The following is a 70,226-nucleotide window of genomic DNA, read 5'->3' as shown; positions in this document are numbered from 1 at the left end:
ACAGCCCTACCCCATTGGAAGAGGTGAGATATAACCCAACCTTCACTGAAAATGCTAATCTGTCATTCATTTAACAACAAAAAAAAACCAAGAATGTCTTTAGGGAAATTACAGCAAAATTGAACTCATTACGTTGCCATCTAATCACATTGTGTTTTAAGGTTATTTGTGTGCGTAAATGTGTGTGCATCCATGTGGCGATGAATCACAAATATGTTTGCCCTTTTCAAATTGTAGTTCAACAAGCAGGGATTAAGCAGTCGCACAGCACCATTAACGATGTCAGCTAAAGCAAAAAATATTCAAGGTTGTTGTGTCTTAGGTGTACATCAACATCACTCAACATCTGCAATTATAAATAAGTCATTTAAATAGGAAAGTCTCCAATCATGAGACAGAGGTAGACAGAGGGGAGATACTAATGTAAAAGCAAGCAGGCAAGACATTAGCGGCCGTTTAAAGGGTGTGCGTTTCTAGGGATGTGATGAGTCAGCAACGGGTACTCAGTTCCTGCCATTAAGATCCAAACGGTTTAAACTGTTGCAACAGATGCAGTGTAGAAGCTTCGGGCATTGTGGTTAAAGAGGACATAACTGAAAACAACAGGTCCCCCCGCCCGTATGCTACGGCATGAAATCTCCCTTTGTTCATTTTAAAAGCATTCATGTTTGAATTAAATGTGTGACATGAGTAGTTTTGTATTTACAACACACACCATACACAGCTACTTAATAAGATCCAGCTGACACCCTGCACGCTTACCTCAGCATGTGTGTCACACACTATCTTCTCAGGTATACACACACACACAACACCACACACACACACACACACACACACACACAGAGGACATGCTAATGAGATGTAGGAGCATTGTAGGACAGAGGGATGGGTCACTGGCTCAGGCGTTTCATAGTTTCTTAGTCTCTAGACCAGGACAAGAAAGAAAGGATAAAGACCAAGGGGCGCGGAACGGACAAATGATAACACGTAATTGATTTCTTTTTAAATCTTGCATACCTATAGTAAACACACACTTAATTAACTCTGCAAAGATTGAGTAGGAGAGAATTTAGCAGTGTAAACACATTCCTCATGGAGTCAGATAAGACAGTGTCGCATCACTTCAGCTCCTCGCTGTCTTACTGAACACACACGTCGAGGTTAACTCGCACCTATCCTCCTCTGTCAGTGATGTACAGCTCACACACACACATACGATGGACTGTCCCGAGTTATACCCCTTATTTTCTCTCTTCCTCGCTTTTTTTATCTCTCTCTCTCCCAGATACTTTGGGTCAAAAACATAAAGCATTTCTGACATCACTTTCACCCCCCAACCACCACTCTTCCCTATCTCCTTGTCCTTTCTCCTTCCCTTCTCTTTCTCTTGTAATTTTTTACTTTTTTTCCCTTCTCTTTTCCCACCCAACGTACTTCTTTTTTTCCTCTCTCTTTCTTACTCTGTCTCCTCCCTCTCCTTTCCCATCCTCAACAGACTTACAGAGTATGGCGATTGGTTTGCTTAACCCTCTTTCCCCCATCCTCGTTCCATAGGCAATTTACCCTTCTTTCTTTTTCTCCCGTCCTTTCCTTTTAATGTACATGTCCCTTTTAAGGCCCTTACCAAATCAACTTTTATTTTCTTTTCTAACTTTTTTGGGGAAGTGAAATGATCTTTGGGTCCTTCCCCCTTTCCCCTTTTTCACTTTGGGCTCTGCGTCATTTAATCTTCGCCCTAGGCCAGCTGAAATTACAGGACACGCCTTCTTTTACTGCTGATCCAAAATATCCGAGAAATTTTCCCTTTGTTCCTTTTAATCCTTAAAGCAAAGGCTGGGAGCATGTCAATTGAAAGAATCTTGACTTTACTGCTATTTTCACTTCAGGGGGACTCAAAACAATGCTCTCAATCACTTTGGTCCCCCCGTAATCCTCTCTTTGTCTCTCCCTTTCCATCACTGAGCAGGGGCGACTAAAACGTCCATGCAAAAAGCTTAGCAACACATTCTTTTTCCCCCCAAGGGGGGTACTTATTTCTGGATAGGGGATTTTGGGAAAATAAAAAAAAGCTTTTTGACGGTGCAGCCTCTGAAGATAAAAGTAATACTATTTATTCTAGGAATTTAAATTTCCATTTCTTTCTAAAAGTTTTCCGACAGAAAAAGGTTTTTGATCTTTTTTCTGTTCTTTATCCCTCCTCTTTCCTTTCTCGGTCTTTTCCCCCCTTCTTATCCTCTCTCCTCCTCTAACCCATCCCCGTCTCCAGGGCCTCCACCTAATCCCTCCTCCCCTTTATCCCATTAGTTTTTCCTATGGCATTAAATATTAAAAACCCCAAAGAGGGGGGGGAAAAGGGTCTTATGAAGGTTTGTCTGTTTTTCCTAAAAAAGGGGATTGAAAAAACGACCGAGGAAGAGGGTAGGAAGTGACGGTCCCCGGGTGTCCCCTTTTTCTTAATGATAAAAAAAACCGGGTGCTTTGCTTTCGCTGAGATGGGGCATACTCAGAAATAGAAAGAGGACAGAATTGCATTACCACTCAAAAAGCCAAAAAAAACCAATTTTTTTAACCTATATCTGCCTTTCTCTGCATTCTGTCTCACTCCAAAAAGCACCCGACTTCCCTTCCCCCCGGAAAAAAAAGTGCGGCCTTCTTACCAGAAGGTTTTGATGATCCGAACCCTTAAAAACCCCCCAATGACACCATTTTAAAGGTTTCAGTGTCTTTCAGTCACTAAGCCTGTACGTAACTTAATTTATTGACTTTCTTCCCCCTATGGTTGTACTGAAAATTCATTTCCCTCCCAAAAAGTACTTTTTTTCAAATGAGTCTGTGAACTTGATTTGGAAAAAAAACATTTTGGCTGTTGCGGGCTGTCCCAAATAACCAATATTGAAGCTCTTGTTCCGTTTCAACCCTAGTTTTTGGGAAAGAGGGTTTCCTGCCGGGGGGAAAAAAGACATTTGGCCATGGGGAAAAGGTGTTGAAGCTTGGGTTCAAAAGCGGGGAACAGAGGGCCCCCCACCTCCGCTTTTCCCACCCCCGGACAATCCCCTTCCATACAATACTGCACAAACATTTTCGTATTTTGTACGTGGTGTAAAATTTTCTTTTCACTCTTTTTACACTTTTCCCTGTGTGTATGCGGAAAAGGACTCGGAGTGTCGATAACCCCGCCCCATCCCCCCAAAACCCCAAACCGGGGGTGAAACCGAAGCGCCGGGCTTCTTGCCTGTCACAGGGGTCAGCCAAACAGACCAAACCCCCGGAAAATAACATCAATAAAAACGGTGCAGTCAAAAAAAAAATTCCCTTCGGTTTCTTTTAAGTCAGATCTTCACCCTTTTGGGCTTCCTTAAAAATACAAAAACTTGTGCAAAAAATCATTCTTTTTTTCACCCCTTTAAAAATGGGTTTTATTTAAACCCCCGGCTGCCCAAAGGGCAAAGTGTTGCATAAATAACAAGATGAAAAAAAAAAAAACTACAATAAAAAACTGCGAAAAAACTGATAAAAAGTTTTTTCTCTTAAGCTTAATCTTTAAAGGGGGGCTGATACCTGCCTCACATCTTCGCATCACACCTGCTTTCCTTTTGGAGTGGGGGAGAAAACCTGCGTGGGTTTTTTGTTGAAAAATTGGCAATTTTTTTCATCATAATGTTTTAATGTGTCCATAAACTCTGCCTGTATATGGCCCCATTCTAAAAGGGGGGAGGTTTTCTTAGATAAACCCCTCCTCACTCGAGTCTGCTTTTTTCTGCCTGCTGGAAACCTCGAATAAATGGAGTTTGGGGTGAAACATTACCCATGGCAAGGCAGGGAGCCGCTTTATTTTTTGCACATTTTGCAAAAGGGCAATTTTAAAATGCTTAACAAAATTAAAACAATAAACCAATAACTTAAAAATCAAACATTAAAACAAAGACCTAAAAAACGTTAAAAAAAAAAAGAAACATTAGGACACATAAAACACAAGAATAAAGTTACAGGCAGCATAAGAAATTTAAAGAAATTAGCATTAATTTAAAGAAAGGCAGCATCAAAAGAAAGGTCTTCAGCCTTGATTTAAAAGAACTGAGAGTAGCAGCGGATCTGCAGGTTTCTGGGAGTTTATTCCAGATATGAGGAGCATAGAAACTGAAGCTGCTTCACCCTGTTTAGTTCTGACTCTGGGGACAGAAAGTAGACCTGACCCAGATGACCTGAGAGGTCTGGGGGGGTCATAGTGTAGTAGCAGATCATAAATGTATTTTGGACCTAAACCGTTAAGGGATTTTAAACTAGCAAGAGTACTTTGAATCAATTCTTTGAGACACAGGAAGCCAGTGTAAAGAAAGCTCAAAAGAAAGTCGAGAAGTTTCCTCAACTTGTTTGTGAGGGAATGTTGTTCCTCTCATATAGTAGAAATGCATGGGACATGGTAACAGTGGTATGTGTTAGTATCCTAAGCTTTTATTATATTGTACCCCTTGCTTCCCACTTCCTTTTTCTATTTTGATACAATAAAACAAAACATGTTAAATAAGCAACTAATACTTATAATCCAATTCAGTACACACATTCCTTTGCATATATTTCTATTCCTGTCATGATCCTTGGTTTTGTTCTATTTCCTGTTTTATTTTGTAGGTTCTTCTCAATATTGTGTCATATTCTTGTTTGACTTCCTGCCTCCCGCCTTTTGTGATTGTCTGCCTTGCCAAATGTGTTTCACCTGTTCCTCATCAGCCCTCATGTCACCTGTCTCACTCCTCAAACATGATCTCTTCAGTTTTACAAAGTCTGGCGACTATAGTTAAATCTTTTACCGTCTAAAAGACATGTAGAATTAGGTCAGACTAATTACAACGAGGTCTATCTGATAAATGAAATCAGAAATAGCGAACTGAGAGATGTAAATCCTTAAAGGGGTGATAAAATGCAAAACCGATTTTACCCTGTCATATGTGAATAACGACAGTTCGGTGGGTAAATAGGACATACATAGAAGATTAAAATCCCATTGACATGCCTTTCCTCTGAAAATCTCAAATTTTGAAACTGCCGCGTCAGGATCTCAGAACCTGTAGCTTTGTCACGCCCATGGACGTATAAGGAGAACGGTCACGCCCCAACCTTAACGTAGGCCACTGACCTGAGACCAGTTCCTAATGGAGCTAGCGTTAGGTCAATTAGATGTCCGACTGAGAACGCTGCTCGTGTACTTAGACGGGATTTACTAAGAAGAAAGTTTGGAATATTTTCCAGGATAATGACAATGAACCAGGGTCGTAAATGCAGAGTTCCAGGCTGTACAGGGAACGGAGACACTTCTCATAGCCTTCCCAAGGAAGCAAACACTCGACAGGCTTGGCTGCTGTTTATAAGGAGATCCCAGGGAACTTTCCCCCAAAGACAGTTTCAAAACTTTGGACAATTTAAAGCAGGATTTGCTAGCTGCTGTTGCTGTTCCGACTGTATGGTCATCCCAACCACAAGCTGTAAGTATGATTTCGTCGCTAACAGTAACATTAGCAATGCTAACGTATCCTGTAGCTAGCATAGGCTGAATGTGTGTTGATAACTGTAATGGCAAAGGGGCTAACGTTTCATTTTCTAACTTTTCCCCTTCGAATAAATACCCTGTGTTGTCATGTAGTACATCTATAGTTCACCATGCATGTGGTCCACTTGGCAGGCTACTTTTTATTGTATTTCAGCAAGAAAGCTAACTGCAGCTGAGTAGAATCCTGATAGTTTGGTTGCGAGCTAGCGTTAAGCTGTAACGGTACTCAGCTAGCTAGCTAGCTATAGCATCCCGTTTGCTTCGACAACAGAACTGGAAACGTTATCATTTCATGTGATATCTAGTCAATCTTGTGAAAACAGTGTGTATATAGACTGCAATGTATTGATTTGCAGTTTTTTTTTTATTTCAGAGTAACGCAACATCACAAGAACGACAAGACACGAAAGATGCAGCTTGCCAAACAGATGCTCCGAGTGTGGCATCTAGGGGGACACAACTGTCTCATATGACATTAAGACTTCACATACGAAGCAAAGGTAACCTTTCTAATTATTCTTACAAACCAGACGTCTTATGGTGTTTGTGTAGCATTGTGACTGGGTAGCATTTAGCAGAGCAGTGTTATCTAACAATGTTACCATGATGAGTGAGTGACTTTTATCAAACATGTGAGCCATTCCAAACACATTAGTAAACAATTTATACTAGGAATAGAACTATTCATCTGTATTATCGCTGATTGGTTTGATCTCAATCAATTGCATTTCCTTTTGTGGGAGAGGCTCGTGAAAATAACTTGGACAATAGGCAGGAATGTGTTTGTATACAAAAGGCATGACTGAATGCTAGATTGTGTGTTGAAGATGCCTTTTGCAGGTATGTACACGCCCTATGAACTTCATCATTCTACAAAACAAGTCATGAGCAATGGTCTAGAGACATCAAGCCTAATGGCCGGCCATGTAAATGCAAATCATTTCGTTTTAAGATGGTCTAACTGTAAGACACTTGTAAAAGCACTGGTTAGAGTACAGCTTGGCACAGCTTAGAGGTTTAGCAAACTGTTTTTGCTGTGAGTTAACTGGAGTATTTTGCTTGTTGTGTGTAAAAGGTAATACAGTTATGTTACAAAATTTATGTTTTTTGTTTCAGGTTGTATCTTGCAGCCACAACGGAGACAGCCCAAGGGGAAAAATAATGTACAGACGTCTGTTCCTAAAGGCCAAAAGGGGAGGTACACTGTCCAAAGAAGTGAAGACAGAGCCAACAATTTTTAAGTTTAAATATTTTTTTTATTACAAACAAAACAGAAAAAATTGCATTGTATAGGCACTACAAATAACTTCACACACTACAAACAACAAATCCAAATGTGCAATGGTATAGGTGCTAAAAATGACTTTTCACACACAACAGGCTATGTCTTAGACCGGATGAGACTGGTGTTCGAGGAGATCATCCATCCCCCTTCCGTATCTGGAAGCAGTCCGGCAGATTCATGGGCCCCAGGACCTGTGTGCTCAGCTCGACAGGCACCCAACCCGACATACTGCCCTGAAGCCTCCAGAAACTCCCTCCATATACACAGCACGACACAAGAGGGGATCACGACACGGACACGTCCACCAAGAAAATCCCCAGCACCAGCTCACCAAGTCCTATAGGCCATGTGTCTGCATTGCCTGCTAAGAGAACAGGGTGTAGTGGACAATCACATTTTTTTTCTTTTAGATTTCAGAGTAATGATGATTGTTTTGAAACTGAATAAAGTTTTCATTTTGTTGTCTTGATAATACTGTGTTTTTGTAATAATGCTGAACCTATAATCAATGGGTATTGCTATAAAACTGCTAACAGTGGTATCAAATTGGCCTCACCTTTCCATCCCTCTGATTCTCAACTGGCCATGGTCAACTCTGTAAATATTCATTGCATTTTGCAAAGAATATATATTGAGGCACACCAGATGAAGGCCAGGATGGTGAGTCATACAGGTTATCTCCTCAGGAACATGGGTCATTCTTTTCATGACCTGTAAAAACAAACAACGAGCTTGTTGTTATTTTAAAAGGTTGAATGAGCAGAAAGCATAAAGTAGCTTGAGTTAACGTATCTCTAGTTTTAGTTACCTGAGGTATTTACTGGCAACATATTTTATCTCTCCTGGGGCATTTGTGCACAGTTTCCACAAGAACACCTGCCAAGGTAAGATGGATGCACCATAGCTGTAATTTTACATATTACTACATGTTAAGAAGGTTATAATCTCAAAGTCAGATGATCTAATCAGTAGGATAGTAGTTCCAAGGTAACATTTGACCTACTGACACAGGCGAGAGTAGTAATAATGCTTTTAGACGTAGCATGCAAACTGAACAGAAATAGTAGTCTCCTGTCCAGCTAAATGGACGTCCTGTTGTAAGATTACATTACTACTACGTGTTAAATAATGTACGAATCACAATCAAAGAGACTTTCGTTGTGAGCAGCTCTTTGAATGGCCACTAACTTTTCAGCTAACTGGACACCTTGACTGAAACTGCGAGGGTACAAGTTGTAAAATATTTGTCCGTGTGCAAATTATCTTATGTTGCTTACGATACTAAAAACAAGGCTAATACAAAGTTATTCTTAGGCTACAACACTGACGTGTGAGTATTACACTAGTATAACAACGGACGGCTAATGTTGGGCAATGTGTTGTAAATGCTAAGTGACAAAACTTACCAGTCTGAAGAGTCATTTCCAATCTCCTGGCAGGTTGCTCCTCTACATCAGGTCCTTCCTCTGATTCAGGCTCAAACAGATACCGTTCAAAAGCTAAAGTCTCCATCTTCTTCTTCTGTTGCTCGGTCAGCCGCAGCAAAGCTCGTTGCACACCAACCAATCAGCGCGCAGCTTATTTAAATATTCATGAGCAGACCATATAAGGCAAAACACCTATCGTTTCAAGCCAGGTCAATTTAGCAGGGTGGTGTGAGGGCCAAAAGAACAGCAAAAGCAACATTTTCAGCCCAACAAATGTTACATACCCTATCAGGAGAAATCAAGGAACAGCGTGATATACTCTATACAACTATTCTATCACCCCTTTAAAAAATTTACTTTGTCTTATGTCTTCATGTGTTTTTATGTCTTTATGGATGCATATTAATGTCTCTTTATAAATACTGACACTGTTTTTACAACATTTTTTAACAACTCGTACTACTGGTTGATCAGCAGGAGACAACTGGCTCATACTGGTATAAATAGTTCTGTGATTTAAAAGCTGAAATCATTCCTTCGAAAAAACACACACACACACAAACATACGTAGGCGAGCACTGCTTGTATTGTATGTGTACAGTTTCTTCCTCTTGTGTGCGTGCGTGTGTGTTTACAGCAGTGACATTTAAATAACAATACAGGACAGTCACACTGCTAACAAATGATTCTTGGCAGGGATGATATAATTTTCTGCCTCTCTCTGCTCATGATGATTTGTTCTGTGTTTGCATACAGACTGCTGCAGATAAGATGGATGTCTTCTTTGACACAACATGTTTAGGCTACACTTCCAGTGGTTACACGTGATGGCAAAGAATGGTTGTTATGGAGAGTTGTTATGGAAGAAACAATCTGCATGTTAACCATGGTTGTGTGTGTGTGTGTGTGTGTGTGTGTGTGTGTGTGTGTGTGTGTGTGCGCGCGCTCTAGGACTCTGCGTGCAGACGGAGTGTGTGAGAGTGTGTTGTACGGCCTGCCGCTGGTGATCCGCCCCACCACCTGCTGGCAGCTGGACTGGGATGAAATGGAGACCAACCACAACTTGTTCCATGCTCTCTGCAGCACACTCAGGGTGTGTGAAAGTGTTATGATGTTATGTGGATATGAACAATGTTTGTTCATCTTGTGAAAATGTTCTTTACAATTTGGACCAGAAACCAGGTTGCTCCCAGCCTTTTGACAACCTAGTACTAATAGTATTAATACAAGAGCAGAATAGAACAGTAGAAGTTAGGGCTGGTCGATTAATCAATAATGTATAGAAATTCTGAAGCTGTTAATAACATCTTTTTACCATGACAATGATTTTGATAATTTATTCCTGTTGATAGGCCTACATTCAACCCCATGTGTAGTCATGTGACTTTGCCCGGACCAAACAGCCGCATGGAAAGCATAATGGAGGATAATTCAAACATCGGGTCCCAAAAAAAACGCAGTGTCTCTCGTCTAGAAACATTTTGGCTTCAGAAAAGATGATTTAGAACTACGTGATTAATTATCATTCATTTATCGTTATTTTAGGTCATATCGTGCAGCCCTAGTAGAAGATTGTTCACTGTAAAAACATTCATACTGAAAAGCTTGTGATAATAAGTTACTAAATCGGTGACTCCCGAAGTGGGGTACGAGGACCCCCAGAAGTCCGTGGCACTCTGCTAGGAGTTGAAGTGAGTAGAATGCAAAAAAAAACATGAGTGGAGTGAGACCTCTTCCTGCAGTTCTCCTCATCCCCTCTTTGTTGCAGAGGCAATGCATGTGCAAAACAGCCAATAAGAACTCTCTCTCTGAAGTGGCCAGTAACTGACTAAAGTCTCCCGCGACGACTAGATTTTTTATTTTGAAATCTACAAAAGTTCATAGGTTACATTTAATATAAGTTTAATATAAACCAAGTTTGAGTGACAAAATTATTATTTCCATCACTCTTGGATCCTCTGATTTGCTCTTTGAGTTGCTTTCTGCACCATCTAACATTCTCAGTACTCCTCTGTGCTATACAAATGAATGGAAGTGTTTGATGTGAGATTTTTTTTCTCTCTTTCAGAGTCGTGACTTGTTCCTGCTGCTGCAGGTGGAGCCGGCACAGAGGTCTACAGCTGGAGGCTCAGGTCCATATGCTTGTTTGAGAAAGAGGGAGAGCAATGTGAATTGATCAGTCCTTGTGAGTGCACTCACAGCCCCCCACCCCGTGTGTGTGTGTGTGTGTGTGTGTGTGTGTGTGTGTGTGTTGTGTGTGTGTGTGTGTGTGTGTGTCTACAACACAGGTGTGTATTCTCACTACGTCGTCCAGCCGTCTCCGTCCCTCTGCCTCCTGCTGAAGCCTGTGGTCTCCAGAGAGTTGCTGCTGCCGTGCACTCTACCTGTCGCCACTCAGGAACCTGCACCTGATGCCATGCACTCTATACAGGTGAGGTGATTGTTCATTCATTCATTATATTCATTACAAACAAATGACAGAAGTAGACTGAGGCATCCAGAACTCAAAAGCAGAAATAGATATATTGTAATCACCAATGTGTATACTGATACCAGGAATTGAACATGAAAAACTGTTTATGTGAAGCATCATCTGGTCTATGGATGGGATGTAGACCATTTTATCTGAATTCATGTTGGAACCAATTACACAAAATCACATATATATATATATATATAGTATGTTACTGTTATTATAAACAAATTCAGATACAATTACACTTATACACATATACTTTACATGTGAGGATAAAGAATATATTAGTTAATAAATCATCACAAATCCATATTATAGTTTACTGTTATTTTATATTCATCCCATGAACCTTGAACAGAAACACCTCTGATTCTCAATTCAAAGCAGAGATGCAGAAATGGACATAATGCTTGATTACTTTCATCACATCTTATGTTGTACTACACATGTATTTGCTATAATAAGTATGTTTTTTTTGTCTGAAGTTGGGAATTCTTTTTTTAAAGTTTTAATTCCATTTAAGAATGAGATATTGGCGGTCATGTATATTTTGAACATGTGTGTAAATCCTTGTCATTGAGTTTCAATGGGTTTATTTGTATGTTACCAAAGTTGTTTGTGTTTCTTGTCTGTTTCTCTGTCAGGGTTGTCTCACTCAGCTGGATGAGGAGTGTGTGTTCAACCCTCTGTCTCTGAGCAGTAACCTGTACCAGCACCTGAAGAGTAGAGGCCTGCTCTCACAGCCACGATACCCATACAGGTCAGAGGGGGCGGATGCCACGATGCAAATACATCCGAGTACCCCGTGTGATAATGTTAGAGCAGTGTTCGGATGTAGAAGTCTCAATAATGACATGATACTGATGATGGTTGATTCCAGACTGCAGCCAGCTGCTGGCCACAGAGACCAGTCCCAACCACTAGAGGGTCTTAAAGGCACAGCCAGCAGGCAACCTCGGCAGGTAAACACAACAGCTTTATGGCAGTGCAAAGGTCACAATGTGCTGCTCACACAAACAAGCACAATAATTATGACTATGAGCAAAGCTGATAGCACGAGTCAAGAGCAATTTGAAACCACAAAGCAGGAATAATGTTTTTATCAACCTCATTTAGTTTTTTGCGCAGGGAGTGTGTTCTTTACTAATGCAACTTCCTCTTCACGTCTCACTTCCGTATTTACTCAGTAGATGGCAGCCCCTACCGTCTGCAGAGACAATTTAGTGCATAAACACACAGAGCATAAACCAGCCATTTATGTTCATTTATCAGAATGTTTTAGCAAAGTTTTTGTGTGACATATTTGACATCATTTTACCTAAATGTTTTAACACTAAACAACCTCAACGCTGGCAGAAAATGGAATCAGATGCACCAATGTTTAGGCATTTTACCGTTGCTTTGCTTGAAGTGGGACTAGTTTAAACTATTATGTGAACTGTAGTTGTCCATTGTGTACACACAGGGTTACACTGGGAAAGATCTTAACATGTCATGTTGCTGTGTTACATCCACTGAGGCCAACTGTGACCTGAGAGTGTTTAGCTGTTGGCAGTGTGACTCATCAGGCTTGATAAGGCTGCTGACATGCAAATAGTTCACTACAGCGGCAAAACACAGAGAAAACGTTCGCCTGCTCTGCTTCTGTTTTGCTCTGTTCTTTGGCACACTGTCTTTTTATTCACCGCAGTTGAACTTAACCCTTTAACTCTTAACATAGTGTTTGTATTTGCCCTATTGATGTCTTCTTCCTCTTTAGTTCTTTATCTCTTTTGTTCCACCTTCTTCAGAGCCTCCTCCTCTTCCTGTCTTTTATCTCACTCTTTTTTTTCTTGTCTTTCTTATAAATCCAAGAACTGACAGCTTGGACTATATTATTCGATTCAAGAAACCAATCACATTTAGTTGTTTCAATATCATTCTAAGCAACATTTTCAAATCTTAAACTTGAGTTATAAAGGCTGTGTGTTGTCTCCACTCAGCCACAAATCCACGGTCGCCAGCTGGCAATGAACAGCAAGGTCAGGGCCACTGTGGCTCCCCTGCCCTCGTCCTCCCACTCCCCCTCTTCCTCCCTGGGACCTCCTCCTGCTAAGGCCTCACGTCCGGCCCTGAAGCTCCTCAGCAGCAGCAGCAGTGGCAGCCGCCGGGCCCTGTCCGCTGCTCCACTGTTGGAAGACAATGATGATGAGGACTCCATTGTAATACAGTAAGAACACCGGGGGGTGAGCGGAAGACAGTGGGCCAAGAGAGCAACACAGTGACAGGGAGGTGACAAAGAGAGAGAGAGAGAGAGAGAGAGAGAGAGATAGGCGGTGCAGTGATTCCTCAACAAGTCACACACACACTTTGAAATCCTTCAGCATCCTGACCTGCCACTTCAAGGGCTTTCCAGTGTTTGGCCACACGCACACGCACACACACACACACACACACACACACACACACACACACACACCACACTCACACCACACACCACACACACACACCACACCACACACACACACACACACACACACACATTTGCTAATTGTGAAGAAAGAGAGTATCATCAGCATCTCACAAATATCTATAAGACTTTGTAAAGAAGGGAAAGATGCACTAATTTGCACGTAAACACACACTATTCTGCACTACACTCTGGGTGGTAGCAGCTTCTTTTGATACTTTAATTCGTCTCTATTTATGCTCACCACACAAACCATATTACCTAGATCTGAATTTAACAAGCCTTGGTGTGTGATTATGAATTAGTGTGTGTGTGTGTGTGTGTGGTGTGTGTGTGTGTGTGTGTGAGTGTGAAAGGAAAGTTTCAACTCACTGCCACTTTTAGATTGCTGAGGCAGCCAAACGTCCACATCACACGCTGTGAACAATAAAAAAAGCGGGAGGGAGACATAAGACATCTAGAAACAGGCAGAAACTGCTTCCAAAATAATGATTCAGGCACAATAGAGCATGCACACTGCAGCTATAGTACTAGACTACATATGGACTCATTGACAAACACACATATGCACATTCCATTTCCATTTAGCCCTTAAGTCCCGTCTGAACACAGCTTCACTGTTTTAATGAGAGAGAATAAAGCAGCACACAGAGGGGCCTCTCTGCTCTCCTTCACCTCCACAGCGAGCCCTCTCTCTGGGGGTTGAAAGACAGCATGAAGGGGGTGGATGAAAGGAGAACAGAGACGAGAGAAAGCATGTTCTTTAGAATTGACATAAAAAAGGTACAAGTTATAAAAAATTACGTTGAGTTATTACGTTGATTATTGTTTGAGATTTCGAGAGAGGAAGTTCATGTAGTGACATCACTGGTTAGACATTTAATTTGATTTTCGTTCATACATATGTATTTTGTCAGTTAGGCACATCCATCATTGCTGTTAATTCATTCCTCGTCAAGAGCTTTGTTATCTACACACCCCACACACACACCACACACACACACACACACACACCACACGGGCTTAATCAGCCTCCCGCCATTCCACCCCCTTGTTGAACCTCATACTACCCTGTGACTTCATGATGTTGTGATGTCACAGGACTTCCGCATTCATAGATCACATCCACAACGATACTTTTGTCTCTGAAGAGAATTTGACCGGCGGACCTCCAAAACTGCCCACTGACATTTTATCCACTTCTCCCTCGCTCTCTCCATCCTTTCCTCTTTTCTCTCTCGCTAAGTACTTTCTTTTCTAATGATCACGAGCTCAGGGACGTTGAGTCAACATGTGTGAATTTGATCAAATTGTTCAAATAGAACAACAACCTCTCTGTCCCTGTCTGGCGAAGTTTCCCTTTCTTAACCGGGACGACATCAGCCACACTCCTCATTAAATGTCACCAGATGAATGGGGCGGGAGCCGCAGCTAACAAAAAGTGTCCCTCTTTGTGTTTGTTGAACATAGAGTCTCGCTAGTGAGGAGATTATTCAGGTTTGGGCAAGTTGTTGACCAATAGCCACTGTTTTTTTTCAAGAAAGTTATTTGTTCATTGTTGTTTTTAGGACTCCACCATACAAACAGCCTTAACTCTTAGTGTCCACCATGTTGTGTGTGTTGACTGTTTTCAATCCAATTAATTGTCTGAGGTGCAAAGGAAATGGATTGATGTCATTCATTCATTCTGTAAATTCATTCATTAAGTTGGTTATATTTGAGCTGCTGTGACATTTCAGGATCTTGTAAGTTCTAAGTATTTAGAATATACAGTATATATACAGTAAATATATATATATACTTAGAACTTACACGTTTTTATTTAACTTACAAGATCCTGGATACATTTATTGAACTTCTATCAGATTTGTATTTTAACACTGAAAATGAACTGTGGGTTAATAAATGGTCTTTTAAGTAACATTTTGGTGGGAGGATTACCTTTGCTTTAAAAAAGGGCATCAAACCACATTTAACCTTACACTTTAATAGCGTTTAACACCCACTGTTTGGCCTGCAGAGCGCACCACTATGTAGAACTTGCACACATGGAGAGTGCTATGAAAACATGTGATATACAGTATATGTCAATAGATTAGACTCTCGTCTTTGCAGTCATTGTGTTACGCCCTGTAGTCAAAATAATCCAGTATACAGTTAAAACCTTGAAAATAAGCATCATAAAGATCTGACCGATCAAACGAAGGCCATTTGTTTTAATTTAGGCAGACCGTCACCAAAAGGTGGTCATTAAAGAAACCATAAAGAACTTCTAAACACAACCATAAACCAAAACCCCAAATCCTATAAAGCAATGTCAGGAACTGCACATATTTATGAGCTATGATTAAACTGCCCCTAAAGTAATGGTGGTTTTGGTGTTAGGGTCAAATGAGAACTATCTAATCTACTTGAACCTTTTACCATCTACAGTACTGTTCCTCCCGCAGCGTGCTAGCACTATATAAAACTTTCACTGACTGTGAACACTATGAAAAGGTACATGAATATATCTTTCTGGAAAGGCAGCCTATTTGTGGTCTCCTGCAGGTTGCACATAGATTTGAGTTTATACTATATGCCGTGAGCCTGTGTCAGCTTTTTTTTTCGAGTTTCTTGCTGACACGTACAACACGGCTACTTCAGAGTGAAAGCTTATCTTTATATGATGACAAATTTAATATCGGGGAAGTGTGCTTTTTGCTAACAAATAGCAGAAATATAATCTCAAGGCAAGTTCTCAGAAAGACCAAGTGTGTCAAATGTTACAGTACAGTAATATAATCAATGGAGCTTAGTGAGCGGCCATCTTTAACTTCCATGTACAGTATGTCATTGCCATGAACAGCACCTACTGTAGTCTTTGGTGTGCATTCACCAGACAATATTTCAGTTTTCTGATCACCATTTCCTGAAGGTGGAGAGGTGACCTTTCATTTTGCAGACAGTGAATACATGTGTCTCAGTCAGCATGGACAGGACACTTCTCTGTCATAGTCCCACTTTGGCTGACAAGCTCTGACTTTTTGGCAATAGGTTTTCAATTTGTCCATTCTGATCTATAACTAAACAACTTTTGCGGGCTCCCTGACTTAAATTGCAATAGCATTTCTATGTTTGTCTCATCAGCTTCCATATCTGAGTTTGGATAATATTAGGGCTGGGACTTCCTGCTTTATTCTCAATGTTTCATTTCCTTCTTTGCCTCAATCTGCAGAAAAGAAGAAAACTTCTGTCAGACTCTATTTGTCTCCCAAACTTAATACACTGTCTCTTTCCGGTTATTGTCCTTACTGGTCAACAACAACAGCACAGGGCTCAAATGTACACAGACAAATGACAGACGAACATGAGTCACAATTCATATACAGGCTTATACAGGCTTTCACAAGCAGAGCTGAGTGAAAACAGAAAGAGGATGTGCATCTTTGTGAGGAAGTGAGGAGGTGAAGTCAGGAGGCTACAGGACTGGAACTATAATCCTACTCACAGATATCTGAAAGTTCTGTACTCGTCTAGAAAAGTCTGGAAATTGGATTTGCTGATTAGCATGCCTCTGAATCATGAACATAAATCACCAAATCAAGTCAAGAAAAGAAGCTCTGAAAAGTTTGGTCTAAGAACACTTTGCCAAACAGATTTTCCCGAGCACAGTTCTTGGAGTAGCAGGGTCACAAAGTCACTGACACAAAAAACTACAAATCCCTTTATTTTCGTGCTTCACCTTTAAAGACAGTTTTGCATAGGCACCCTTTTTATTTTTGAGGCAACGGAGCAACAATCGGTCATTTCCTTTAGATAACACTGTGAGTTCAGAGAGTGAAAAAACTCTTTCAGACACACACACAACTGAATGGCTTAGCCCACGCGCAGCTAAAAATAGCAGCTGGTCGTCTGCAGAGTCTAGAGGAAACCGGACAGATTCAGGTGCATCAGAACACATGATTCCTCAACCAATATGCACAGTGAATAAGCATATATTTCAATATTTTTCATGTACTGCGATCTTAAAACAGAATGAGGAAATGCAGTTGAGTTAAGTTTCATCTCTGTGTTTTCTATTTTCCTAAGTGCAGCTGACAGGTGTGACACTTTTTTCAAGATCAGAAACAAGTGGGGTCTCAACACATGTGGTCTGCATTCAAAAGGAAGAGTTTTGAAACTTTGAGGAAATGCACTTTTTTTTATAGTTTGCTGTTAAGAAAAATCTTTTAATGCCACAGCCCTAAAAGATCATTTATTATACTTTAAATTATTGCATTCATACGTTATAGTGGCAGATGTCAATATGGGAACTACATCATCAAAAACTTATTAGGAATCTTAGAATGATCAATTTGTTAGATGAGGTTTCCACTGTTACCCACACTGGGTTTACATTAAATTCATATTTTTATCCAGTCTGTGTCTGTGTTATGATTACAGCTTGGTTCATTGCACCTAAGCAGCTAAAAACTCAAATAACACGCAGACAGAAAGCAAAAATGTGCCTTACGTCAATCATGCAAATGTGACTGGACCGTGTTTATTTGGCCCTAACAACCAATCCAAACCGCACAGACGTTTACTGTAAGCTAGCCAGCAACGGCCGTGGAGTGTGCTTGTGTTCTTTCTGTTGTTTTACTCCAGTCTCTCTACCTTTTTTTCCCTATTTTTTTAGGAGACAAGTTGCGACATTTTCAACCCGCTTTATCTTCACATTTGTTTCCCAGTACTGTATGTACAAGCCTCCACCTGTTACTGTAGTGTAAACCTACTTTCAGTGCCTCTTGTTGGACTGATCGTCTTCTCTGAGTATGACACGACCTTTGAAAAAAAGAGAGAGACGGAGCGAGAGACCTTCACGGGACAAAGACTGTCACGCAATGCTGAAGATAGACAGATAGGGGTGGCTGTGTCTCAGTGGTAGAGTGGTCGCCTGGCAATTAGAAGGTTGGTGGTTTGATCCCTAGCCTTGCAGTCCCATGTCAAAGTGACTGACCCCTGAGTTCCCCCCGATGCTGTGCCATTGGAGTGTAAATTTGTGTAAATGTTTATCTGATGTGCAGTACGGCAGCCTCATTTATCCATAAATCAGTCTTTGTTCTTTTTGTGTCATGTGTCCTGCAGCAAAACTGAGAAAAACTGAGAAAATCACAGACGTACATCTGAAACTGTGAAGCGAAGTGCATATCTCTGATATGCTTTCATTATGAGGCTACCAACCTTTAGCACACACATAATCGCACAGGAATGCACACATGGTGATATGGCAGCGGCGGTGGGACGTTTGCAGACACATAGTCCCAACCGGACATACCGTTAACTGAACAAACTTGACAGCAGCAGGCTCGTTTGTAGATTTCTCACTTGCCTGCAGATGTCACACGTACGCACACACATTCATCAGCGAACAGGCAGTCAGTTGAGCTGTTCTGCAGATGCGTGAAAGGTTAAAGCCGAAGACGAGAGAAAAGTGAGGGAAGGAAGAGAGAGGAGGTGGCAGAAAGAGCATATTGTAACACAGGAACAAGATCTAAACCACTTCCAGTTTGAAAAGCTAAAACAAATGTGTTGTTACAAAGTTCTGATCAGTCAGTAAGTTGTGTTTTTGATACTACTACTCTGATGGTATTTAAGATCTTAAGAAACTACATTTAAACCATTAGGAGACACTTAAACTCTTCAATGAAACCCGATAATTGCAATATCTCAGTGTCTGCTGCTTCTTAACATTTTGTAAAAATATGCCTCTGGAATCCCTAAACTTCATGTACAATACTTAATAACTTGAGTACAGCTTTAAAGGATAAGTCTGACCACCGTTTGAGATGATGTTTATATGCTTTCTAGTTAAGAGTTAGGTGAGAAGATTGTTACCGTTCTCTCTCCTATAAAGCTCATTAAGGATGACATGTTGTGAATTTACGGGTTAATAATGTGCGGGACGGTTTCTTGGCCGGGTGCAGTGACTTCCTGGAGTCTTTGCTGGTTGCTTAGCAACCTCATGGCTTCATATGTACTGTATATGAGTTGTAATAATATTCCTATCTAACTCTCATCCACAGTTAACGCAGTAATTTGATTTCACTTTTCATTTACTTATTAACAAAAGGAATTATAAAATAATTCTCCATTTTCCCTATAACAACAAAAAGTCCCTTTCGTAAGTATGGTTTCCATGTGGTTTCCAAGTATGTTTCCATGAATGCCATTACAAACTAAATGGTTGAATGATCCTTTCTCAGAAATGAACCAGAACCAGACACTCCGCTGAACGCACTTCAGTCTTTAACACACACTGTAACTGCGTAAACAGCTTGTTTTGGATATTCCAATGAGGAAGTGTCGAGCCATAATAAAGCATGAAAACACAACCATGTACTGTGTGCTGTGTGTGTACCATGCTACTTTTTTCCATTGAGTTCATCCAGGGTTTAATGACAAAGACAGACGTTTGTCGTCGCTCTTTCTCTTTCTGTTTTTCTTCCCCCACTCTGTCTGAAAACACAGTGGGGGGGGGGGGGGGGGGGGGGGGGGGGGGGGGGGGGTTAGGAATGTAGCCCCAATGTGTAATCAAGTTACTTTTGGAAGACTTCCCTGTCCAGAAAGTAGTCCAGCAGCAGGTGGGTAAATAAGGAAAGAAAAGAAAAGGGATAAAGAGGGATGATGGGGATAAAGAGCAGCAGCAGCGACAGGAACAGTCTGTACCTGTAATGCAAGCCAACCAGACTCAGACAGGTTCATCCGGCCAACATTCATCATGTCAGCATCTTTTTCATCCCTTTTTTCCTTTGGTCATCCTCAGGATAAATAGGAAAGGATTTTTTTCTTCTATCTTCCCATTTGACCCCTCTTAACATATTGTATTCCTGTCCTCCTCTCACAGTCCTGCTGCAGTTTAAATGCACAGCGAGTCCAACACGAAGCAGCATTAACTGTCACCAGAGCAACCGGAACAACAGAATTAATGAAGAGAGGGAGAAAGGAAGGAAGGAAGAAAGAAAGTCTTTTGCTTCTTTTTTCTACTCTAAACTTGGACGGTGTGATTAAGTGGCTGGAAAACGACTGAAACAACAAAAAAACAGAGCGTGGCAAAGGAAGGGATGAGGTCAGACTATTTTACTGTCCCGTTTGGTCCAGAAGAACAGAAAGTCTTTGAAAACCTAAAACCTGTCAGATTGGCTCCTGATGGGACAGACACACCAAGGGAAAGGCGTGATGTAGCAATCTGGGGAGTTTTCTCATTTACAGATCCACTATGGAGAAATATTTGAAGTTTTTAGAGCCATTTTTATTAATAGTTATATTTACAGACAGCACAGCTGTTTATGACACATCCATTCACATACCGACACACTGCAGGGGATTGATACTATTAATACTCAGTATTCAAAGGCTACATGAGGACCGTGACCACTTTATGACCCAATTATGTTTGTTTCCATGACCCAGTCTTAAAGTCCCACTTTTAATGCATCCTCCAAAACAGTATCAACAATGATTTTCCATTTAGTAGATCCTAAGATACAACTACGTCACATATTAGTGCCCTGGGATCGGGATTCAGGATGATAATGAGTCCAGGACACACAAACAGAAAAAGATGAGCTCCTTTTGAGAAAGTGCTAGCCTCAAAGATACTCTAAACCTAAGCAGTGCAAAAACATGTTTCTCAGTGACTTCATAAGCACTGCGGACATTTTATAAAAGAAGAGCCAAGCCGCTCTCTCGGCTTGTTACAGTGAAGCCTGTCGGCCAGGCTCCTTTTGGCAAACGTTTTCTGTGTGTGTTCAAGTGAAGTGGCTGCTTCCAACCACACTGTGGCCTAGTACTTTAGTTATGGCTTTGACCATGCAAACACTCACTCTCTTTCTCTCTCTCACACACACACACACACACACACACACACACACACACAGAGGGTGGCCCTACAATAGTTGCACTCCATGTTTCAAAATGCAGCCATAATGTAGTTTTCTCATAGTTCTGAGCTAATCTCACTCCAAATGAATCGACTGTCTGAAATAATTATGCCAGTCCACAGATGGGAGAAATGTGCTCAGTCCCTATGAAAACTGCAGGAATAAAGGCATCAACCAAGTTTTCTGCAATAGCACTTCTCCTCTCTTCACAACAGTATATACACATTTCATGTTTAGTCCCTGGAGCAAAAGAAGGATGTCAAACATTTCCCAAGTTGTCATAGATGATGTCAGGTGACCTCAGGGGCGCCTGGTGGTTCTGGTTGTAGCACGAGTTAGCAGATGGAGGTTTCTGCTTAGACACTTTGCTGTACAGCTCCCTCCCCCCGTCTCCTCCTCCTCCCCCCCAAATATTGTTGTTGTTGTTGTTGTTTTTGACATTACTACCAGGACCTCCATGTTTCCCAGGGGGCAGTGGCACTGGCTCCTTCCGAGCAAAAGCAGCCCTGCCCGGCTTGGGGGCGGTGGCCGGTTTGGACCACCTCGGAGCTGGAAGTTGTGGCGTTCCGCGGCTCAGGCCCAGCTGCGGAGGCGAGTGTCTGTGGGACTCCGACTGCTTTCCGTGGGAGGGGGCGCTGTAATTTCCCTCCGGTCCTGACGGAGCCACCACTTCTCCCTGTCTCCTCTGGCTGTGGGGCTCCAAGCGGGCCTCGTCGTAAACACTCATCCCTGAACTAGTGGACATGCTGGCGCCTCCTTTGGCGCAACCCTCGGGTTCATCATATATGTGCTCCAGACGAAGAGCAGGAGGGGATGAAGCTCCTTCTGCTTTGCCTCCCGGGGGTCGCCTATTACTGTTCGCCCCTCGTACTCCCCCCGCAGCCCCATTCAGACTTAGCCCACTGGTTTTTTGGCTCAGCTCCAGGCTGATCTGGTCGTACACGTGTGAGTACACGTCCGGTGGCTTCCTGTGGTTGCTGCCACCAAGGTGATGATCCCCTTGGACGCCCCCTCCCGAAGCTTCATCTCCTACTGGTCGGAGGCGTGGGGTGGGCACTGGAGGGCTAGGGTTGCTGGTTTGGCTTTGAGCTTTGATGCTGTCCACTGGGTCGGAGTAGAGGGAGTCAGCGCCGTGCAGAGGCAGGCGCACTGAGTCTGCTGGCTCAGAGTAAAGACCTGCATGTTCATCAGCCAAGGAGAAACCTTTAGCTGCCACCTGCCCTCTGGGAGACTTTGGAGGGGCCCCGCCACCTCCCAAAACCCCCAACATGGCTGGTGGTTCTGGTAAACTCCTCCCCTTGAGTCCACCTGCTGTTCCTTGCCCCCTTCCTCCTCCTCCTCCTCCTCCTCCTCCTCCTCCTCCTCCTCCTCCTCCATCTCCACCCTCTCTTTTCCCGAGTACGCCATCAGCGGAGCCCGGTTTGCTGCCCCCTGAATCTCCGTCTGCCTCCCGGCTGCTGGAGCTGCTGCTGCTGTCGTAGCTCCCTGCCGTCGTGCCACTTGGAGTGGCGTTGCGTATGTGCTGCAGTGACGCGGGGCAGTCCGGGTCAAAGTTGACGGGCAAGCTGAAGTGGCTCTCCTCAGCCAGAACCTTCTGCGACTGGATGGACTGATCCACCAGCGTGAAGATCTCGTTGCCTTGCTTGGTCTCAAAGGTGAAGTTACCGGGGCCCGAGTCGCAGCGTCGGCCCGCCTCGAACGAAAACATCACCTAGAGAAAGAAAGAAAAGTTAGTTAGTGTGACTAAATAAATATATACAGAGGTGTCTGAATAAATGCCAAATGGAAGTGAAGTAATGGAAGCTAGTCAAAGACGTCCCAGCTCTCTTTTCCAGGCATCACTCATTTATCATTTTCTTGGCACTAGAAAAATGCTTGCTTCCTTTTTCCACTGGATTTTACTTTTCATTTCTCTCAGCATATCAACTGTATTTCTTCACTGCTCTCACTTACTCTTGACTTCTATTTCATACACAGACCTCCTTCGCTACTTTCCAGCCCTACACATTCAGAGCAATGCAGTCACTTCTTTTTATCTTGTGTGTGCAACGTCAAAGTAAGTGTCAGTCCGGACACGTGCATAAATAGACATATGTACAGACAACAGACACACTAAAGGTCGATCATTTTAAAACCCTGGTCTCGAGCTCTGAAGTGACACAAAAACAGCCAGACTCTAAAGTTATCTTCTGACGGTGAGGCTCTGACCACATTCACACACACACACACACAACACACACACACACACACACACACTCACTGCTGCTAGAAATGACATTTGCGCTTCCTAACTATTTTCAATCGCTGCAGTCACAGCTTAAATTTAACACACCAAACTTCCTCTGCCTGTACTCGTCAGGTGGGTCAGAGCTGTTTTTTCTTTTGTTTATCGTCCTGTTTCTATGCTGTTTTGCTGCACCTTTTAATATGTATCTCTAGTTGTTGGTGTTGTTATTGAACTGATCCCGTTATTGTTTTGTTGTTGTCTTCTTCGTTGACCTTGTAAAGTGCCTTTGAGTAATGTGTCATTGTTATTATTATAACTTTTTTCTCTCATCAAAAGCCCAGGCACCCACCCGGTCTCGCCCGTATCTCCTCAGCAGCTTGTAGGGCCACACGAGAACCTTCCTCTTGGTCTTTGGCTCCTTCAAGATTAAGATGTCGTTTTCTGCTTTCAGCCAGTAGCTGCCCGCCAGCCCGCAGCGCTCTGACGCCTCGGTGCGCTGAACGCTCACCCAGAACTCGTTCACTGCAAGGACAACATAGGAGAGGTGTTTTTGCTTAGGTTTACTTAAAGGAGAATTCCGGCCATTTTTTATGTTAATCTTGATCGCTATAACTATGCAAGTACTTTCAATTGAAAAAACCCGACCTGAATCAGTGCAGGCAACAAAGCGTAGCTGCAGCTACGTGTACAGGCTTCAACTGAGCTAAAACGGCAGTTAACGGGCCATGTTTTAGAGTGCCTTTGTGCCTCTTAACAGACACACAATGTAATTAATAAGGGTGTAGTGGGTGTCCTCCATGCCTTTGCGGTAAAAAATTTGGTAGTTTATTTCTTCCCCTCTAAAACTTGCCCCGTTTAACTGCCGTTTTGCTCAGTGGAAGCTTGTACATGTAGCTGCAGCTACTCAGTGTTGCCTGCACGATTCAGGTCGGGGGGGGGGGGGGGGGGGGGGGGGGGGGGTGGGTTCAATCAAAAGAACTCGCATATTTATAGCAATCAAGATTAACATTAAAAATTGGCCAGAATTCTCCTTTAAACTACCCTTTTTAAATGATTTTCTGTAATGCTCAATAATTCTTTCAGATTCTAAACTCCTGTAAGGCCAGACTGTTTGTTTTTTAGTGTCCTTACCCTCCTCTCTGGAGTAGTAGATGAGGTTTTCAGACATCTGCAGGTCCTGGGCTCCTCCATTAGAGTCTGCAGCAGTACTGGTGCTGCTGCCGCCTCCGCCCTGCTGACACAAAGATAGACAGTCAACCAGCTGACAAAGATGCCAAATTAGGATTTTTTATAGTTTGTTAATCAGGAGTTTGGTTTTCCACTGGAAGGATAAGAGTAGGCAAAGAGTGAGAGAAGGGAAGGAGGAAAAAAAAAAAAAAAGAGAGAGAGAAGCTGAGTGTGTGCAACAGAGAACGAAGCGGATGAACTCCTGGAAACTCCCTCTGGCTTCCTTTCTGCAAGTGCAATGCTTGTGTCGATGTGGTGTGTGTGTGTGTGTGTGTGTGTGTGTGTGTGTGTGTGTGTGTAGAAAGACTTCAGGGACATGTGGGAAACATTGGAAAACACACAAACAAAAAGAATTCAGCTGCAATCCCAGTTGAAAAGATTTTGGGTGAAAAAAACAGTTCAGATTTTTCTACCAAACTAAGTCGATGAGTTGTTTTTTTTTCATTTAGAATTTTTTTTGCTAAATTCAAGCTCAAAATATACACGTTAAGAAACACTAAAAACTCACAAGAGGAGAGAAAAGGTGTGAAGCTACCTGGAAGGCGATGTCACACATGGTATCCATCCAGTCCTTGGCGGCGTTCTTCTCTGCTGCAAACAGGTGCGTCTTGTCGTTGGTCTCCACACAGAAAGCCGCCATGTTTTCTTTGGGACAGCTCTCCGTCACCGCCGGCAGGATGGAGATGCACTCGGACAAGCGGATGATCTTCTTGTCAAGTTTTCTGGTTTTCTCATTGGACCCGCTTCCCAAGCCTCCGACGGCCCCGCCCCCTCCGCCCGAGGGTGAGTCGTAGAACTCGAGGCGGGCGATGCCGTTTTGGCTGGCCGGGTAGAGCACGAACCAGTTCTTCTTCCATTTCTGATGAGTGGGAAAGGAGCAAAAGTTACAGAGGAGAACATTTAAAGCTGCACTAAACAATATCTCTAGCTTATCAACAGAACAAAAAACTATTTTTCTTTTCATATTTCTGTAATGTTTTCCCATTTTGGTGCCATTAAACATTTCTAGACCTTTTGTTATTTTTGATGTATTTATATCTCTTATTTGTAATACAACAATCTAGATAGTTTTTATATTCCATGCTAGAATGCTATTTCTAAAGGTTTGGAAGGGATGACAGATGACGGATAACCAGAAAGAGGTTAGAAAAGAGAAAATCTGATGATTTCTTTTTTTGGGGGGGTGGGGGGTTATTTGCAACCCACGTGTCCTGTTCCAGTTTTGGGGAGGGGAGAATAATTTGCATGTGGTTTGTTAAGACAGTAAGGGGGAAAAGCAAAAGGTCCACAGACGGTTGTGAGTCAAAATAGTATTTTCAGGTCTTTCTCTTACTTCTTCTGTACTGACTGAGGCTTAATGTGGTGATAAATAATGCAGATAATGCCGTTTGACTCAGACCAGTAGCACACACTATTGTTTCCTCTACAATCAGCAGCCACTTTGATTCAGTGAGTACGAGTTTAGCGTGACACCTCGTCATACCTAGAATTGGGACCCCAACAAAGAAATTACAAGGAAGTGTGCTGTGGCCCCCAACAGGTTAAAATTATGATTCCAAAGTAGGTGACAGGTGCATCACATCCCCCCGAGGACGGCAGTGAGGAAGCAACAGCTAACAATGATCTCTTCCTCATCAGGGACCAACAACATGACATACAATACTGAATACTAAGACCCACAGCGAATGTGCAGGACTCCAGATGTTCAGTGCTAACAATAGACACAATGACACACTGCATGTGGGATTATGTGCAATCACTACAGAAACTGGTATACATGTGATTATGATGATTTTTGAAAAATCAAACGACTGCATATCGGCTAATACCACTTTGCTTTTCTATTTTGCACAAAAATAAACATTTGTTGGAATTATTGCTCCAGTTTGTCTATTTAAGGGTTGTGTCTTCCAGGATATTTGTCAGAAAAGCACAGGTGTTACTAACAACCTTAACGAGGGCTCCTATCCTGAATGTCCCAGCAAGACAAGACAGTGGACCAACCTGCATGCACAATACCAGGACCCTGTTGGTGAGTTTATTACATAATACATACATGTATCAAATATTATAAATACATCCTATGGTTAGTTTTTAAAATCTTAATCTGCAGAGTAACTAGTGACTATAACTGAAGGAGTTTCCCTGGTTAATGTAGTGAAGTAGAAGTAGAAAGTAGCACGTCATGGAAATTCTCAAGTGAAATGAAAGAACCTCAAAGTTAGTTAGACAGGTAGATAAGTACATGTACATATTTACTTTCCACCATCGGGTTACCAGGTCACATGTAAGAACATGTCAGCTTGTTCGCTATCATTCATGGCATGGAAATGAGAGACGTGAGTCGGCCTAAATGTGGAATTATAGTATTTGCATGATATATTCTGCACAACCTTTGTTGCAATTTAACAATAAGCACAAACCGGACTGGACTCAGCTGCATGAAAGCTGTCATACGTTAAGAACAAAAATGACAAGCACAGAGATGCACGCACACATGAAAGCCAACTTAATACATTTTTAACTAACTCACACACACACACACACACACCATGTTTCACAAGTCAGCACATGCACATGTGTATGCACCCACTTTGACCCAATAAACTAACTGCCAGAAAGGACAGGAAATGTGTGGGGTTGTCATTACCCAGGATTCACTTCTCTTCCTTCTTCTGCATCCAGGTGTGGCTCAGTGTATGTACATATATGTGTGTCTGTTTGTATTGTTGTAAGTATTCCTTTGGTGCATTCTGGACCATCTGTTGCTGTGCACAAGTGCATGCACACACACACACACACACACACACACACACACTTGCATACAGACAAACGTGTGGCTATGCCTCATACATGAACAGGGTGTGAAACATTAACCTCTGTTGCAATATGGTTCCTACTGCAGTGTGTGTGTGTGTGCGTGTGTGTGGAACAGTTGCTCCATATAAGGCAACAGACCGTTATCAGCTTCTAATACACTGAGTGGAAATTATGCAAAATAGATAATGACAGAGTGAGGAAGAGATGTCCTGTGTGTTCACGAGAACAGAATTAACTAACAAGCTATTATAAGAAATGACATCAATTTCCATTGGACAAATTAATACTTCTACCTGTATGAATAAATGTCAAATTAAAAAAATAATAAACACGGAAATCTTGCAAGGAATTATGTCCATCTTGCATCATTGTAAACATGCATGTGACATGTAGCCTACAAGTTGGAGTCTTTTGTAGGCCTTGAACAGTGTTCTTGTTTGTGTTTCTAGTCAGTACATAGCGAGTACATTAACAGATAAGCTGTCGGGGGAATGACTTGAAACCAAGGAAAAATGAAATGACTAAATGATGATCTGTTTCAGTAACAAATGTAGTGGCCTTCAAGACTTTTTTAGCTGCTTTGGTTTTCCTGTGAGATCATTTTGCATAAAAAACAAATATGATCGTAATTCTGTCATGTCTCCAAAACATCATGTCATCAGGTTCATTTGTTTATGAATTTACATCCCAGTTTTCATTCATTCATTGACTATTGTATTATTTTGGGAGACATGACATCTTCTCTGTGAGATTCAGGGGAAATTCACCCTTCAAAAGCTTCCGTGGGGACTTAAGTCCAGTACCCGTAGTTTTAATGATTAGAATATTATTGCAATATGTACAGTACATGTTATGAACTGTCCGGCAGGGGTATACATTTATCCATAACTGTCACTGCCACAGAATCCTATCTGTCATCGTCATCTTGGGTGTGTGTGTGTGTGTCTGGTTATCTGAGAAAAAAGGCACTTTTGTGTATCGAAGCGGGATGTGTGTTAAAGGGAGGGAAAAGGAAAACAGAGGAAAGCTGTGCACATGTCGAGTGTGTTTTTTACTGTATTCACGAGAAGGCGAGAATGAGTGCAAAGAAGTGTGTGTTAGAGAGAGAGAGGCAGACCACTGCTTTGACCCCAGATCTGCCGCCCTGACCTCAGTCCTGTGTCTTCCAAATAAAACTCTCAAACATGTCAGGACTCTAACAGAGGACAGCGGTAGCCGTACTTCCTGTGTGTGGCGTAAAGTCAATAGCACACTGGCACCTTTTTAGGTTGTTACAGGACAGGGGGACAAGCTGAAAATGATTAACTAAAACAGACACGCTAAGCAGGAAAGTAGGCTGTAAAAATGAAATGACAGTGAATGACAGTAAAGAGTCTTTAAATGTACTGTCCAAAGAAAATATGCCAAATTTTCTTATAATCTAAGCACTGTTATGCACAGGCCATGTATCTGTCTCTATTTCTGGAGCAGACAAGTATTTCAAGGGAGATAACGATGTCCATACGTAGGTCAAACGAGGTAACACACGCACACACACACACGCACACACACACACACACACACACAGTGACAGCATGCTTACAACAACAGAATGATATACAGAGTGAGCAACCAAAACTCCAAAACCCAAGTGTATTCAGTTCAACACATTTTCTGTTGATCGCCTCATTGATTAATTGACTAATCATTACAGCTCTGCCAGCAGCTAAAGGCTAGAGAGAAAGGCGGTCCCTGTCCACAAACATAATGCATCCATAACTAGCTCAAAGTAAGGAAAGTTGTTCTAACTAAACTAAATGCAACTTAAAAGAGCTTGGTAGGCAATAAAACAGTAAAAAAAAGATACACATCAACTGTCCTTTATCTTAAAAGGTCCCATGACATGGTGCTCCTTGGATGTTTTTATATAGACCTTAGTGGTCCCCAAACACCATATCTGAAGTCTCTTTTATAGAGACCTTAGTGGTCCCCTAATACTGTATCTGAAGTCTCTTTTATATAGACCTTAGTGGTCCCCTAATACTGTATCTGAAGTCTCTTTTATATAGACCTTAGTGGTCCCCTAATACTGTATCTGAAGTCTCTTTTATATAGACCATAGTGGTCCCCTAATACTGTATCTGAAGTCTCTTTTATATAGACCTTAGTGGTCCCCTAATACTGTATCTGAAGTCTCTTTTATATAGACCTTAGTGGTCCCCTAATACTGTATCTGAAGTCTCTTTTATATAGACCTTAGTGGTCCCCTAATACTGTATCTGAAGTCTCTTTTATATACCCCTTAGTGGTCCCCTAATACTGTATCTGAAGTCTCTTTTATATACCCCTTAGTGGTCCCCTAATACCATATCTGAAGTCTCTTTTATATAGACCTTAGTGGTCCCCTAATACCATATCTGGAGTCTATTTATATAGCCCTTAGTGGTCCCCTAATACTGTATCTGAAGTCTCTTTTGTATAGATCTTAGTGGTCCCCTAATACCGTATCTGAAGTCTCTTTTATATAGACCTTAGTGGTCCCCTAATACTGTATCTGAAGTCTCTTTTATATAGACCTTAGTGGTCCCCTAATACCGTATCTGAAGTCTCTTTTATATAGACCTTAGTGGTCCCCTAATACTGTATCTGGGGGGCCAAGGTGGAGGCTGGGGGTGAGTCCTTGACCAACTGCCACGTTGCTCGTTTGAAAGCCATGATGTCTCTCTACCCAGGGCTCGGTTTACACCTGTCACCATTTCTAGCCACTGGGGGACCATAGTCTGCTGGGGGAACTCATATTAATGTTAAAAAACCTCATAAAGTGAAATTTTCATACCATGGGACCTTTAAATCTACTGTCAACTGCAGCGAAAGAGAAATGGGCTTTTGGTTTCAAGTGTCAGTTGACTCGCATCACAACAAAAATATATATTATTTACATATATATAATAGATATTTACCACACCTACTCTAAAGCATTCACCATGGCTGACTACTGCTACCTTTCTCTCACCAAACACAGTGATAAAAAAAAAGTTTGGAAAATGGAAGATAATTGTATTTTATGGAGGGAGTCTGAAGCATATCTGATGTCCTCCCAGTCATAACGCCACAGAATCGGCTAATGCTAGCGTGTCCAACATTAAATGTGTGCCTGACAAGATATTAATTTGGTACAGTTTTCATTTTATTTTCCGTTTTTTTACAAAACAGAATCACAGGTACATTGTCGTCGGAAAAAAAAGGGAGGCTTTGTTTCTATTCTCGCCCATTAAATATGCCAGAAATATTCAATTTTGATAAGAACAGAAAATCAGAGGGAATCAGAATTAATCCAATCTTAATGACCCCCCCCAACCCCACCCTCCTACTAAAATGTCCCAATGTCTGCACTGAGCTAGAGGAGGGCCACTCTGCACCGTAATCAAAAAAATTGGTTTGTGACAATATGAAATGGTCTATTATCTGTTCATCTCACAGCGTGCTGATGAATGATAGGGAGGGATTGTTCTCCTGTGAAACAGCCTCAGTTACAGTTACCACTCGACACTAAACTTACGTTACCAACAGTGCGGAAATTATACTCAAACATTCAGGCCACAGCTACAATATGTCTGTAATTAGGAGGAGATGACCATTATTGTGAAGAACGTATTATCCAAAGTTACGTTCATTCATGTCGACTTGCATGGGGGGAAAAAAGTCAAGGAAATGTGACTATGGAAAGAATACTACAATTACACGTTGAAGTGACTGAAATTACCTTAAACTATTACAATAACTGTAAGAACTAATCATTGTTTCTGCACATGCTTAATCATTCCTTTCAACTTACCGTCCCTAAACCATGCTGTCCTTCCTGAAAATGCGCCCACTGCAGAGTTTAAATGGAGAAATTACACACTTCACTACATCATTTTAGTTCTTCATACTACAAATGATGTGGTGCTTCTTTTCTGAGAAACAGCAGCGTCTGAGATGCTAACTTTGATTAACAAAGAGAGAGAAGAGAATATCAGACGGATCCCATTAATCCATTTGTCAGTTATTCCTATTAGACATGAGTCCCTGTTGTATAAATCTAGCCTCAGGGTGTGTAATACCTCTTTGTCCTGACACACCCCGTCTTTTCAAGTGGCTGCTAGCTCCCGGCTGATGCTGTCTGCATCCTCTACCGTCTACCCACAGCAGCAGCCTTTGCTGGTAGTTGGCAAAACATCAAACTAAAAAGCTTTTTGTAGCTCCAGGGGGGTGCAGCAAAAACTACAAAATGCAGATCATAGCTTCTTGGATCGGAATATGTGTGAGGCAGATTAATTCACTTCCCACTAAATCACGCACACAATCACATGGCTCGGCGGCGCTTGTTGCTACATGACAGGTCTACAAGTGTGAAAACTTTAATTACAACAGCAGAACGTTTCGGACTCTTTCATCAAGCACCGGGCCCGTGTACCATAACCACATTTACAGATAGCTCCACATCCACGTCACCACAAATATTTGGCATGTTTTACACATCGCCACTGTTCAGATGGGATTCTCATCGTCTGACAGAGTGACATGCTTTGGATATTACGAACACAACCTTGAGAGAAAACAGCCGATATGTTTGTGCTCGGTGTCCTGTAATGGTGTATGAGAGGAGTCCGGCACATTGTTGTGAAAGCACTTTTCCTTTTTCTAATTTGTGTTTCATTAAAGGGGCACTTCACAAATTTTGCACATGAAGTTCAGTTTAATTCATCGCGAGTTGTACTCAATATTGTGTCTTCTGTGACTCTGTTTTCACTTTGACTAAATAACCCTGATAAGGCCATTAGTACGCTATCAGTAAACGTCTCAGCTGAGTTCAGACAGCACAACTTTATGGAAGTGCAATACTAAATCACTGGAGTAGTCCTTTAACCTGTGTAATGATGACTTAGCGCTGTGTGAAGATTTTAGAACTATTGTTATATGTCAACAAAATTCACCTTGATTCCTTTTGTTACTGGGCTCCCTAATACTGCAAAGACTCCTGATGGTTTCCATCCCGACAGCCTGCTGTATTAACTCTGCAATGGCCCGATTTCACACATGACAAAACAGCAGTCAGAAACAAAAACCTGGGTCAGAAGCCACATTTTCCAACCACGTGGCAACGGGTCTAAAGGAGTGTTTGTGTGTGTGTGTGTGCGCGCGTGTGTCCACTGACAGCTCGATTGACACCCATTGCATAAATCACCCGGCAAACCTCAAACCAGTTACAGCACTTTCAGATTAGCCGGGGTTCGGCTTCCTGTGCTATTCTTTCTACTCTGGTGCTTTTTTATCCACTGCAGTTTTCTCCAGCCCTAATCTGCAAAGATAACACGTTATTTATGAAAATTCAGAGATTTGATTTGTTCGTTTTCTATTGTATTTTCTACTGTTTAGAAGAGGCATTAAAAGTGTGTTGTCGGAGTATGAATATCTATTGTGGATGGGCGATTCAGGACAGGAAACAGGGCCAGAACGTTTTGTTGATCCATGTCATATGACCAGAGAGAGTGAGACAGAGAGACAAAGACCCTCTTACAAATCTGGAAGGGTAAATGAGTTCTTGTCCAGCGGTGCACTGAGAGTGGGGCCGCAAAATATCTAATTGCAATTAATACGACTGATATTGTGATTGCGATATGATTCTCGATATTGGAGGGCATCATCATTTCTGTCTCATTGTTCTCTTTTTCCATTGAAAATTAAAGTTAAATAATTATAGTGTGATTTATGCAAGGATCTGTACTAAACAGAACCGGGATGTCTCTGCAGCACCACAATACTTTATTTTAGAATGGTTTGACACTTATTTTGCCTTTAACAAATATTGACCCCCTGCGATTTGGATATTGCACTAGTCCATATTGGGATTTTGAAAAGGCTGCGATTAATTGTGCGGCCCTAATTGAGAGGCAAGGTTGCGTATAGGCCACACTGAAACACACACACAGACACACACACCACACACACACACACAGGTGCTATCACCGTTTTGATTAGGTGGAAACATGTCTGCCACCTTTTTGGTTATGGTCTTTTTCTACATTTCCACATTATCTCAATTTTCCAGCTGACTGTGCAGTCTCTTGTGATGTGCTTATTGTGGAAAATCTTATTGCAATCATGATATTTTTTTGTCAATTATTCAGTGAAGTGAGATGTCACCAGCTCACTTCACACACACACACACACACACACACACACACACACACACACACACAACTCTCAAAACTACCTCTTCTACATCTCTGGCGTCATTTAATTTAAGAAAGATCTTTTGTCCGCTTTGTTTTCATGTGTTTTTACTGAATGATGCACCAGGGTTTTACCAGCTCACTAACACATTCACATGCACACTGGCTCACACACGGAGCTGCACGGTCCACTCCAAACCACCACATCAAAACAAGACCAGATCAGTGAACCACTGCTAGAACTTCCTCTCTCTGCATCCGTACGCTTGTCTTTAAAGACGCTGGGCACAATGACGGCTCTGTAATTGCACCAATATGTTCTCTATTTATTTGCCATGACGTAACATGCTCCTTTATGCCTTACAACTGAGAATAGTGCAATGTTAAGGTCCCTTATGTGTGTGATCAAAACATATTGAAGACTTAGTGAGACGCTGCCATCGCCCTGAATAAAATCAGCTATGCTGATGAAGGCTTGGGTTGTCTCATAAAACATATGGTCTTACATTATCATTCATTTATTATGAGTCATCATTACTGAGAGGCAGCAGTGACCTTAAAGTGGCTGTAGCCTATCACACTATTTCCGAGGTATTTCTATAGTATACTTAAAGAGACTTTTGTGTGTCTGAGACGTATTTAACTAGTTATTTTTAGTGGCCTTAAGAGCTTCTTGTAAAGTGTATGTCCTCATATAGCCTATAACTGATTTATTACATTTCTATCTGTTGCTTATAGTTTTGATGTTTTATAGCATCCTCAAAACCTCCTTATTAAAAGCTACAGTTATCTTTAGTTATTTATATCAACGCCACAACCGTACTAGCAAAAATTATAATTGTTTTTCTTGGACTTACCTTTCCAAACTTTTGATGCTGCACATAAAGTTGTCCCTCCTTAACGTGGGTGTCCATGCCCCCAACACTCCAGGGCCACCCTTCCTCTAGAAAGGCGAAATTTGACTTGAACTTGACAAAAACACTTTTTAGGGGGTAATTTTTTTGCCTATATCCCCTCACAACTTCCCCGTTCTCTCACTTCCGCTCCCCGGCCGTTAAAACGCATTTGTCGTACCGCTCGCGCACAGTTGTAGGTGTCATGGGGTAAATAAAAAGGTCCCACGCAGTCGCTGGGTGGTCGGTGGTCCCGACAAAAGTGAACTAGTGTCTGAAATGCTGTCGGCGGGTCGCCTATCTGTCGCCTCTCACTCCTCCTGTAGGGCTGGACCAATGGAAAGCCACTCGTAATAGATAACGTGAAGCTTCCGGTTATTACTTTCAGAATAAAAGTTTATTGAATGAAAACAGGCTTTGGGTGCATGGCGACCATAGATTGTATATATACGTATAGTGATATATTAACGGTCTATGATGGCGACTCAGTTCAGCAGTGCTTTACAGTAGGTATGTAACTCTAGGCTTTTAAATTTCAATTCAGGGGCCATTTTTAAAGACAGGGCCTTAAAGTGTCACCTTAAGGCTCCTGTCATTTCAAGTGACATTGTGCTTGTTGTGGGTAAAGTCCATTGTGTATGACCAAACATGTTTGCATATAATCCCATTACAGAAACACACGGGGAACTTGAAACTTTTGGGCTTCCCTGAGGACCTGGCCACCAGGACAGTTGCCTTGTTAAAACTTTAAATTACTAGCTGGGCAAAGTAGGTGGACCGACATCAGACAAAGGCACCCGGAAGCCTCAATGCTCAATGCATGTTTTGGTTTTGGTGGTGTTTGGGTTATCAGGTACTTTGACTAACTGCAATTTGGCAGGGTGTCTTAGGCTGATAGGGGGCTAATAAAACACTATTAAATAACCAATCCCAAAAGAAACCTTGAAATGTCCAAGTTACATTATTGGAATATGAATTTACCATCTTTGTTTGGTTAGAATTATTAACCCAACAAAGGATAAAAAAGTAGTAGTCAGTAGCTCAGTAGGGAGTTTGGTTGGGAACTGGAGGGTTGCTGGTTCAAGTACTCATATGGAGCAAAAGTATGGTGGTGGACTGGTAGCTGAAGAGGTGCCAGTTCACCTTCTGGGCACTGCCAAGGTGCTCTTGAGCAAGGCACCAAACCCCTAACTGCTCGACTGGCCACTCTGATGTTTGTCCATTAGTGCAGGTATAGGTACTGAGCATGTGTAAACAACTATGTGTAAATTGTCATTTCCCCTTGCGGGAGTGATAAAGTATACACTAAAAATTAAATTATGCATTATTATTGTTCTAAAGTGAAAACAAAGCATATGAAACTAAAGATTAACATTTTATTTATTAAAAAGTTGATACAATTCTGTCTCGTTTGTAGTTTTTTATTTTGAAATCTGACGTAGTTATCATCCGGTATTTCAGTAAATGTGTGGCGCTTGTCTCCCTGCAGGGGGAGTGAGCAGCGCGTGGTGAGAGAGCGCACTGAGCCGCTCCTCTTCTTCTTCTTCCTCTCCTCCCACCTCCTCACACTTGTGTAACTTCACTGTTGGGCTCAGCTCTGATATAGTACGATTTCTAACGCACTTATAAACCATATGCATAATATAAATGAAACCGTAAACTGCATGTGATAACACATGATGTTCAGGACATCACAGAATCTCATAAACTATGCGTAGAAAACTGCTATCATTCCTTTAACGAAGAAAAACGATAAAGTAAGACCATGTTTCTCTCTTTTAGCATTTAGATACTTTACCTGCATATATAGGCTATTAAAGTGATTTTAAGTAGCCAAAGAATGAAAGTTGTTTTTTAAGGAGCCTGTGTTGTAAAAGAGAAGCTGGCCCCAAAGTTAATGTGTTGCAGATGGCTCCTGCTGGCTCGATAGTTGTCCCTGTTTTCAGCCCATAACCAAGTGGTGCTAAATCTCTGTCACTATTATACTTGACACTGAGTATGGGTTTAAGACCACGGGCCAAGTAACACAAGGAGTTTTTAATTTGCCAGTGTTTCTTCACTATTCCCGTCCTGTCATTCAGTGTTAACCTACTAGTACTGTAAAAAACTTAGTACCCTGCATAGGCCATACATGATGTTAACTGAACGGTTTCCCTGATTTTGTGTTCCCATAATTTATCATGGCAAACAAATGTAATAAAGAGTATGATTTGAGTCATGGTTGATAGTGAGTCTAATTGATGTTAAATAGTATCCACAATCTTATATAAATAAATAATTTCAAATAAATAGATGGAAAATTGGTTGTAAATATAATAATATATATTCATAAATGTGGGATCACTATATACATGACTTTTACTAAACACAGCTGCCACCTACTGCTAATTTAACATCATTGCACGTTGTAGCTCAGCTGTGGCTCTCGCGATATTTGCGCACTGTAACCGGACCAAAACAGGAAGTAAGACATGGCAACAGTGTTCGGCGGAGTAGAGGGGTGAGAATGAGTTAAAAATATACAACAAAACTTGACTAACTATGTTTTTGAATTAAAAGTGAATCATAGTGTGTATTGCAGCGTCTTATTCATGGTTTTTTGCGGTTTTTATGTTTCCTTGATGGTTTGTACAGTACGGGTTTTGCTTTCTCTCATCCCCTCTGTCCTCTTTCTTTCTGTTTCTAGTGGAGGGACCCACTCTAAAGTGGTGCTGGTGGCAGCAGATGGAAAGATACTGGCAGAGACAAATGGACCGTCCACCAACCACTGGGTGAGGACAGAAGGAAGTTAGTTTGGGTTGAAGAAATGTAGGAAACAAAGTGAGAAATATGGATGAGCAAGGGGAATAAGGGTGGTTGTATTTGCCGTATATGTTTACTCAATGCATAAGACCCCAAAAAAAATGATTGCATCATCATTTTGTGTGTGTGTCCATGTGTGTATACAGTTGGTTGGGGTGGACAAATGTATTGAAACTATCAACGACATGGTCCAGAGAGCGAAGGTGGAGGCAGGGTTGGATCCAAACACACCGCTCTTCTCATTGGTCAGTCACATACCTGTACACTGTGGACCTATAACAAGGAGTAGTGGATCAATCAATGCCAAGTAGACTATTTGAAACACTGATTTTCTGTGTGTGCGCAGGGCATGTCTCTGAGCGGAGGGGAACAGAAGGACGCCATCGACAAACTCATCGCTGACATGAAGCAACGGTTCCCCGCTCTCAGCCAGCACTACTTCATCACCACCGATGCAATCGGTGCCATGGCAACCGCCAGCAACCGTGGTGCCTTGTCTTCTGCCATTGTTCAGTTGTAGCGCAGTCAGTCCGAGCACAAGACTTTAACTAAACAGTGCTGGAGACATGCAAAAGTAGCCTCAAACCTAATTTCATCTTAATTGCTTAATATGCATTCTTATTTTACAACCATTTTTGCCATGTTCTTTTGAATAAAATGTAATTAAATAGTTGACCATTTGTACCAACATTTAAAAAGTTGAAATCAATTATGAACTATGGCTTGATACTTTACCCCCTTAGGTGTGGCTGTATAAAAGTGATGTAATTTATAGTATGTCTTTCCACACTTTATGGCTTAACGAGATGGACGCAGTCATCTTTATTGTCATGTGATGCCGCTCAGCTCAGACTGTCTGTTTTCTCTGTAGGAGGTGTAGTGTTGATATCAGGGACCGGCTCTAACTGCAAGTTAGTCAATCCTGACGGCTCACAGATCGGCTGTGGAGGCTGGGGTCACATGATGGGGGATGAAGGATCAGGTAACTATGGCAATATGTATATGAATTCATTATAATCTTACTGATTGGATTAAACTCTAAAAACATCCTTTTATCTCTCAGCATACTGGATCTCTCATCTGGCGGTGAAGACGGTGTTTGATGCCAAAGACAACCTGGTCTCTCCTCCCAGTGATATTACACATGTCAGGAAAGCCATGGAGGATTACTTCCAGGTCAGATTGCGACAACAATGAGAAATATGCTCATTTATGCAATGCTATCAGCTCATGTTTAGGTAGGGAAGTGCTTAATCAAGTGAGTTCACGTTCCCGAATCTTTATGCTGTGCCAATGCCAGTGCAAAATCATCAATCATCTGATGTAACGGAATCACTTTTCTCCATTCTGATGTAGTGTTTTGTGAAAAATGCATATGTAAAAAAAAACAAAAAAAACATGCAATTTGTCCCAGGTGTCAGATCTGATGGGTATGCTGCCACACCTCTACAGAAACTTTCAGAAGTCTCACTTTGCAGGTTTATGCAAAAAGTTGGCTGAAGGTAGGGGGCACGTCACTTCCTCGTTGGTTATTATTATAGTAGAGCTTGGTATATTTGAATGGAAGACTAAATGAAAAGTATTTGTGTGCATGTGTTTCAGGTGCAGAAGCAGGAGACGCTCTCTGTCAGTATGTGTTCACTCAGGCTGGGAAAGTCCTGGCAAAACATGTAGAAGCGGTCTTACCTGCAGCACAAGAGGTAACACACACACACACACACACATGCCTATTACTGTATATACTTTGCTCTCACTCATTTGTATTCTTTATATATGTCAGAAACATTCACACATGAATTTCTTGTTTTTTCTTTGGGGTGACAGCCTCTATTGAGTTGTAACCTTGGCCTGCCCATCCTGTGTGTGGGCTCAGTGTGGAAGAGCTGGGAGCTTCTAAAGCCAGGTTAGTGCCCCTCCAATCAAGAAAAACGAGTTTTTCACCTATTCTCCCATCATTTTTACATTGACAAAAGTGATTGAAGCAGTAGAAAGTTCTCCTAAAACCCAGTTTACTTTCTTTGTTTCTGATTAGGGTTTACTGAGGTTTTGGATAAAGTGGCATCATCTGACAAGTTCAAGGCCCGTTTCCATGGCTACAGTCTCCTTATTTTGCGGCAGTCCTCCGCCCTTGGTGGTGCTAGTCTGGGGGCTCAGAGTATGGGCACCACCTTAACTATGGATTACAAAGCTAATGCCAAAGTCTTCTACCAACACACTTTTAACAGCATCCAGTGAGAGTGCACCTGCACAGCCCCTAGATCCAAACAGTGTTCAGCTAAAGGGAAATTATATTGCTGATTATATAAGAATTAGCATCCTTGCTAATAACACTCACTGTTATGATAATGATTGTGTAATAATGGTATTGCACTTATTTTGCTCTTACTACAAGATACCAGGAATGTGATTTAAAAATATTCAAAATCTTGATTTGATATTACTTTCATTTTACTGTAATTTTAAATCTTTGCACATTTTCTACACTTGTTTACATTTGACATTCCTGATAAAAACAAATCATTCATGTCTTAAGTAATCTCTGATCCTTAAAATAAATTAAGTTTATTAAAGCTGTGGTCAGAAAAACCCAGTTACTGTTGTGCCTTAAGCCATTTAATTCCTAAATATGAGCTGCTCAGTTTATCTTTTGTACTTATTATAGACAGAGAAATGTAACAAAAAGCAACACTTGATTCATCTGCAGGCTTTCTTCACATTGCTTCAGTGTGTAATGTAATAACTAATAAAAAAGCACTCATTCTCATAGATTCACATGGATGCCGAATCACAGCATTACTGGATGAATGTACGGTACCTGCCTTGGACGTTAGCTGTGTCAGTAATTGTGTGTGCTGCCACTGTAAATAGAATCAATAACAATAGAATACATCAAATTTAATTAAAAACAGCAGCAATAACATTCCCCTGGCTCCCACTGCCTCTGACATTGAGTTCAGCTTCGCTGCTGTGGTGGTGCACCATGATTCCCTCAAAACTCCTGAAGGTAAATGTTCTAAAGATTTAAGCAACTTTAATTGTCTTTGGATCATTTTCTCATCTCTGAGTTGAATTGTGCAATGATAGTGTGCGTTGTTTTTATGTTTCTCTTACTACAGTGTGTTTTGGTTTGAAATGAGATTTCCACATTGCAGAAACCACATTGCTCCTGTTGCCACAGCAGTTAAAACATGCAATTGATGACCTTTTTTCTTTCTTGTACATGGAGTTTGCATAAACTGAGCCACTGTGTCAGTCAGCATTACTGACAATTATTTCCTTTCTTAAATCAGCTCTTTCTACATTGATTAAAAACTGAGTAAACTGATTTTCTCACAACCTAACCAACATCTCTGCAATTCTATTATTTTATTTCAATAAATCTAATAGAGAAATTTAAATAATTTAGGTATTATGATGCATTGTCGTACAGTGATTCATTGGTAACGTTACAGTTTCCTTTTATGAAAGCTTTGGTGGAGCCTTGGTTGTTTTTAGTGATACTTTTATCATTTACGTTACATCCAGTTCACGTTCATGTTAACTGACGTTTGGCCACTTGGGGGCAGCAGAAACAAGCTATGAACCGAACACACAACTACCACTTTTTTTTAAAATAAGGGGAACCTAAAATAAAACCGTTACCTATTTACACATCCAGCAGTTATGGAGCAACATTATCATAAATATGGAGCCGTGTTTTTGAACACAATGTAAATCCGAAATGTACTCTCTTTGGGCTGTGTTTTCGGTTCCTACTAGCTAGCTAACGCTAGCTCTTTAAAAAACATGCGGCCCCAAAGCTGCTAAATGCCCCACTATGTTCAGCAGGTGGTTGCTAACATAGACATATATAGAGTGCTAACTGTGTCTACGCCGTTTGGTTTAACCAGTCGTGGGTTTTTTGGAGCTTTTTCACCTAAAATAGCTTTCTGCTGCAGCCATAACACTATGGGAGTGGTGACAGTGAACCAAAAAAGTAAAGTTGTTGGCCCAAAAACTAAAACAATGCAGTCAGGTGATAAGCTTATTAACTTGCTAGCTAGTGACTTATTAGCCGCTTTGAGTTCGGATATAATAATAATACTTTCTTATGCTGTCTGGATATAAGGTGGGACTTTATTAAGTGCTGAAGCACTGTACTCAAATGTGACGTACCTGTAACGTTACTGCACTTTACTTAAGTATTTTCATTTCTTGCTACTCTATACTTCACTTCATTCAGTCTAATGTACTTTTACTTTTGTATTTAACAGCTACAAATACAACAACAGTAAAATGCTATTAAAGCAATGTTTCAGTAATAGTAATCCTATAAGATATACTGTATATGGTAAATCACAGGGACCAGTGCTCTTATTTGAATACTTTTATTCATTATGATTATATAATTTTCAACTCATCACACGTTTGACATTAAGGGGTTTTATTACTTCATTTGTTATTTGTTTGAGCTAACCTACAGTACTGTATATAACCCACTGTCACCATGCATGTTTTCCCCTTGCAGACTGTGGGGCTGTTGCCTTTAGAGAGATATGTCACCACTTACAGTAAAGACTATAAACCCTTCAGTGAGTGCCACCTACAGTTAAACCAGCAGAAGCCCAGAACTGAACCTAAAGCTGCTCCTGCATTTATCAACCCACCTCAGGTTTGATGGATATAGATTTGATGGATTATAGATTGATTGATTGATTGATTGATTGATTGATATGTTGATTGATATGTTGATTGTGTTGTTTTCATAGACTCGTCGTGAAACCTGGCCTGTATTTAATCAATGCTTTTACAAAACAACTAACAGCATCTACGGCTCAAGTAGCTGTTCACAGGTGAACAACAACAACAACAACTTTATTTTCTAAGTAGCATTCTGTTGTTTGTACCACTGCCATCATCACACTTATTGTACTCTTTCTCTCAGCCTCCCTCTTGTTCCTTCTTCCCTGCCTCCTTACCTTCATTTGGCATTCCCGCTCATTCCGTCTCCAATGCGTCTTCTTGGATTGTTGGCTCTTCCCTGTTAGATTCCAGGACACAGGATGTGGGAGTTGCAAGGGAGACTGGGTTTTTACTTGATGAGGAGGAGAAAGGTCAGCTGCACTACAGTTTTGGTGGAAAGGGTAAGGAGTTCTCTCTTTCTCTCTAAAACATATTCATACTTGCACACACACACACACACACACACACACACACGCACTCATCTAAGCTGGCAGCTGCGTTGATACTCGATTTTCTTTTGACAGCGAATGTGTTAGAGCAGCAGGAGGCAAAAGATGAGCCGCAGAAGAAGACTGATGTTCTATATGAGGAAGGTAAGATGGCTGTTTTTACTTTACTTTTTTACTTTTACAGGTGTTTTGATTCATCTAATCATTTTTCAATGGGGAAACCTTTTGAAGTACTTTTGGCTTCGGGGCTCTGAACTCAAGAGATGCTTTACTGTTCAGTCTGCTGGTGTTTTTGCCCTGCTTTTGTTTAAGGGCCTTCCAACTGTAGGTAAAGTGGCTCCTGGAGTATGGACATAAACCTGCTCTATATTTGTGCACTTTTAGGTGTGATTGTGTTGTCATCTCGTGGCGGTCCGGCCTGCTCTGAAGATTGCATTAGATCACTCTGTAGAGAAGCCGGCCTGCAGCACCTTCTCCACCTTCCTGTGGCCTCCAGTCCAATTATCACAATCAAAGGTAGAACACTCCCTAACACACAGAAACACACATGTCCCATTATACATCACCTTTAGGTTACAAAGTCAGGCAACTTCTCTACAAGATAGTAAAGATCAAGCACTAACTAGCATAAAATTTACTACAACGAATGAACTAACCTTAAGAATGAACACCAATGTCTTCTTCTGCATTCATATCTAAAACAATGCCAACCATGTTTGAGAAAAACTTAAAACAATGACAAAACATGCCAACCGATGATGTCAGTATAAAGAAACAAGACTGTCTACAGTTTCTACAGTTAGCAGCTCTAAGGCTGATTACCATTGTCACCATTTGAGTTGAGCAGGTTAGCCTGCTAACGTGTAAATTAGCAGTCTAAGTGTATTTTCCAAAATGGGTTTGAAGTGAACATTTAACGTAACATTAAAGTGAGTATATTTTGTTAATTCCCTTTCTGACTAGATACTGAAAATTGGAATATAGGCTGCTTGACGGGCTTGGGATCAGCTATTGGACTGAATAAGAGCACCTTCCTTCAGCCTACTACCGGGCAGTGTAGTTGGTAAGCCGCATGCCCTTTTTATCACTACCACATTTTTTCTAAATTGAAATTTTTGTTTCTTGTCACATACCCTTCTTAAGTGTTATTTCCTGACACTCTTCTTTCAGCAGTACATGGGAAGCTGAGTGCCCTAATTGTTGCTGTAAGATGCAAAGCTTCTCTTGTAGCAGCACACTACCTCTGGCCCATGTACAGCCAACTCTCTACTACCCACAACCCAGCAGGAGACTACCGCTGACAGAGTACCAATCCAGCTACACTGCGGAGGTAAGAGAGGTCACCTGAGTGTGTGTGAATCTGATGGTTACCAAACCTTAGCCCTTTGGCTTTTCTATGTCCTTGTATATTTGTTCTTTATAACCCTGTGTGTCTCTTCCTAGTGGGCCCAGCCAAAGATACAGCAGAGGGACATTCATCATCGTGATCCTCCTCGTCAGCAGATACTCTATCCTTCATTCTGAATTTCAACTTTGGCCTCAAAACACAGCAGAAAAACAAAAAAACATTGTTTGTGTTTTGTGTAAAACTCAATAAACCAGTTAAAAAGCTGAAAATCTCAAAGATTTTAATTTCCATAATTGCATGTAATGTCCCTATAATAGAAGAAGGAAACACATATTGCAATACATACTGTATATATTTGCAGTATTACAATTTGGGTTTCTGCCGTGACATCACCCGGAAGAAATGCTATACAGTAATCACAGTAAAATAGTAATTAGAAAAACACATAAAAGACAGACAATCATAGCATACATTTGCCAGTTTGTAGTAGTTCAGCAGAAAATAAGCAGAAATGTCCATCTGAAAGAATTACAAAATGTGCACTTGTTCCTTAGACGATGGTTCTGTTTTACAGGTGGACTAGTATTTTTTTTAAATGTTGCTAAAAAATAAAAGAACAAACAAACCAAAAACACTGAAAAAGTTCTTTTGTGAAGGTAACTTAACAGATACTGTATGGCATAGATAGTACAGAACAGAAGTGACAAATACACGTGCTGCTGCAGCCTAAAAAAATCCACTGTTGGATTTTCAATGTTGATTTAGTTTTTATATGCTATATGGACAAATGGATGAATTGTGGGCTCTCTTGGAGTTCTCCTAACATGTCCATGATAACACAGAGGGAAGCGTGATGTAATCAGCTCCATTACTAAGCTTAGTAGTACTGCAGAGGGAAAGGGTTTTTGTCCTGGTGACTCTGACCTCAGGGCAGAAAGCAAGGAGCCACAGCACTGGGTACATATGTATGAGGATTTATTTCACTGTTCATAGCAACATGGAACTACCAATACATCAGACAGGTACAGTCCATCAGTATGCATCCATGAGCAAGGTCCCATTCAAAGCTCATGTAGTATCATTGGGAGCGTCCTGGAATCAGGTGTCCCATGTGTTTATAATGTTAGGAGTATCCGTCGCATCCATCAGTATGTGAGTCCCACTCATTCAGATTAGCTCCCATTTAGTTTGAACCACAATCAAGGAAACTGCTGCTGCAATTGCATGTCAGGACACCTAACAGCATTCCCTACACCCTAAATCCTCTAAACCCTAAAGTATAGTACATCTTTTCTGACACTGATCATCCTCCAACACTTTTTCAAGCAGCCAGACACTCTGGTTGGCATTGACTCACTGATCCGCAAGGCCAGGGACGTTGTGGGAGTAGAGCTGGGCTCTCTGTCGGTGGTGTCAGAAAGGAGGACGCTGTCCAAACTACATGTCATCATGGACAATGTCTCTCACCCACTCTATGGCTTGCTTCTTATACAAAGGAGCCCTTTCAGTGCAAGACTCATTCCCCCAAAATGCACCACAGAGCGCCAGAGGAAGTGCCTGTGGCCATAAAACTTTGTAACTCCTCCCTCTAAGTGTTTGACACACACACACACACACACACACTTCGTGAGTTTGATACTGGAAAATATTATCTGTTTTGTGCAATAACACTGGCTTAAAATTTGTGAAAAACTCTGCTGTTACTATTTATTCATTATTACTGTTCCCCATTACAACTCCTTTATTATGTAAATACTGTATAATAAAAATTCCTTTAACTATGTAAATACTGTGCCTATCCACACTCCTTATATTTCTTTATTTATATTTCTATTCTGATATTTATGAAAGTTATTAACCCAACTACAGCAAATACACAGTGTAGCTGGATCATTGTAATTGTATGAAATGCAGATTTTCAGAGCATGCTCAACATGACATGGTGATGGATGGTGTCATGAAAACTCTTTGCATGTCCGAGCATGCGTGTGTGCTGATGACAACTTTCCAAACACGTGTCCTTCAGAAGATTTGCCTAATAAGCTGATTCTGATTCTGATATAACCTGCTATGAATGGAAACAATGACTTTTGAGGAATTTGTTTAGATAGATTAGATTAGATTATACTTTATTCATCCCACAGCGGGGAAATTCCCTTATTACAGCAGCATTTTCTACAATAAAAGCAAAACAAACAAACACACATTAAACACACAACGAACAGGCAAACAACAGACAATGAGCAGAAGGAATGGCTGAATGTAAAGTGGCATCAAATAAAGGTTTTGTAAAATGCGGTTGCCATGGTACAGAAAATAATATTGCAAGTGTTAGTGAGTGACGTTAAAATGAAAATGAATATGTAATTAAAATAACATGGCAAAAGTAGGTAACCATAATGTAAATTACATTTACCTGTGACCATAAATAATATTGAAAAAGTTATGGAAAAAATACATCCAGATAATAAAGATATACAGAGTGTGTTTAATAACAAAAACAAACAAATACCTCAACATTGCCACAGTGAAGATACTTTGGAACACTTGCAAGAGCTTACAAAAGATATTTACATGCAGTAAAAAAAATTAAAATAAATAACTAATGTTAATGTTAATGTTAATTAATATTAATATAACTGAAATCCCACAAGAAGTCACAATACTATAATATCAATATTTCATGATATGACCCACACCTTCCCTGGGGCTACTTTGAAGTATTTAAATCATATTAGATATGACATAGCAAAATAACGATCCATATAAATAAACTGTAAAATATACATAAATGAACCAATAAATAAATTAAGAAATATTGTAACAAAATGTGACACTATTGGGGAAAAGGCGATGATGACAAACTTTAACCCAGTTACGAAAATAACAACAATGAAACAAGATATATTTCACAATAATGAGTTAATCTTGAAAAATGTCTCACTAGTCACAATGTATTGGTTAATTTATGTTTGACTAACAAAATGTATTCATGAATATTTATTTCATATCATCCTCTTTTTGTATACGAGTTTGAGCACTGATTAGTAACTGCATTTGCACAAGAGAAGCATATTTATCGATAAGTCTGTTTCAAAATAGTACATTCATTTCGTTGACAAAACGTTGCATCGTGTTCTTGAACGTACCCCCAACAGCTCTTGATTTCGAAAAGCATTGTGGGATTGGATGCCGGTGGAAAGCTTCTCGAAGGAACTGCAAAGATGATGGTGAGTGAGTTAGCATTCATGCCCAAATTCAAATGTATAATCCGTGTCCATCCTTCGGTTTGTCAGCGAGCATTTCCATTTGAACTACTCTGAATTTAGATAACTCCCTGTCGACAGTCTTTGGAAGCAATTCTTTTTGTGAAAATGATTTAAAAACGGGTTTTATTTTGATCCAGACTTAGCCTCGTAGGGTACCCAGCATCAATGGGCGTAAACGTAGCTATGTACTAACAAATTAGCGTTAGCTATTAGCTAGCTATGTATTATATACCTTTTTAGCTGGTTACTGTTTGGTGTTATAATTTAGGATAGTGTAAGGATTTGTCTATTAGCTTTATTAGCTTCTGTCATTGCAGCTTTGCCAGTCAGGTTGTTATCATGTTACCGCTAGCTGCTGTGTGTTTAGCCTCTTTGTACGACTGGCTGCATGAAACGTTAAAGTTAGATAAATATATACGGTGTCAGCGTAGGAAACATGTCTACCGGCCCGATATATCGATTAACTAAAATATACCGCTCGAGTAATTTAACATTACTCAGCGTATGAAGTTGTCCTGAGATGTGGTCATGTTGTTAGCCATGACAGAATAAAGCGGACTCATGCAGAGAAACAAAGACCAGACAAAGTCAATCAGTTATTTGCTTACATCTGCTAGCAAAGGTTAATGATCGGAAAACGTTAAGCAAAATAATAAGGTGTTTAATAGACTGTAAACAGACATCCGGCTTTTGACAGTCGCACAGCATGTCTGATGATGAGCAACAAAAGCATCAAACCCCACAGCTAACGTTACAGTACCAGCAGCAGCCTGGATGTTTGACCATTTTAGGTTATGGCCTTAAATGGTAAAATAAAATCACTCAAACCTATATACTGTTTGTGCTGAAGCCAAGCAACATGGCTAATTTCAACGCTATTATATACACTTTTTTATTTTATTTTTTAGATATTTTAGATATAGAAAATAAAAGCTATAATATACAGCAAGAATAATGTATCCTTTATTAGGTCCCATGAGGGGAAATTACAATTTACACTCTATTACACACAGGCCTGAATTACACACACATGCTTGGTACCTATACATTCACTAATGGTGAGATGTCATAGTGGGGGGGCTACCCATGGAAAGGCACCTTGAGCAGTTGGTGGTTCAATGCCTTGCTCAAGAACACCTTGGCAGTGTTCAGGAGGTGAACTGGCACCTCTTTAGCTACCGGTGCACCATGATACTTTGGTCCCTATGTGGACTTGAACCAGTGACCCTCCAGTTCCCAACCAAGCTCCCTACAGACTGAGCTATTGACTGACCTGTTTTTCACACAGAAGCATTGTCTTTGCCATTCATACTGCAACTGAACTTGGTCACAGTCTTGTTTCCACCGATATTCTGTATTGTGTGATGATGTTCATGAAGAAGCAAACTATGGCTACAAAGATGTGCTGCAGTATTCATATTTTGTTTTCAGATAACCTCTGCATACTTCTCAGTAGGGCTGCACGATTATGGCCAAAATGATAATCGCGATTATTTTGATCAAAATTTTGATCGCGATTATTCTCACGATTATTTGTTGATTTTAACCAAAACAAATTTTATTGTCACATAGGCTATTTATAACTGCGAGAGGGAGTGTGATGGACGCTACTCACAGAGACGGCTGACTCATTATGAACGGGTCCAGCACGGGTCGAACGGCGGATACACACGTCGTGTGTATTAAACGTTTGTATCTTCACTGTGCTGCATTTTTATGAACTATGATATTCTGGCCATGGTCCAGGCTACGGTACAGCAGCTCCGTCTCCCACGCTGTGACTCTACCAACTGAAGTTAGTTGCATTCAAAAACTTCTTCTGTGTTCTTCGCCGTAGCGGCCGCGATAACAGTTACCCGCGGAAACACTGGTACAAATACAGGTTTGCCCCCTCATACTTAACAATATACAGCTGTGTTAATGAAAAATTAAAACTGTAGACATATATCAGAAGTGTGGACCGGCGGCCGCTGTGTGGCGGAGAGTAAGAGGAGAGAGAGTAGGACGAGAGAGCGTAGAAAGATCCAACGCAGGCACGGCTTTACAGACGAAATGGGTCATGTAACGCAAAATTAAACCGTATCCATATAAACAGCATTGCAGCGGATGTGAGGACATTAGCACCGGTGCGTCCTAGAAGAGCTAACTGCTAACAGACGCTACTAGCTAACAGCTAACAGACGCTGACTAGCACTGGTCACTGCTGTTGTCTGAAAAACAACAAATGGGACAAAGTGTTGCGTTTAATGGTAAACTGGTAAACCTTGAGACTGACGTATTACCGACTGCTATCTGTTGAGTTTTCCTCACGCTACTCTGTCCTCTGTGACTGTCTACATCTAGAAACTTAGCTGCACGGGGTGCAGTGAACTACTCTGACTGGTTCATGAGCAGACGGCTTTATGGAGCGGGAGATTGGCTTTGCAAAAAACCCGGAGCGTTCTATGAAATGACGCTTTATAAAAAATAATCGCTCGATCACGCAAATTTGATCGTGGGAAGTCCAAATCGTGATCGCGATTAAAATTCGATTAATTGTGCAGCCCTACTTCTCAGTATACCTTACTTATTTGGAATTGTTGGTTTTGGGTTCAGCTTACTTGATTACTCACTCTCTTTCCCTTTCTTCTGTCAACCACCTCTTCTTCCCTCTCCCTTTATCTCTTTGTCTCTCTAGCCCACACCAGTTATCCTGCTGAAGGAGGGGACAGACACGTCTCAGGGCATTCCCCAGCTCGTCAGTAACATCAATGCTTGCCAGGTCAGAAAAACACCTTTTCTACTTTTTGTGTGTTTTTTTTGTTTTCTGTGATTTAATGTGTTTACCTATCGGGTTGTCTTTTCCAGGTGATTGCTGAGGCTGTCAGGACCACCCTGGGGCCTCGGGGGATGGACAAACTGATGGTGGATGGCAGAGGTAAGGAGAGATGGTTAGATAAGGATGTAAGAAATGGATTACGGGATGAATTCCCCCTCACCAAAAATGTGTGATTAAATGTTTTCCAGGTAAGGCCACAATCTCCAATGATGGAGCCACCATCCTGAAACTGCTGGATGTGGTTCACCCTGCAGCCAAGACCCTGGTGGACATTGCTCGCTCCCAGGATGCTGAGGTGGGTGTGGGTGGGTGGGTGGTTTCAAGCCTAATGAAAATACCCACAAAAATCTGATACCAACAAAATGTAGTATTTCCCCGTCAAAACTACATATAATAGCTTTTCATAATCGTCTTTATTCTTTTATACCATCCTCAGGTCGGAGACGGCACCACCTCTGTCACTCTTCTGGCTGCTGAGTTCCTGAAGCAGCTTAAGTCGTACGTGGAGGAGGGTCTCCACCCACAGACCATTATCAGATCTTTTCGCACTGCCACCCAACTCGCTGTCAAAAAGATCAATGAGATCGCCGTCTCTGTGAAGAAATACGACAAGCAGTACGTGCTCACTTTCACCTCCAATATTTCCATGGCTGCCACATAGAATTTCAGGTTTAATCTACAAGCAATATAGTTATGTTTCCATATGCTGTAGTCAAATTGTGCTTTTAGTAACTGGTCTAGTTGTACATTTTCAGAATTTCTCCCCCCCCCCCCCCTCTCTCTCTTCCAGGGAGCAGAGGCAGCTGCTGGAGAAGTGTGCAGCCACTGCCCTGAACTCCAAGCTCATTGCCGGTCAGAAGGAGTTCTTCTCCAAAATGGTGGTGGATGCTGTCATGTCTCTGGACGAGCTGCTCTCTCTTAAGATGATTGGCATCAAGAAGGTCCAGGGAGGAGCCCTTGAGGTTTGTATTTTATACCTTTTCTCCCATTTAAACAAAACCTGCCTCTGAAATTGCTTAATACAAGATATGACGGTTATAGAAACAAGTTTATGGGTTGGTCATAGAAATGTAAGTGAAGAAATTAAAAACAAGGTTTAAACGTTTCGAAAGGTTTATATAACTTAAGTTTTACTAATACACCTGGCCACTATTTTCATTATTTTTTTTTTTAAATTCCAACTCCATCTGTCTTTATTTTTAATTTCACAGGATTCCCAAATGATCTCTGGGGTTGCGTTCAAGAAGACCTTCTCCTACGCTGGGTTTGAGATGCAGCCTAAACGCTATGACAATCCAAGGATTGCTTTGCTCAATGTGGAGCTGGAGCTGAAGGCTGAGAAGGATAACGCTGAGGTCCGCGTGAAATCTGTGGAGGTATGAAGACCACCACACACCTCAGAATGCAAAATAAATCCCTGAAATGTTGTGAAATCAGTCTCTCTTCCTTGCTGCCTGTTTTAACCTTCTTTCCCCCTTACTGCAGGACTACCAGGCCATTGTGGACGCAGAGTGGAACATCCTGTACGACAAACTGGAGAAGATCTATCAGTCAGGAGCCAAAGTGGTTTTGTCCAAGTTACCCATTGGGGATGTGGCCACCCAGTTCTTCGCTGACAGAGACCTGTTCTGTGCTGGCAGGGTGCAGGAGGAGGATATGAAGAGGACCATGATGGTAGGCGTGTTGGCTTGTTTGAATCAACTTGTGTGTTGCAAACCTACATTTCTCATGTAAAAACGAGCTTGAACAATACTGCTTGTGTGTAATGTGACCTGCAGGCCTGCGGTGGCTCCATCCAGACCTCAGTAGGTGCCCTGACAGACGATGTCCTCGGACTGTGTGAACACTTCGAAGAGGTCCAGGTTGGAGGAGAGAGGTAAGAGGGACACGTCCCAATTTCTATCAGTCCTCGTGAGAGAATTAACGTCTTTCAAGTAAACCATGCGTCATGATTCTCTGTGACAGCTCACACCCATCACGCCTGTGTCCGTAGGTACAACTTCTTTAAGGGCTGTCCAAAGGCCAAGACCTGCACCATCATCCTGAGGGGCGGAGCAGAACAGTTCACAGAGGAAACGGAGCGATCACTGCACGATGCCATCATGATCGTACGCCGAGCCATCAAGGTCAGTTGACTCGTGGAGTGTATGTGTGCATGTTTTCCAGTGGTTGCATGAAGGCTCAATATATGTAGCCGTTAGAGTACACCATGTCAGATATTTGTTACCAGCTCTGTGTTGCTGTTCACTCCACCAATATGACTTGTTGTGTTGCATTGCTATAGGGATCCAGGAGTCTCTTAAGTCTCTCTTCTGTGTCAAGTGATATGCAGGTTCTTCAGTCTGATTGGAAATTAGTTTTTTTATTATACCTCCACGACAGCCGTGGCCGGAGGCATTATGTATTCGGGTTGTCCGTACATACGTCCGTTCAATTTTGTGAACGGGAAATCTTATGGACACCCTGGAGGGAATTTCTTCAGATTTGGCACAAACATCCAAACATTTTCTTTAATTGCTTCAAAGTCCTCACTACATATATTATGATTCTGGACAGACATGGATGTAAACTGCAACTTGACTGGGCAGTAATGCTAGTTTTAGTTGAAATTCTTCCTATCCTTGATGCTAAAGTCAAGGAAACTTGTAGCATATTTAACACAAACCAGCAAGATTAAAATTCATGTTTGTTACAATTTGATTTTGATCTAGAACATCAATTTTGTTAATTTGTCAACCTGTGTGTGCACACCGACCGCAATAAGCCAACTGCACGTTATTGATTTTCAGAGCGACTCCATTGTAGCGGGTGGAGGAGCCATAGAGATGGAGCTGTCCAAGTACCTGCGGGATTATTCCAGGACCATCCCCGGGAAACAGCAGCTGCTGATCGGAGCGTACGCCAAGGCCCTGGAGATCATCCCCAGACAGCTGTGTGACAACGCCGGCTTTGATGCTACCAACATTCTGAACAAACTGCGTGCCAAACACGCACAGGTAGGAAACGAAACACACATGCTTTACCTCCCTACGCAAGACTTGGAACATAGCATTTGGCATAAGGGCACTATTATGGCCTTCAGGTTTAGATGTGGCGCAGGATATAAAGTCAACTCCGTTTGACTTTGTGGGCTTGTTCTGTCCTCTCCCTGCAGGGTGGGATGTGGTACGGTGTAGACATCAACAACGAGGACATCGCAGACAACTATGTTGCCTGCGTCTGGGAACCATCCATCGTGAGGATCAATGCTCTGACAGCGGCGTCAGAGGCAGCCTGCCTCATCCTGTCGGTGGATGAGACCATCAAGAACCCACGCAGCAGTATGGATGGACCTCCTGGTGGTGGCAGGGGCAGGGGCCGCGGCAGACCCCATGCTCACTAAGAGAGGCAAGAACAAAACCACATTTTAAACAGGCATTCAAATCCAAATGCAGAAACAGGATTGCCTTCAGTTGATTTACACATGGATGCAGAGATTGTGTTGATAAAGGTTTGGCATGTTTGATCTGCATTTGGATTTGAATGCTGGATTAAAATTTGGCGTTGTTAACAGTCAGACATGTTGCAAGTGTAGTGAAACAAATAAAAGGGGGAAAATTCTAAGTTTATCTAGCAAGTTCGAGATAGTCTTTAGGCTTTTTCCAAGATGGCTGACATTTCTTGTTTTCTGTCACTTTGTTTTTTTTACTGAAGCTTTCACTTGGTAACGTCTGTTTAACATTTCAAGTCTTGCATCTTTCCACGTGTAGCCATTTTACTGAGAAATATTGAGATTCAAGAAGAATGAAATTAGTTTCCCCCCTTGGTTTTGTATCAAACACACTCCTGTCCCCTCCAAGTTGGCTCTTCCTCTCTGACCTGAAGCAGCTCTTCCATCCTTTCTAATCTGGACGTGTTACTTGACAAACTGATGTGTAACATGGGAGGGAAAGCACTGATGTTAAGCAGTTCTGAACCATTCGTTGGTTATGCTATGTGAAACTATTTATTGGACCATTGTTATCAATAAATTCACAGCTGAAATCATACTGTTGACAGTTTGTTTTTTTGAAACATCTGGTTACGGGTAGAGACAGAAGAGATTGTCCACAACAGTGCATTAGTGGCAGGTGTGTTCTATCTTTTAAAAAGTAAAGCATGGTCTTGTTTTTGAAAATGGTGCATGGGTTTTATTTCAATGAAAGGCCATGGATCATTAAATTAGGATAACGCTTTTGAATCAGTTTGCAACCTGCGCAGTTTAAAATAAACTAGACTAAGAAAGCTCAAGATCGAGCCAGCATGTTGAACATGGTACAGTGGTTCTTAATCTGATACATGAAGTGAACATAAACATGAATACAGCTTATTACAGCATACATAACATAAGACTCTTAATGTGGCACAGTATGAGGGCATCAGGGGGAAAGTTAAAGCCCCGGCAGATGCTTATACTAAAACATACAGACCATAGTTAGATGTAAGAAATCCCAGGTTTTACTTTTTTGTTTTTTTTAAGCTTTTAACTACAATTACCCTGTCTTCCTCAGTTGAAGTTTACTCAGTTGCCATGGAGATAACTCCGTTTCATGGAACTTCACTCATGTTTTAACATGTAACAGTGAAGACAACTGAGCCATCTCCATCTGCTGAGAAAGGCTGAGAGGTGTGGTTAAAGGAAGCTGTAATAGACTAGAGTGACTGTGTTGAAAGCTGGGTTTAGGCCCAAATCAACCGGCTCCCAGTGTTAATGATGCTGGTTTCCCATTTTTGTAGGATATGTGAAAAGTGAAGAATACCATTAAAAGGAAACTTTCAACAAAATGTCTTGAATTCTACAGATAGCGACCGATACACCCTAATGTAAATGGTGCCATACTTTGTAAGAAAGATGCATATAATTGCACAGTCCTTCATAGTGAAGGATCCTCCCGTGTGATTTGTATGTGTAGTTCAGTCTTTTCACCACTAGGTGACGCACAATCACAGTCACAGCTTGTGTCCAGGCAATATCTTGTAAATGGCAAACAACTAAAAGGCAACCGTCTTCTTATTTGACTATTAGGATGAGTGAGTTTCTCTCTAGGTAGTATAATGCAAAAGCTGTATTATTATGAGGGATCTGTTCGAGTTCATAGTGTTGCTCCGGGTATTTTCTGGGCAGGAAATGCCTGTGACATTATATGGTATGACATAAAAAACTCCATTGAAGTCAGGAGAGCAGACAAATTCATGTGTTCCTTTTTGGACATAAAGGGCGCCCTACCCTTCAGTTGAGGAGATGTTTTTTTGAGGATTATATACTTATGAAGTTCCTCTCCGGTTTCTAAAGATTAAATATAAAGCCTAAATGTCTGAATTAAAGGATGGAAGTTGCTTCTTGGAATGCAAAGTTTTAAAAAAAAGATGCCCACTCCCAAAGTACCGCTTTTATCTATTATCGTCCATAGAATCAGTTTAGTTTTTCTGTTTTCCAATCCTCGTATCCACTTCCTGCTCCTCCTCAATTAGACAGGAAGTCTATGGAAGCCCGCACGGAGCGGTTAGACATGACGTCGACGGCTGTGACTCTGATCTCCGTGTCTCCAAACTGCATGGTGGCTCTGATCTCTCTTCTCTCTGGGCCTCCGGCTCCTCCTCCAGCTCCGCCCACTGCTCCCGCCAGCGGTTCCGGGAGGTCCAATGTGATCGTCCCGCACTTCCTGACTGCAGGGTCGGTGATGTACGTGACGTCGTCCGTGGCGCTGCAGTAGATGTTGATGATGATCTTCCGCTGGCCCAGACGAGCAGGCGTGTAGCTCCGCCTCACGACCTCGCCCAGAGCCACCGACTGGTCGACGCAGACGAAGCGGTCCAGGATATCGGTGCACCACTGGCGACCATCCTTGATGAGGAGTTTGTCCCGTGGGTGGCGTCCCTCCACGAACCGGTTCAATACGCCAACACCGTAGATCAGGGGGCATCGGCGCACTCTGACCTGCAAGAGAGCGGTTGTTAGATCATGTTGAATAGCTACTCCGTTACTGGTCTCTCATTGCCAGACCTTCCTCCACAGCGCTGTCAAGGAGGGTCTGGCTAGTCCACACAGCATTCCGGTTTGGGAACAAAACGTGCTCTGGTTTATTGGCATTTCTTTAAACCAATCACAATTGTCTTGGGCGAGGCTAAGCGCCTGACAGAGCCACGGTGACTCTGCAAAATAGCCTTGGGAAGGGACTTGTTTTGGTCGAACATGTACACTACCGTTCAAAAGTTTGGGGTCACATTGAAATGTCCTTATTTTTGAAGAAAAAGCACTGTACTTTTCAATGAAGATAACTTTAAACTAGTCTTAACTTTGAAGAAATACACTCTATACATTGCTAATGTGGTAAATGACTATTCTAGCTGCAAATGTCTGGTTTTTGGTGCAATATCTACATAGGTGTATAGAGGCCCATTTCCAGCAACTATCACTCCAGGGTTCTAATGTTACAATGTGTTTCCTCATTGGCTCAGAAGGCTAATTGATGATTAGAAAAGCCTTGTGCAATCATGTTCACACATCTGAAAACAGTTAGGTCGTTACAGAAGCTACAAAACTGACCTTCCTTTGAGCAGATTGAGTTTCTGGAGCATCACATTTGTGGGGTCAATTAAACGCTCAAAATGGCCAGAAAAAGAGAACTTTCATCTGAAACTCGACAGTCTATTCTTGTCCTTAGAAATGAAGGCTATTCCATGCGAGACATTGCTAAGAAATTGAAGATTTCCTACAACGGTGTGTACTACTCCCTTCAGAGGACAGCACAAACAGGCTCTAACCAGAGTAGAAAAAGAAGTGGGAGGCTGTGTTGCACAACTGAGCAAGAAGATAAGTACATTAGAGTCTCTAGTTTGAGAAACAGACGCCTCACAGGTCCCCAACTGGCATCTTTATTAAATAGTACCCGCAAAACACCAGTGTCAACATCTACAGTGAAGAGGCGGCTGCGGGATTCTGGGCTTCAGGGTAGAGGGGCAAAGGAAAAGCCATATCTGAGACTGGCCAATAAAAGAAAAAGATTAAGATGGGCAAAAGAACACAGACATTGGACAGAGGAAGACTGGAAAAAAGTGTTGTGGACGGATCACAAAGAAGAACGTTTGTACAGGGTAAAAGGGATTCTGAATAAGGACGGCTATCACTCCATTTTGCAACGCCATGCCATACACAGTGGACAGCGCTTGATTGGAGCCAATTTCATCCTACAACAGGACAATGACCCTAAACACACCTCCAAATTGTGCAAGAACTATTTAGAGCAGAAGCAGGCAGCTGGTATTCTATCGGTAATGGAGTGGCCAGCGCAGTCACCAGATCTGAACCCCATTGAGCTGTTGTGGGAGCAGCTTGACCGTATGGTACGCAAGAAGTGCCCATCCAACCAATCCAACTTGTGGGAGCTGCTTCTGGAAGCGTGGGGTGCAATTTCTCCAGATTACCTCAACAAATTAACAGCTAGAATGCCAAAGGTCTGCAATGCTGTAATTGCTGCAAATGGAGGATTCTTTGACGAAAGCAAAGTTTGATGTAAAAAAAAAATCTTATTTCAAATACAAATCATTATTTCTAACCTTGTCAATGTCTTGACTCTATTTTCTATTCATTTCACAACGTATGGTGGTGAATAAGTGTGACTTTTCAGGAAAACACAAAATTGTTTGGGTGACCCCAAACTTTTGAACGGTAGTGTATACGTTCAAAAGTTGTTTTAGTTGTGAAACAGAAAACTTTTATTGGACAGATAGTCTAGCTAGCTGTCTGGATTTACCCTGCAGAGATCTGAGGGGCAGTTAACCAGAGTCCAGGTGGAATTTCCGGAAGCAATCCCGGAAGTGGAACGTCGTGGACATAGACGTGTCCCTGAGCACTCACCACAGTGGGATCCAGCCCGAAGAGCACGGCACCCTTCAGTATGGTCAGTCCAACATCATGGGGGATGATGATGCGACACGTCCGCCCCAGTGCTCTCTGGACTGCTTTCTGCAGCATAGGCGACTCGGCAAATCCACCGACCAGGAAGAGGAAACGCACACCGCAAACCTCCGGCTTTGCCATCAGCTCCTCTGTCAGGGGACAAAAAGAGGGACGATCTTTCAAAATTCTTTCACTTCATTAGAGAGTATGAGCCAAGTGTGTGTTTCTGTGTACTGTGGCTGGATGTTTCATAGGGAAATAGTGATATCGTCAATGTGAAACATCCACTCTTTGTCTTATGGTGACACACGACACAGGGCTTTGTGTGTTTCTCACCGATGTGTTTGACAATATTGACGATGGTGGGCTGGAAGAGTTCGTTCATGGCTTCCTGTGTCAGCCGCAGCATCCCCTGGGAGGACCACTTCACTATGTTCATACTGACACACACACACACACACACACACACACACACACACACACACACACACACACAGGTGAGAGTTGCATCTTTAATGTTACAGATACACTAAATCTATTAATTGTTTTTTCCGACTGCTCACACACTCACCTACCATCCCACTGTCATTTACACATCTACGCACACATACACACACACACACACATATATACACACATAGAAGAGAGTTTGATCTTTAATGTTACAGATACACTAAATCAATTAATTGTTTATTCCAGCTGCTCACACACTCACCTACCATCCTGCTGTCATATACACATCTACACACACACACACACACACACACACACACACACACACACACACACACACACTCACTTGCTCTTCCTCAGGGCGGCCTCCACACTCTGCCCCCTGTGTCTCTTGTAGTAGTCGATGAAAGAGAAGGGCAGGGAGATGTTGAGGGCGTTGGCCCTGCCCGGCGCCGCCGTCCGTTTCCTCGCCTCGAACGCGATGGTGAGGTCCACCCAGGCCGCTGGCCTCTTGGCTTTAAAGCTCTGGATGAAGTCCTCGCCAAAGATCTGGCACAGCATGGCTTCGAAGGCCAGGTCAACGCCGATGGCACCGTGCGGACCGCCTGGAAGAAGATCCACAGCGTTGGATTCAGTAGGAAAAGATTTTCGTGTTTCAGCCAATCGCAAAAGTTTGTACCTGAAGCCTTGTAGAGCTCTTTAAGTGTTCCTTGTGGCTGCTCTATCTGATGGACTGTCAGGTCAACTGTTCCTCCCCCGCAGTCTGCAACAATGTACCTGTCACCTACACAAAGAGTGCACAAACACACACTATTTTAACACATGCTGTGTCCTGGAAACATTTTAGAGAATATTCTGCATAGTGCTGTAAGAACATGATGTGTCTCCATAGTTTGTAGGAGGAAATTATGAATGATAATGTGTCTTAATTTTTGTGGAAGTTCCAAATGTCATGTTTCAAGTGTTTGTATATAGTGTGCGTGTGTGTGTGCGCGTGTTTCCCCTGAAGCTCTTCAACCAGTACACTCTCCAATATCTAGAACGTAAACAAGCTCCAGGCATCTGTGATTGCTGTGTGTGTGTGTGTGTGTGTGTGTGTGTGTGTGTGTGTGTGTGTGTGTGTGTGTGTGTGTGTGTGTGTGTGTGCGTGTGCGTGTGCGTGTGCGTGTGTGTGTGTTTTTATATGTTAGGCGATAGGAGCTGGTTTTGGCTTAGTTTCCCTGAGTTTAGCTGGCCACACCCTTTCTCACTGCGAGTGAGAAATAGAAAAAGTGCGAGCAGCAAAAATTGACAAAAAAAGGGAAAACGTTGGGACAGACGAGAGAACAAAAATGCAAGAGGTGGAAGATAAAACAGGGTTTCTACTCCTTTGGTTTATTTACAGTGCAGATGCAAAGAGTCCCAAGGGCTGGGTCCTTCCTGTGTGTGTGTGTGTGTGTGTGCGTGTGTGTGTGTGTGGACAGGAAGGGGAGCAGAAAGGGTCAGCGGGGGCGCGTGGCTCATCAGATTGTTGTCATGGCTCAGCAGAGTGTGTAAAACCAGAGAACTAGGTGAGTTTCAAAATAACATTCTTATAGAATTCTGACTTTATTCTTCTAACATTTAGACTTTTTTTCCTCCGAATATTAGAACCAAAACCTCAGTCCCCAGTCCAACAGGGCAGATATTGTAGATTATGGTTAAAAAAAACAGCATCCAAACTACCAAAGAAAAGAGTGAATGCAGTAAATAATGTAGACAGGAGAAAGTTGTAGGTGTGCCTGCTCAGTTGGGGTTATAGGTCAATATCATCAATATCTCCAACATGTGGGGTCTGTCAGTCTCTCTCTCACACACACACACACACACACACACGCACACACGCACACACACACACACACACACTCACCAGTCTGGAGCTCTGACCACAGCTCTCCGGTTCCACTCTCCACCAGGAAGGTCCTGCTGTGTCTGGATCGCCTCAACTGCTCCCTCGCTGCAACACACACACACACACACACAGAAAGCATACTTCAGTTTTTTATACCTTTGATGTTTGATCTTTGTTACACATATACTTGTATGAAATTGTTTAGCTAATTAACACAGTGAGTCAAAGGGACATTGTTTTTGGCATCAGCGGGAAGCTGTTTAAAAACCTTTTAAAAAACACTCTATGCTCGGCAATTCTCCAGTTTTCCAGGGGCATAGCAAGGATTTCTGGGTCCCATGGGCACAAGCAGGGGTTCTTGTCCCCCTGAAATATTGCTCTGGGCCGCCCTTTTCTAAATAAAACAATTCAAAAAGATTTTTTTTTTTTTTTAACTCAGTCCAGCTGTGGGCCCCACAAGTCAGCACCACCGTTCACTGCTTTGCATTTTGTAGTCTTTCTGTATAAACACAGTGTAGGATCAGTTTAACCGATGCTCAATGCAAACTGGCTAGAGCAAAAACAAACTTTTAACCTAATTTGCCTTTCTAATGTATACTACATATGGTAAGGTTTCATAACCCATGAGGTTGTGACATTTACCCAAAGAATAGTAGAAAGTCTTTCAATCTGAGTAAAACAAGAAAAATATACAACAACTAGAGTCATTATATTTTTGCATGACAGAAGCAATCTGTTGGAAATGCTCTCACATTTCAACTTTATCTGAGCTCTTGACATGTAAGCCGCCTGACTGGCAGGTTGTGAGGCCAACAAACACAGAACACACTCAAACCAAGCTGACAGAAATACAAAACAGCTGACAGGCTGTTTGACAGAGCAGATAAACCTATATGCCTCCAAACATGCAAGTGAATCCATGAAATGAGACCGACCTTGTTTACACTAGGTTTTAAAATGCATATCGGTGATCCAACTCGTCTCAAATGGCCAAGTTAAAGAGCCTTGGCACGTCACCAAAACAAGCACCACGTCCTACATTGACAACGTGTGTGTGTGTGTGTGTGTGTGTGTGTGTGTGTGTGTGTGTGTGTGTGTGTGTGTGTGTGTGTGTGTGTGTGTGTGTGGTGTGTGTGTGTGTGTGTGTGTGTGAGAGAGAGAGAGAAAGAAACAAAGAAATAAAGCAAAGATTGTAAAGCAGCAGTGACTACATTGTCTTGAAAGCAAATACTCTTACAGTGGTTTTCACCCTCTGGATGACGCAGGAGGCTGTGGTGTGTGTGTGTGTGTGTGTGTGTGTGTGTGTGTGTGTGTGTGTGTGTGTGTGTGTGTTTGGATGGGGTTGATGATTGAAATTCAAGTCTGGAAACCATTTACATGAAACACTAGAAAAAGTAAATGTGTGTGTGCGTGCGTACGGGCGAGCATGCGTGTGTGTGTGTGTGTGTGTGCGTGCGTGCGGGCAAGCATGCGTGTGTGAGTGTGTGTGTTAATGACTCCCCTATGCTATCTTTGTAGACGAATTGAGGTGGAATAAAAGCTAAAGATAATAAAAACCACGACCGTGATGCCAAGTGTGTGTGTGCGTCGAAAATACTGTATTTCTGTTTGTGTGGCAGTCTGCGTCTGCAGAGTCCTTGCAAAGTGTACAACCTGGCAAAATTAAAAGTAAGAGGGGGAGGAAATGTTTGAAAGACAGAGGGAAAAGAAAGAAAAATGAATGCGAGTGAAGGAGAGGGAGAATGACAGGCCTGGAGGGGGTGAGATCATAGTCTCACTGCACCTTGTTCCAATTACAATATCCTGTGTTTGGTGTGTATCGTTGTGTGTGTGTGAATGTTCTTTGTGTGTGTGGGTCACTGACTGCATATGTATAAGTGGGCCTGTGCAGGGGATTTTGGACGGCATTTTCGTTTCCTGAATTATACATCACTCTCCTATTCCAAATCCCTCTTTGTTCTCTGTGCTGTATTTCACTATTGTCCTGTAGCTGTTGCAAACAACTGCAGCTGTTGCGTGATATGTCTGTGTGCTTTAACGTGCTCTAGGAAAAGTCGGCAGAGGCTCAAATCAGAGCTTCACCAAATACAAATTGCTTCCTTGTTGCAATTATGAACATGGCTCTAGAAACCCAAAATGCCAGTGTATATGTCCCCCCAAGTTTTTTATGTGGAAAGGTTTATACATCTTATTTTTGAAGAAGCAGATATTTTGTGAAACAGCTTCTCGTCCTTTGTACTGATGATTCAACCAGAAGAGTTGCAGCACCATGCTATGCCCTCCCTGGCAGTCACTTAATGTTGTCTTTGTAGAAAATCTACAATTTGTTTAACAATTTACAACTGAAAAGTCATCTGGGTAAAAACCACAAGTAGTATCTGAAGTCAGATTTATTTCTTTTACACACACACACACACACACACACACACACACACACACACACACACACACACACACACACACACACACACACACCACCTACATAAACCACAATCCCCAAGTGAAATCCAACAACATTTTCAGGAACACAGTGTGGTTTCATGCTTATGCTAATGACAAAGCAAACACACACACACACACACACAAACAAAAGTACACACACACAAACACACAAAGTGCTCAAAGAACCCACATAGACAAAATCTTTCTCTCTCTCTTCACTACCTTGTCTGAAGCTGGAGTCAAAGGGCCGGGATCCTTCCAAATCAAAGCCATTTGTGATTGGGTGTAAGCTCAGGTCAATCACCTGGTGGAGGCGGAGCTTACGGCAGTAAATAGACGCAGCTTCAGGTTCCAGAGCGATGAGGAGCTGCTCAGGACAATCAGGAGACACAAGACCTGCCTGGAGGAGTAAAGACAAACAGAGAGGGAGAGAAACTTGTATTACCCTGCACTGCTCTTGAGTGTACTGAGATAATCAGGGGGCTGAACAAGAGAAACAAGAGAAATTTAGACGTAGGAAAAGCTGTTCTCAAAAACCCATCATGCTGGGGCGGCCTCTGGCTCACCCAGTAAAAGCGCGCGCCCCATATGTGAGTCCTTTGCAGCGGCCCAGGTTTGAGTCCAACTTGTGTCCCTTTGCTGCATATCATCCCCCATCTCTCTCCCACCTTTCTTGTCTATCCACTGTCACTATCTAATAGAAAAATAATAAATAACAAAAACATAATAACGGGAAACAATGCCCCAAAAAATAATCCTTAAAAGAAAACCACCATGCTTTGAGACTTGGATGTACTGCATTGGTCTGTTTGTAGTCTACATATGTGCCACATAGGAAAGGAGAGATGGTATATAAGCATTAGTTGTGATGTATTTGGTGTAAAGTTGAGTGTGTGTGTGTGTGTGTGTGTGTGTGTGTGTGTGTGTGCAGGGCGGGGGTCTGGACACCACTTCCTGTGTTTGTACGCCAGTCTGTCTCATTGTTCACTTGTGATTACATCATCACCATCAGGAAGCACACATACCCCGTCAGCCTCAAACTAGGAGCCTGTGCAGGGTGTGTGTGTGTGTGTGTGTGTGTGTGTGTGTATGTGTATACAAGACTAGAAAATTGAGAGAGAGAGAGAAGGAGAACGAGAATGAGGAGAGCATGAAAGGTCATAGTCTTTCCCATGTGCTATACTGCACAAGTGCACACTCACACACACACAAACAGGGGTTGGTCCATTGTCATTGATGTATTGTGATAGGACCCAATGCATTCCTGTCCATGTACCCACCCTTCCTACAAGTTAGTGTGACACACTACAGTACACCGAGGAGGAGTTGTCTATTGGTGGGAAGATGTATAGGGCGGATGGAGGCAAAAGAATGGCTTCATGATGTCACACACATACACACACACTCCACGTGCACACACACACATACAGTCCACTACCATCCTCTGCATGTTTGTACGTGTGTGTATCTGGAAGACTAGAGTCTAGCCTGTTGAACAAGTTAAATCCACTCATTTTGAATAGTTTTAGTCATACAACCTGGAACTGTTAGAGTTACATGTATATGCGATATTGGCAGCCAATGACGGCCACAGTCGTCTTTGTCCAGTCAAAACCACGTATCACCAAAATGTTGACCTTTCATGCAACAACAAAAACCTTGTTTTAAGCTTAATCAATATGTAATTTTTGTAATTCAGTGGTTTTTAGACGGTTATTGTAGGAAAAAAGCTTGTTTTTATCAGACCAGAAACAGGTTTGGAGCCCCTTTCAACCAGTCATCTATTCCTGTATTCATTGATTTGATTTATCCGTCAACATGTGTGTCCCCACCAGGTATGCGGCCTCTCTCATGAACTGTTTAGCAGGTTGTTTCCACACAGCGGGGACGGTGATTACCCATCGGATCTCCTCTCCCTCCAGCACTGATGACGACTGGTCCTTCACTTCCTAAAACAAAATCAACTGGAACACTCAGAATCGTACTGAAGATGTGAGTTTCAGTCAAAGCAAAACGCTTAATGAGCTATAGTACAGCAAACTTTACCTTTAGAGCATGTTCCCTGAAGAAGCGCAGGGCGTGAGCAAATACCTCGATGGCCCTTACCCTCCGACCGTTGACGGCGTCCAGCTCCGTCTCCATGGTGAGGTCCTGTAGCCAAACACAACCGCAAATGCTGAAACACTACTTCAAGAACAAGTCATCTTTCTGTTGCTTTAAGGGGATACTTTAGCATTTTATTTCCCTTCCATAAAGTTTGGAGACTTGCAAGAAACAGAGAAAAAAGAAATTGTAAAACATTTAAGCAGCAAGCCAAGATTTCCAGATTTTTTCATCCTGAGTATAGTATATCAAGTTCCAATTACACCACAACCTACACTTCCCACAATGCAGCTCGACCTAGATGTTTAAAATTGACCCTTTCAGTCTAGATGTATTGTGTAAAGTGGTCTTTCTGTCACTATTACACATGTACTCCACCTTTCTCATCTGATTTCCCTGATCTCTCTTACACGTGTGCTGTGAATCTTCATCTTGAACTTATCGAAGTAGAGCCAGTGCCGGGCCTCCTCTGGGTCCAGGTCGTGATAGAAGTCCCGGGCTGCAAACCCAAAACTGTGGAACCTCAACTCAGGAGTCAGCAGCAGACACGTGGGGCTCTTCTGATTGGCCACCCCGGGGTCGCCACCCTCCCAACGTCTGCGTACGTCGATTGGAGGAAAAACATGTCAGAGGTATAGAAAATCATAGAAAAGAATTAAATTAAAGACAATGCACACAGCCTTTACTTCATCATGTGGATGGCTTCTGAGTCCTGTGCAAAGCTAAATGCATAGCCGCTGGAGGTCGTCCCAAAGTCTATTGCCACGACAACCGAGAACGGGCAGGACATCTTGGGTCTGACCTCCACCCTCTGAGAGAGGAGAGAGAGAGAGAGAGAGAGAGAGAGAGAGATTTGTGTGAGTTGTACCTTGTACAGATAGGAGAAGAACTCTCCATAATCACTCCTATTGGATAGATTTACTCCTCTAGTCTTTATTGGGCACTTACTTTAAGTCTACACTTCACTTCAAACTCTGAGTGTAAGTGTTATTGTAAACCACTAATAACAGTGGGAAGTGGATGTGGGTTTATATGTCATGTTTAAGAGCTCTATATAAAGAAAATACGTAGAAAGGGTAAAGGGTGTGTAAGAGTTTCTGTGGTGAGTGTGTGTGTGTGTGTGTGTGTGTGTGTGTGTGTGTCTGCATAGTTACCGGTGAGGGTGAGGGTGTGAGGGGTGTGATGCTACAGTCATTTCTAGCTGTGGCAGGCGATGAAGGAACTGATGAAGTATCACCTGGGAATTCATGGAGAAAGAGGAAGGGAAAGAGAAATGTAATGATATGCAGTGGTGGTTATAGTTGAAATTTCATTACAAACACAAACATGTTTCAGCATTGGCAAAGCAGCACAACATATAGCTAACATATACATGCAGAATTCACCTCATTCTTCATACACTCGACGTTAAGCTCTCTAAATGTGGGATTGAATATCTGTAGTTTCACTGGAATGACTGGAATGTCGTTGGAATCTAATGTGAGTTATATTCCCAAGTGGGAGAGAGGGGCATTGAAAGGTCTGCGTGTTCATGCTCCAAAAGATAACAGTGAGTCATTTTGACCAGGTTGCCATGGTAATTAAGCATGTGTATAAAGTATAAAATACTGTACGTGTGTCTCACCGGGTGTCTGCAGGCCGTTGGGTTCTGGCTGCGCCACGTTAGCCATCTTTACAGGAGCCAGGCTCTGCAGAGAAAAACACAGACACCAGCATGATGCAAATAGAATAATGAATGCTTCATGGCTTCCAGAAACAAATTACGTAAAAATAAATATAGCGCACTAGATAGTGAATAGGGAGAAAGTTTTGGACGCACCAAAGATATTCTTGAGCCAAGAAAAGGAAGTAGGAAGACACACCCCGACTGTTGCAGTGCACTTGAACTTCCAGCTCCCAGCTGCTTCAACCCTTGTGTTGTCTTCTCTTCGACTATCAACTTGTTGTCCATCCCGGTGAAAATTGAACGTTTTGTTATGCATTTGAAGCTTATTAAAACGTTTTTGTCACTTTTTTTAAGGTTTTGTCTTAAATTCATGGTCAATACACCCAATTGAAATAACATTTTACTTAATTTTTGAGTTCTAAAGGCAGAAATCATGAATTATTTTGAAATAAAATAGTTAAGATCAAAGGATATTGAGTGGATCCCAGACTGGTTTATGTCAAAGTTCAGTCAGGATACTGTTTTAAAACCATTTAAACATGTTTTTCAAATGTAAAAATTGACTGAAACACCCAAAATTCAATGAATGTAATCGGCCATTTCACCTGCAAAGAAATTAGTATGGGTTCCATACAACGTAAATCCATGCATCCATGTTATATTTGGGCATTTATGTTCAAAGAAACCCATGTTTCTGATCTAAAAAACTTTAAATTTGACCCGAAGGACAACACAAGGGACAACTCAGAGGCCAGTGACTGGTTGCTTGGAGAAGCTTTCAAGTTTATGAATTCGAATGTCTTTTCAATACCATGTATGTAAATGTAGTATGCGATATGAGACAACTTTCTGTCGGGGTTAAACACAAAACAAGTGAACACGTGGACACGTTGCAGAAACTAACTTATTTAACCTAACTTAATTTTTTAGTTTTTTTATATATCTTCTTTTTTTTTAGGGCTTTTTACCTTTATTTCAGAGTAACAGTGGATAGAAAGGAAAGGTGGGAGAGAGATGGGGGATGACACGCAGCATAGGGCCGCAGGTCGGACTCGAACCCCGGGCCACTGCCAAGGCCTCCCCCTTATTGGGTGATCCAGAGGTCGCCCCAAGGGTAGGCCTAACTGGATAAATATGTTGCGTGCACTTATTCAAAAGACTCATTCGCATTCACAACACACATTTTACGATCTTGGGCACAGAAATGGTAATTATGGAGGACGAGAGGATGAAAAGATGTTTGTGCATGAAATGTGAGAAAAAGACAGCAAGCGTATCTAACTGTGTGCGTGTGTGTGTGTGTGTGTGTGTGTGTGTGTGTGTGGTGTGTGTGTGTGTGGTGTGGTGTGTGTGGTGTTGTGTGTGTGTGTGTGTGTGTGTGTGTGGTTATTGTATTGCAGCACTGGGAATCATTGGAACCGTCTGTGATCTGAGCCAAGAGCCCGCTAAACAGATGAGTGCAATGAAAGAAAGCTGTGTTTGTTTAAATCTCATTCTGTGTGTGTGTGTGTGTGTGTGTGTGTGTGTGTGTGTGTTTTGTGTGAGGAATTGAGAAAGTAAGAGAGAGAAAGAGACCATGAGTTAGTTTGACACCCTTTCTTTGCACGCACGCATGCAACATCTGCGTGCATTTATTCATGCGTGTGCCTAAACATTTGACCATTTGAATGTGTATTTGTGCGTGTGTGTATCATTGGCTTTCTGTCCCATTGTCCCTGCTATTTAATGATAAAACCAGAGAGGGGTTGAAACTCCACATCCTTTCCCTGTTTCATCATACATTTTCTTTTTGGTCTCTTTAACCCTGTCATCGCCTTAAAATCAATGCACAGTGGATGATTTAAACTCCTCCCCCCTTTGTCTTACAATTCTTTTCTTCTCTTTTTTTCTCAGACCCACAACAAGATCTAGCAAAGGAACAACAGAACAAGCAACTTTGATTCCCCTGAGATGTTACATTAAGGACAGATACAACACGCTCCACTTTTATGCACCAACAACAATATAGTACTCTCTTTGAAGAATAGGGCAGATTTACTTGAAGACAGGCTTTATTATTATACTCTGACAAATTATAACAACAACCACTAATGCAAAAAGTACAAACGTGCAAGTTTGACAGATGCTTTTGTCCAAAGCAAAAATGCATTTAACCAACATTGGAGCGAGAGCTACATGTCATTAAAAAATTAAAAGTGCCATTTTTTTATGTTAACTCACCTCTTTGAAAACTGTTGCAACACTGCGCTCTTGTCCTTTGTCTCTCTAAACGTATTCCCAAACTCGGCAGTCTGAAGTTTGGAGTCTGTCTCCAGGGAGGTGGAGATGGAGAATGGAGGAACAGGCGGAAACAAGAGGATGCTTTCTAGAAATCCCTTTTCAAAAATCAAAGACTTCCCACTTGCAGGCAGATTTGGAGAGACGAAATGCAACAAAAAGGAAAAGATCCATGTTTTTCTTCTTCTTCTTCTTCTTCTGCGAAAAGTCAAACTTTTCCAAATGAAGTGAGATTTGTAGTTTTGTCTCTCGGCAGCCAAGCTCGCTGCCTCCCCGCTCTGTGCAGGAATGTCAAGGAAAAGTGTTGACACACACACACACGCACACACACAAATCGCAGGAGTGGGAGGGCTATGACAGCGCATACGGGGGAAATTCTGGGGGTTTACCTCACTGGGATATTGTGTTTGTGTGTGTTCGAGACTGAGGGGTGGACTATTCCTGAGCTGTGTGTGTGTGTGTGGTGTGTGTGTGTGTGTGTGTGTGTGTGTGTGTGTGTGGTGTGTGTGTGTGTGTGTGTGTGTGGTGTGTAAGCGTGTGTGTGTGTGTAAGCGTGTGTGGATCTGATTTCTCCTCTCTGTGCTGCGCTGTGAGCTGTGATTGAAAGCATACATTAACCCCCAGTACCTGCAAATACACACACACACACACACACACACACACACACACACACACTAAGACTAGCTGGACCCACTCCCAATGGGCAGAGGAAGTCAGACCTATTGAGTGTTCGAAAGAAAAGGCCTCTGGTATATACACACACATACACTCAGTCTCCTTGTCCTGTCTGATTTCTCAATCAAATTAGGTGTGTGTGTGTGTGTGTGTGTGTGTGTGTCTGTCTGGAAGCCATTACCTGGCATGTCCCCCCTTGCTGCCCAAAAACCAAGAGGCCCCATATGGATCCTGCCATCACCTCTCTCTCTCTTTCCTTCTTTCTTTAATGCCTCTTTTACTACATCTGTCACTTCACTGTGTTATGGGCCATTCTTTTCGCTCTGTTCTCTTGCATCTTTCTTCGTTTAATCCATTGTTTCATTTGCTCTAGGGAATCTTTTAATGACTTAAATCAGCAGTCGGGGGGAGCATTTCAACAGATTTGCTATCACACCTGGACTTTCTATGATTTCGGTATTTTTTTCTTTTCTGTTTTGCAATCAGCTTCATCCTAATCTGCATTAGACCTGCCTAAACCCACCATAGGGGCCTCAGTCAGGCTCCTGCATCATTCCCCAGAGACTGAAAATTCTGAAACAGACCCGCTATAGGTGCAGCCTCACCCTTCTCTTTGGACGCAGAACGCCCAACACAGGAAGTGATGGGTTGACTTGACAGGAAGGAACCCATACGCAGCATTCCTCCCATGAAGTTCTCGACTGACGAAAACACACCCACAACATACACATGCAAGGCGTGCATGCAAACACACGCACTCTAAGATACTGTTCTTCCTTCAGCTGCTCTACATAGACCCCTATCTCAATGAGAACCTGTTACTTACCCTTCAGATACCATTCATTAATACTAAAAGCAATTTTGGGGAAAAGAAATTTGTAAATGCAGTTAAGTTGATTATATCTTGTTCATAGCTTTGCACAGTGTTGACAACATATATTTATGTTAGTGCATGTTAAAGCAA

At 41.9% G+C, this 70,226-nt stretch overlaps 6 protein-coding genes across 10 annotated transcripts; 4 read left to right on the top strand and 2 right to left on the bottom strand.

Moving 5' to 3' along the window:
* Positions 1-9,183: 9,183 nt before the first annotated feature.
* On the top strand, positions 9,184-13,219 carry LOC116707324 (meiosis 1 arrest protein). Its single transcript, XM_032544642.1, has 6 exons — positions 9,184-9,353; positions 10,329-10,392; positions 10,549-10,691; positions 11,381-11,496; positions 11,617-11,698; positions 12,719-13,219. The coding sequence occupies exons 1-6, from the start codon at positions 9,306-9,308 to the stop codon at positions 12,947-12,949; spliced, it is 684 nt and encodes a 227-aa protein (XP_032400533.1). The 5' UTR covers positions 9,184-9,305; the 3' UTR covers positions 12,950-13,219.
* Positions 13,220-20,436: 7,217 nt separating this feature from the next.
* Positions 20,437-34,807, bottom strand: dok1b (docking protein 1b). Of its 3 annotated transcripts, XM_032544641.1 has the most exons (6): positions 34,415-34,807; positions 25,079-25,402; positions 24,448-24,550; positions 23,666-23,838; positions 21,736-22,800; positions 20,437-21,696 (listed from the first exon to the last, which is right to left on the bottom strand). In XM_032544641.1, the coding sequence occupies exons 1-6, from the start codon at positions 34,469-34,471 to the stop codon at positions 21,349-21,351; spliced, it is 2,070 nt and encodes a 689-aa protein (XP_032400532.1). In that variant the 5' UTR covers positions 34,472-34,807; the 3' UTR covers positions 20,437-21,348. The 3 variants fall into 3 exon arrangements, with proteins under 3 accessions (XP_032400532.1, XP_032400531.1, XP_032400530.1); XM_032544640.1 differs by having other exon boundaries at positions 20,437-22,800; positions 24,448-24,547; XM_032544639.1 differs by having other exon boundaries at positions 20,437-22,800; positions 34,415-34,806.
* Positions 34,808-36,863: 2,056 nt separating this feature from the next.
* Positions 36,864-39,784, top strand: nagk (N-acetylglucosamine kinase). Its single transcript, XM_032499167.1, has 10 exons — positions 36,864-36,950; positions 37,137-37,221; positions 37,399-37,497; positions 37,599-37,740; positions 38,124-38,234; positions 38,316-38,428; positions 38,667-38,754; positions 38,855-38,952; positions 39,077-39,155; positions 39,285-39,784. The coding sequence occupies exons 1-10, from the start codon at positions 36,922-36,924 to the stop codon at positions 39,485-39,487; spliced, it is 1,047 nt and encodes a 348-aa protein (XP_032355058.1). The 5' UTR covers positions 36,864-36,921; the 3' UTR covers positions 39,488-39,784.
* Positions 39,785-40,017: 233 nt separating this feature from the next.
* LOC116669368 (uncharacterized) lies at positions 40,018-44,033 on the top strand. 3 transcript variants are annotated; one of them, XM_032499169.1, is made up of 9 exons: positions 40,018-40,256; positions 41,760-41,903; positions 42,001-42,084; positions 42,177-42,375; positions 42,499-42,567; positions 42,808-42,939; positions 43,387-43,486; positions 43,597-43,753; positions 43,867-44,033. In XM_032499169.1, the coding sequence occupies exons 1-9, from the start codon at positions 40,233-40,235 to the stop codon at positions 43,945-43,947; spliced, it is 990 nt and encodes a 329-aa protein (XP_032355060.1). In that variant the 5' UTR covers positions 40,018-40,232; the 3' UTR covers positions 43,948-44,033. The 3 variants fall into 3 exon arrangements, with proteins under 3 accessions (XP_032355060.1, XP_032355059.1, XP_032355062.1); XM_032499168.1 differs by having other exon boundaries at positions 43,594-43,753; XM_032499171.1 differs by having other exon boundaries at positions 43,594-43,771; positions 43,867-43,955.
* A 2,779-nt stretch (positions 44,034-46,812) lies between these two features.
* cct7 (chaperonin containing TCP1, subunit 7 (eta)) lies at positions 46,813-53,884 on the top strand. Its single transcript, XM_032544558.1, has 12 exons — positions 46,813-47,001; positions 49,718-49,801; positions 49,888-49,957; positions 50,047-50,153; positions 50,295-50,473; positions 50,649-50,820; positions 51,070-51,234; positions 51,344-51,532; positions 51,637-51,734; positions 51,852-51,984; positions 52,648-52,854; positions 53,013-53,884. Exons 1-12 carry the CDS (start codon positions 46,996-46,998, stop codon positions 53,238-53,240), a joined length of 1,638 nt encoding a protein of 545 aa, XP_032400449.1. The 5' UTR covers positions 46,813-46,995; the 3' UTR covers positions 53,241-53,884.
* On the bottom strand, positions 53,538-69,007 carry hspa12b (heat shock protein 12B). Its single transcript, XM_032544557.1, has 14 exons — positions 68,531-69,007; positions 66,269-66,332; positions 65,799-65,881; positions 65,331-65,455; positions 65,055-65,241; positions 64,588-64,692; positions 64,374-64,490; positions 62,764-62,941; positions 60,118-60,204; positions 58,909-59,013; positions 58,576-58,834; positions 58,113-58,216; positions 57,735-57,925; positions 53,538-55,814 (listed from the first exon to the last, which is right to left on the bottom strand). The coding sequence occupies exons 2-14, from the start codon at positions 66,312-66,314 to the stop codon at positions 55,341-55,343; spliced, it is 2,061 nt and encodes a 686-aa protein (XP_032400448.1). The 5' UTR covers positions 66,315-66,332; positions 68,531-69,007; the 3' UTR covers positions 53,538-55,340.
* Between the last annotated feature and the right edge of the window lie 1,219 nt (positions 69,008-70,226).

Source organism: Etheostoma spectabile, chromosome 19 (assembly GCF_008692095.1).
Source record: "Etheostoma spectabile isolate EspeVRDwgs_2016 chromosome 19, UIUC_Espe_1.0, whole genome shotgun sequence".
NCBI lineage: Eukaryota > Metazoa > Chordata > Actinopteri > Perciformes > Percidae > Etheostoma > Etheostoma spectabile.
Note: the sequence above shows the minus strand (reverse complement) of the source record. Positions and strands in the feature narration are given on the sequence as shown.

Coding starts and splice junctions, on each gene's coding strand:
- LOC116707324 (XM_032544642.1), top strand. CDS start 9,306: ATGGAGACCAACCACAACTTGTTCCATGCTCTCTGCAGCACACTCAGG. Junction 9,354..10,328: donor CTCTCTGCAGCACACTCAGG/GTGTGTGAAAGT, acceptor TCTCTCTTTCAG/AGTCGTGACTTGTTCCTGCT. Junction 10,393..10,548: donor GTCTACAGCTGGAGGCTCAG/GTCCATATGCTT, acceptor TCTACAACACAG/GTGTGTATTCTCACTACGTC.
- dok1b (XM_032544639.1), bottom strand. CDS start 34,471: ATGGACACCCACGTTAAGGAGGGACAACTTTATGTGCAGCATCAAAAG. Junction 24,551..25,078: donor TGTGTGACATCGCCTTCCAG/GTAGCTTCACAC, acceptor TCTTTGTGTCAG/CAGGGCGGAGGCGGCAGCAG. Junction 22,801..23,665: donor GGAGATACGGGCGAGACCGG/GTGGGTGCCTGG, acceptor TTCTTTCTCTAG/GTGATGTTTTCGTTCGAGGC.
- nagk (XM_032499167.1), top strand. CDS start 36,922: ATGGCAACAGTGTTCGGCGGAGTAGAGGG. Junction 38,235..38,315: donor GATGGGGGATGAAGGATCAG/GTAACTATGGCA, acceptor TTTATCTCTCAG/CATACTGGATCTCTCATCTG. Junction 38,953..39,076: donor TCTTACCTGCAGCACAAGAG/GTAACACACACA, acceptor TTGGGGTGACAG/CCTCTATTGAGTTGTAACCT.
- LOC116669368 (XM_032499168.1), top strand. CDS start 40,233: ATGATTCCCTCAAAACTCCTGAAG. Junction 40,257..41,759: donor TTCCCTCAAAACTCCTGAAG/GTAAATGTTCTA, acceptor TTCCCCTTGCAG/ACTGTGGGGCTGTTGCCTTT. Junction 41,904..42,000: donor CATTTATCAACCCACCTCAG/GTTTGATGGATA, acceptor TTGTTTTCATAG/ACTCGTCGTGAAACCTGGCC.
- cct7 (XM_032544558.1), top strand. Junction 51,235..51,343: donor TCCGCGTGAAATCTGTGGAG/GTATGAAGACCA, acceptor CCCTTACTGCAG/GACTACCAGGCCATTGTGGA. Junction 51,985..52,647: donor TCGTACGCCGAGCCATCAAG/GTCAGTTGACTC, acceptor ATTGATTTTCAG/AGCGACTCCATTGTAGCGGG.
- hspa12b (XM_032544557.1), bottom strand. CDS start 66,314: ATGGCTAACGTGGCGCAGCCAGAACCCAACGGCCTGCAGACACCCG. Junction 65,242..65,330: donor GAAGCCATCCACATGATGAA/GTAAAGGCTGTG, acceptor CGACGTACGCAG/ACGTTGGGAGGGTGGCGACC. Junction 55,815..57,734: donor TCGGGCTGGATCCCACTGTG/GTGAGTGCTCAG, acceptor GCTCTCTTGCAG/GTCAGAGTGCGCCGATGCCC.